Here is a 72,089-nt window from a genome sequence, read left to right on the forward strand (position 1 = left end):
CCAAATTCTACTACAAGTCGTGGTTACCTGCTGCTTGTGAAGCTTGAACACTTTACGTCTAATCACCCTGTATCAAAGCTGTCTAATATCCTTTTATGTCCCGATTTTGTTTTTGAGACCACCCCTATACCTGTTTTGTTTTATTTATCACACAGTAGACTTGATGATATGAATGGGAAACCATATAGCTTGGGCAGTTCGGTAATTCACCCTATCTACATTAATAAATGGTTTCCCTCTAACTCTCTAAAGTGTAAAGAACTTGTATACATTTCCCAATAGAGACTCCATGTCTTGTACCATGGTTATAGCTATGCAAGTGTAATGTAACATGCATCATGGGAGCAATGTTAGATGTGTGTGATTAGATGTGTTTTGAAGACTACATTATTATCATTGTAACGGAGTCACGTGCGCATGTTTCTAAAGTCCGTTTCAGACTGACATCATTCCTGTTTTCGTTCGAATTTGTCTCCTGTAAACTTGTCAATAGGATTCCTTGTGACTGAAATACTTCAAACCACAGGTAGGTCGATCGGTAGTTACTCGATATTTCAATAACAACAGTCTGTGAAAAAAACCCTATCCTTTTTTAACAGGCATAAAACAGTTTTCTAGCATTTCCGACAGTACTTTACCTACTTCTGACGAAGTGAAGCATGCAAATGGAAGTAGTCTCAAGTTGTATGGCAGGACCAGGATGACGATTCAGGTCAAGACTGTCAGCAAACATGTTGACTTCCTAGTAGAAGACATCAGAGGGTCAGCTATATTGGGACTAGATTTGTTTCTTTTGTTTGTTGTAACAGCAATATTCCAGCTATATGATGGTCGTCTGTAAATAATCGAGTTTGGACCAGACAATCCAGAGCTTGGTATCGTGAGCATCGATCCATGCAATTGGGATCGATGACATGCATCAGCCAAGTCAGCGAGCCTGACCGCCCGATCCCGTTAGTCGCCTTTTATGACAAGCATAGTCGCCTGGGTATCATGCAGAAAGCAGAGGTACTGTAAATCCCCATAATCCCCTGCGAGGTGGCCTAGCGTTTGTTACTGGTGGCATATAGCCCGTGTTTTAAAACTGTATACATGATATTGTTATGCTCCAATTTATGTTTCATAAATTGTTTTTAAATATAATATGCTCAAATATGTTCAATGAATTGTTTTAAATATAACTTTACATAAATGACTCAATTGTAAACATATTAAACTTGGTCTCGTCGCTATATGGCTGAAATAATGCCGATGCGACGTTAAATTTTAACTCACTCACTCAAAAATTACGATGTCAATTACTGGATTGTTTGGTCCAGACTCGATTTTTTACAGACCGCCGTCATATAGCTGAAATATTGCTGAGTGCGGTGTTAAACAACAAAAAACAAAAACAAAGTATGCCCCCAACATGAGGGTATTGATCGTGAAAAGTTCCACTAACGTTTGTAAACCACACTACTTCTGATAATTGAAACAGTTGAAATGAAACTACAGTGGAATCTTTCCAAACGGATTTCTGTGTGATCGACAGAGGTCCAAATTGGTGAGAGAATGAAATAGAAAATTAGAATGAAATAGAAAAGGCTGACAGAAATAATATTAGATATTATAGTTAACTCGGGATCGTTAATGTCGCATTGACAGAAATCCGGAATAGTCACAGTCCTGTTTTGTTAGATTCCACTGTATGGCTGGCTATTTTATGTCGTCAATGTAATGTGCGTGTCGATTGCCTACAGAGCAGAACAGAACGTTTCACGCCGCGTAATAACGGCATATGAAGTACAACAAACTTGAACAAGTTCATAGAACGTGAGTGAGTATGGTTTTATGCCGCCTTTAGCAATATTCCAGCAAAATAACGGCGTGGTCACCAGAAATTGGCTTCACTCATTGTACCCATGTGACGTTTAACACACACACACACACACACACACACACACACACACACACACACACACACACACACACACACACACACACACTCTCTCTCTCTCTCTCTCTCTCTCTCCCTCTCTCTCTCTCTCTCTCACACACACACACACATACACATGCGTACGCACACATACGTACATACACACACACATACGTACACACACATGCGTACGCACGCACGCACAAACACACACACACACACACACACATACATACACACACATTAAAGCCGTTCAGCTATTTATTGTCTGTTTAGCAGGCTCAAATAAATCCCTTAAATGTTCACCCAAGAGTGATTTGAACGAAGGTTTTGACTGATGGTGTTAAAACAAAAATAAAAATCAGAATTAATTTCGGATTCGAAATACGATCAAGTGATCATGAAACGACAAAGAACGCAACAGGACGCAGCAAATCGTGCCACCCGTGCCCGGGCCAAGAGAAGAAATACACGAAGATCGTGTCTCAGTCACACACAAGTTGTGACGTCGCTACCAGTGGATTGGTGTCGCGGCAATGGTGCGAGTATAAACCTCAGTGCGGGATGTCATGACAGTATGGGAGTATTTGAATAGTTAAATGTACCTGATCTCAATAGGGCTAGTTGCAACAAGTACGTTGTCATTACATTCACCAACCTTACCCAAGAAGGTGTTGATTCGATTGGTCAATGCTAATCCAATAATGAGTCGAGGCGTTTCTTCCTGGTTCGGTTAAAGTCGACCAGCGCTTTGACACTGTGAAGAAAAAAAGACTCGTTGAATATGATTGCAGGGTTGCTTGCATGTCTAAAGTCAAGTACAAAGAAGTTCATAGGATTGCGTTACAGAGATGGAGGGTTTGGGAGATCTCGACCGTGTGTAGCAGATTGACGAGCGTGTAACAGAGCGACATAATAGGGTCTTTGTGAGTACAGACACCGGGAGTCGGGGCAGTCGGTGGCGTCTCAGCCGAGTATTCAGGCCTCACTGTTTCGATTTTATCGTAAAGGCCTAGAGCTTTCCTCAGAACTACCTATCTTTGGTAGGTCGAATAAAACTAATTGTGCACCCTCATGTTTATGAATTTATTTTGTTTTATTGGAGTTGTTTTGTCGTATGGATGGAAGCAATAAATCATGCTAATGCTACATTAAGTGAACAATATTAAATATTTGACATGTACACAACATCGCGTCGTTACCATACAGTGATGGAGTTTCTGCTTGTGACACAGAATGCTTTGTTCATAGATATTGTGTTCAATCATTTTTTTCATCAATTATCATATTCCTGTTTATCCCACTTAAAGCGGTCCCAGGTTAATATATATATATATATATATATATATATATATATATATATATATATATATATATATATATATATATTCAAGTAATTCATGATCAAATTTCGACTGTTTGCAAACCAAGAGGATTTTGTACGACCAAATCATTTAATGGCCGTCGATATATGCATAATCTATGAAAAGAGTCACCATTCACCTTCACGAATCCGCCATGCTAGTTATAAAGGTAGACACAATTTTTGGATAACAACTTCTTTAATACTGTGAAAAGCGACGTTTCGGTATAGATCCTTATAACGTTGTCAAGCAGGACTGAATGAGGGTTGTTGTTGTTACAATAAGTGTTTCAGAGGTCGCTTTCTGACTAGTCAATTTCGACTGACCTGTCCCTCTTTGGGACTCCTGTGTGTGAGTAGAGTACACATATCTATTGTGAGTTTGGTGTTCACATAATTTCCGGTTTTTGTATTGATATGATTTCTATTTTCTTATATTGATATGATTTCATTTTTATCCTTGGCTGCTCTGTTTATATAGGTTCCAGTAGCTGTCCATCTCTCAGAAATAGAGTTAGTTTGGTCTTTGCTATTGCATCTCTTGGCTTTAGGAGATCTATGACAGTTAGCGGATCTAACTGCAATTCTTGTCGAATTAGGGACAGAGTACAGAATATATATAGTAGGTGGAGGATTAACGGTAGAGGATTAACAGTAACAACAATAGCATACATGGGTGCGATGAACAGTAACAACAATTACATACATGGGTGGGATAACATGAGTAAGTGTTGACAACAGAAAGATAATACTGTCACAACACGATGGACAGATTCCGGGGTGGAATAGGTCTTCAGCAACCCATGCTTGCCGTAAAAGTCGACTATGCTTGCAGTAAAAGGCGACTTATGGGATCGGGTGGTCAGGCTCGCTGACTTGGTTGATGCATGTCATCGATCCCAATTGCGTAGATCGATGCCCGTTCTGTTAATCACGGGCTTGTCTAGTGCCCAAACACTTGATCCCGTTGGTCACATCAAAGGACAATAATGGGTTGCAGAAGACATATTCTAACCTCACTTGGCAATTAATTAATGAGCGAACCTTTATACCCTTGAAGATCCGGAATAGAATAGGTCTTCAGCAACCCTTGCTTGGCGTAAAAGGCGACAAACGGGATCGGCTGTGCTAGCCCACTGAGATACCATGCCACAGTTTTTGACATGAATACCCACTCAGACACAACATACTGAATCCGAGCCGACCAGTCCTTGTCTTCGCCATTTAATGCCGAGTTCCTGAAAGGGTAACAACAAGAAGTATAATCTGTTTACGTCTGTCGGTATGACGTGGCCGGGGATCGAACTACCGACCTATTGCTCTCTGGGCAGACGCTCTATCCACTGGGCCACGGAGGCAGTTAAGAAACCAACACATGGAGCAATTATTTTGATTAAATCCATATAGTATTCAGATACAGAAATAAAAGCGCTATCACAGTGTACATGAATAGTATTTTAAGATAAGAAAGAGAAGATATCTTCAAGTTGGTAATGACTGCTCAACATTTGGTGGCCATCAGTGCATATCGTCATGTGTAATTGTGCTTTCTTATCGTTGTTATAACCAGTTTAGGGTCGGCCTGCACATAAACACTTCTACCTGGAACGCCACATTCACATGGGTAACAACCATAGAAAGTCATACGACGATCAGTGAACACTGGATAATTTTGCACTCATGGCGAAATAACATTTAAAAAAAATTCTTTTTGACTGTCATTGAATAGATTTATCACCAGCCAAACATGAACAAGGCACATGTGCTATCGCAGGGTGCAATATTACACAAAAACTTGAATATCGTACAAGTACATGTACAGCCTTTTATTTAGTCACAATCCGTTGGTCTTGTTGAGCTGATAGAAATGATGATACGTAACATAGTCCGATGTGTACTGAAACGTTGCGAGGGGACACGCCGTTGTGTCAGATAAAATCTAATACATGGCTGTTGTTGAGAAGGTCTGGCTCGCCAAGCGCAGTGCTAAGCCTATTCCAGTCGAACTACTCAAACATAACCAGAGGTCGTTGTGTCACGCTAAATACAGTTTCCACTGTTTGTTCTACCCCCCCCCCCCCCCCCCCCCCCAACACCCCCCTTAACACACACACACACACACACACACACACCCCAAGCTTCTGTTGAACACGACCCTTAACACTTCAGTATTGCAACAGAGAGCAAAGCAAAATACAATGTACATGCAGTTTATATTAGACATAATATACCCGATTTGAAGGTGATAGGAATAATTATACATATAATCCGTCATTCAACAAACTAACTAGGCTTAGCGCTACTTCTGAGAGAAAACTTTTTGAGTTTGTTTCGAACGTTTGTATTCATTCATCTTGTAAAAATATGAATATTACTACATTTACTTGACGTGCGGCATTATATAACTCTACCGAAGTAATCATAACTAACAAAATGAACATGATATCAAAATTGTTGTTAATTAATAAACGAATCTATTTTGGAAACACGTCGATGTCTCACGACATTCGATATACTCCCGGGTTACTGACAATGTCAGATGAGGCCAACATGTGTATTTGACGAATATGTTCACTGGATTTGACACAATTTAAATGTGATACTCCCAACACTCCTTCCGAAAAGACCAAGTTCCTCGTCGCAGCACAGACAGTGCTAATACCATGTGTCCGCGAAAATGTGGACTTATCTTTGCAAGTGGCGGCACAATTCACAAACGCTATCAGTTGCAAGTGAATTACGAATCAATTTTAACCTGAAGTATATCATGTTCAAGTGGTAGATTATGTCCACAAGTGCACGTGTAGAACGCGATAACAGTGGATTATTGCTAAGGTCTAAGGTAAGATCTACTTTTCCTTCATATCATCAACTAAATACACACTCGCGCGCACAAGGAATCCTTATATATCATATAAAATTATTGACTACTGTCATAATATTTTTCCATCTCATCATATCTGATATTGGTGTAAAATACTTTTAGCATTACTAAATCAGCCCTGAACATTTCGTGCCATGAAATAAGATAGTACATCATTTATAAACTGTATAAAAGCGTTAAGGTATAACACAGATGCTCAGCATCTTTGCTTCATTCTCAAGAGGAAAAGAGGCTTTGAATACTTTACCTAAACACTATATGACATATATAAAAAAAATAAATTAAAACTTGATTAATCAGTGGCAAAAATGATGTTAAATGCAATTCCTTATTTTTACTTGTACCATATGCTTCTGTGTGTTTAAGGTCAACAGTTGACTTGTCTTTGTATGTGTTTGTGATGGGTGCCACCGGTGGGGCAGGATACGCTCACCCTTTTGCGACCCCCTGTATCATCCCTATTTGACAGTGATTCATAACTACATGCTCATGATATAGTCGGCAAAGATTATTAATGAATATGGAAAGAGCTTCGTTGCTTATATTTATATGGTGAGGTACACGTTAAAATTGACTTGCAAGAACATATTCCTTCTTTAAGAATACGTGTAGTTCCCCCTGGTATTACCTGACATGTGTCGGTGTCATGTTTGTACAGTTTGTCAGAAAGTAAAAGCTGTTATACTGTAGAAACTCACGAAAAGTCATGGAATGAAAACAGAAGGCTTGTTATAGGATCCAACTGAATAACCTAACCGTTAAAAAAGCTTTCACACTATGGTTCACGTCAACTCAATTCAAGCGGATTGTGTATTTTGTCTCGATGTACTGGTTTACGATCAAGTGAACTATGCGCTTGTACCAGCTGTATTGGTCCATTAGATGTAGTGGTGTACGATCAGTCGGGTTATACCCGTATATCTGGTTTATTGGTCCATTAGATCAGGTGGGTTATACCAATATATTAAGTGTTTTCGTCTATTAGATGTAGTGGTGTGCGATCAGTTTGGTTAAACCCGTGTATTATATGTTCTGGTCCATTAGATGTATTGGTGTACGATCAGTCGGGTTATACCATTATATTAAGTGTTTTCGTCTTTTAGATGTAGTGGTGTCCGATCAGTTTGGTTATATTCGTGTATTAGGTGTATTCGTCTATTAGATGTAGTGGTGTACGATGAGTTTGGTTATACCCGTATAATAGGTGTATTGGTCCATTAGATGCCGTGGTGTACGTTCAGTAGAGTTATACCCGTATATTAGCAGTATTGGTCTATTGGATGTAGTGGTGTACGATCAGTCGGGTTATACCCGTATATTAAGTGTTTTCGTCTTTTAGATGTAGTGGTGTACGATGAGTTTGGTTATACTCGTATAATAGGTGTATTGGTCCATTAGATCTAGTGTTGTACGATCACTTGGGTTATACCCGTACATTAAGTGTATTCGTCTATTAGATGTAATGGTGTACGATCTATCGGGTTATACCCGTATGTTAGTTGTATTGGTCTATTAGAAGCCGTGGTGTACGTTCAGTAGAGTTATACCCGTATATTAGCAGTATTGGTCTATTGGATGTAGTGGTGTACGATCAGTCGGGCTATACCAATATATTAAGTGTATTCGTCTATTAGATGTAGTGGTGTACGATGAGTTTGGTTATACCCGTGTATTATGTGTATTGGTCCATTAGATGTACTGGTGTACGATCTGTCGGGTTATACCCGTATATTAGGTGTATTGGTCTATTGGATGTACTTGTGTACCATCAGTTGTGCCCGGCGTTTGTAATAGCTATGCTGGTCTAAGGACAACTGTTGTAGAACCGTGTTGAAATTAATAGTACTGCTTGAGAATTAACAATAACACATTACCAAGATCAATATCATACAATGTACACAAGGATTCAAAGAAAGGAAGGGACATAAAAGGTATACGATATTTACTTCCTGGTTGTATTCCGCTAATGGATGGCGTTGGCAATTTAGTGACTTCAAGATACAAAGATAGTATCGTGTTTCCTATTTCGCTGAAATGAGCTTTTTTATTGAATGACACGGTAAAGCATTATGCTGCATTTATGTGATGTGTATGCTTATAAACCTATCAGGGTGTTGTAACCATCTCCCAGACGACCTTCCTTTTGTAGTAAGACCACTCAGCAGGTTTTACAATTGCTCCTCAGGTTTTACAATTGCTCCCCAGGTTTTACAATTGCAATTGTAAAACCTGGGGAGCAATTGTTTTGGCACTCATATCGACCAAAGATTCTTCGTGACAAGGACAAATTGTCAACAAGAGAACGTTGCTTCCCCTCCTCTTGCCATCTTTTCAGGACACCAAGAGCCCAATCGTTTTTAATTCTCGTTCGCTCCGAAATTTTGTTCCGCAGTTTTTTTAGCAACTTCATCATCTGACAAAGGGTCACCAAAACGGAAACTAAGGTCATCCTCATCCTTTTCTGCAGAATTTTCATCAATTAACTTACTTTGAGTAAGGAAAATATCGTCATCGTCAGACATCCTCTCTTGTGAACAGTCAACGACACAATGCCATGTGGTACGACGCACGCGGTTCTTTCTGCACGTACAGCCTTCTTCTGTACTGCAGTCCAGCCGCGGCCCGCGATAACAACTATTATAAAGCGTGTCTCGTTATACCGCGCTTATTTGCGACCCGTATACCGCGTAAATATAGGCTCCAAAAATGACATAGATTAATGGATAGCGGTTTATAAGTTAGACAAACCATTCCACCTCAGGCACAGAAAAGCCTTCCGTGTCATGGTTTCTCCATTACATCATATGTTTTGCATACATTTAGGTGTGTGTGTGTGTGTGTGTGTCATCGATGGCCAAGCCATCTAAATGAACGAATGAAAGCGACAAAACCTCTCGTGAATGTCATGAAACCGGTAAACGACTGCATCACAGTGGGCTATCAATTCCCTGACCTGACATGCCACCATATAACTGAAATATTGTTCAAAGTGGCGTTGAGCCTTCGTGATAATGTATTTATGATTGTATAACATAGTACCTGACTGCGTAAATCGCTGTTCAGTGGACGTGAGGATGTTCACGAGGTTCAATTTTTTTGTTCTGACAAAATGACGATAACACTGTCTGCAACAATGGAAGCACACAAGAATAAGAGCACAATTTTCTTAAATAAAAGCGACAAAACCCTTTCCTTATTTATAAAAAAAATCTCTTTAAAATGCAGAGTCGATTGTACGATTCCGATTATATTATGAGCATGTGTTTATGAATCACTATCAATTGGGAAATGTCCGCCACAAGTCTACCATAAAACGTTTTGAAAGCTTTACTGAGGCCTTGAATGTTGTAACCTTGATCAAACAACTTCTGAGTAAGTGTACTATGACGTTCCTTGAAATCTTGGTAGAGAGCATGTTCGATTGCACCTCAAAGTTGTGAAATGTAAACACCAATGGCTGGAGCTACTGGAATATTGCGCCACATAAAGGGAGAGATGGCGGTCTCAATGGCCTCCTTTAGTTCTAGTTCAGATGGGTAAATCAGTGGAAAGGAATTGGCTATTTGATGGTTTTTGAACGATATATCTGACGTTAAACTGGCCAAATTACCTTGTGTTGACTTTGCCAATTCGAGCAGAAATTCTGATTCAAAGTATAAAGAAAGAAGAAGATCCTGAAGAAGGTGAGCATGTTTGATGCCTTTTGGGATGCCTACTTCTAACCTAAATGTCTTACCACCAAACTTTACATATATGTTATAAAGGAGGCAGTGCAGCATTTTGCGTATTGCTAAAACATATCTGCAATAGGGAAACCTGGAAACACATAATCGCGGAGAATAATATTTTGGCGGTGATCGACCTTGTTCGGCAGCTTGACTACTTAGAGTTTCTAAGAGCCTCAGCCCTGCATGTGACATGTGTTGTCTCCTTAGGCAAGTGACTTTGTCCGAAATATGCCTCTCTTCACCCAGCAGTAACAGGGTACCCGGTAGGATGAGATGATAATTTGACTGTTAACCTTCTAGCGCCTGGGTTGTATACTCCCCAGAGAATGAAAGTCGAGTGCACCCTGACCCACTGACTGGGGTAATAATATTACGCCTTGTGCATGATTAGGGTGTGGATTCGACGCATTATAAATATGCACGTTGATATTTTCCTTAGTTGTTCAATGTAATGGGTTGATGAACACACAATGCCATTTAGAAAGTGATCAAATGTAACAATGTTATATTTGGGATAACACTTTCTTAGTAAAGTACAGATTTTCGTACTGTTGGGGGGTTGTGTCCCATCCGGGTGTTGGCGATTAGGTACCTCATTCTGGCATACTGGGTTCGAATTCCGGATGGGACTCAACCCCCCAAAAGTACCAGAAACTGTACTTTACTAAGAACGTGTTATCCCAAATACTATTTGTTATAAATGGGTCTATGTTGTTTTTGCATAATTGCATAGAAAACCGTCGTGGCAATCTAAGACGGAAGATTTGCATGTTCTTGGGACATTTGAACTGTGTGAAGCAGGGCTAACATATTCTCCCTTTTTCAGTAACCGAGTACATGAAAACAACAAACAAACAAACACCGTGACTACCGGGTTACTCTGACTCCATGTGATAGAGAGTGATTGTGTAGCTTGGGTGTATTTGATCTGAAAGTTTGTACTCAGTACCCATTATGACGCTACAGACGATAGAGTTTGCCAGGTGTGTTTCAGTGTTTCACCAGAATGTTCAGCTGATACCCGGATCTGGGGATAAGATGAGTCATGTGCCCATGTAAGGGATGAGTGTCCACCCTGTGCAGTCATTGGGTGGTCATGAATATATCATGTGACATTCATACGCCGCAACTCACTTCTCGACCGACAGGTAACAGGGAACCTTGTCCTAAACCTACAACCGCGGACACTACATACTCTTCTCATTGGAAAGGTAGGTGTTACTGGTCTGCCCTGATTGTGTCACTCTATGCCGAGCATCACTCTCAAGCATGATAATATCCCCGTGTTATGGGCTTTCGGACGTTTAAGAAACATTCTTAGTTTTCTCGCTAATCACATGAACAACCTTAAAGCATGTCACTAACTTATAAAAGAAAACTTTATCTTGAAATCAAGCCATCTTTTGAATTTTTACAATGCCTGTGAGACACCACAACCCTCGTCATAGCGGGAGTACTCGCGATAAACATGGCCGTCGGAAAAAATATGATCCGACGATAGATAGTTTGCATGTGGTACAGATTCGTGAAGATTAGCTTCTTGACAAAGCACAGCTGGTAATTCATAATAATTAAAGAGTCACTTACCTGTGTTCGACTGTATCAGATCAGCAGGTAGTTTGACCTCATCCAAAAATTCCCCACTTTGGTCTTACTGTTCTGGTGCTCCTAGGCTTCTCTGAAGACGTAGACTTGTAAGATCTGCACTGTTTAATGCTTTCGTGTTACATGCATACCGTGCCAGGATATTACTGAAACATCGTTGTATACGTCATTCAACTCGCTCACTCAAACACTTCTTGCTTTCAGTCTCGTCTCGTGAACAGGATGAACTGGTTCGCGGTGATTGCCATTGTCTTTGGTGTTCAAGCAGTGTCTGGCCAGAGTAAGATATGACTGTGATATATAATTGTCAGATTAAGATCAGCTCATCAATTTCAATCTGATCATTACAAATTGGGATTCCAGTCTCCATCAATTCATACTGGTCTTAATGATCAGTAGGTCTGGCTCGGTGATTTGGTTGATGGAGAATCAACGTACCCGGATGGCGTGGGTAGCTGCTCATACAGTCAATGACGGTATTGTCCAGACTCGATGATTTACAGGCCAACGTTATAGCTGGAATATAGCTCAGTGTGGCTTTAAAACAAACTAACAATCTTAACAGAAGTCAGTTTGGGAATTGGGTAATTTTCAAATTCACATATTGTGTCATATTGTGTAATATGTATATGTATTGTACAATCCACAACCTTTTCAGGATAAGGCTCAATAACTGTAAAATATAACTGAAAGTCCATACTATCTCTCGTGTTTAGTGACCTGAGCCTTTTTGACTTCTATAATGCGGGTTTACTTATTATACCTTTATGTTCAAGGAATGGCCCAAATTTGCGACTTGCCTGTATTCGAACGTAGCAATATTATACATGTTCAACGATTTAGACACTGAAAATCCGTAAATCGATTTAAATGAAAGTTGAAGTAATACTTGGAAACATTGATATTTCTGTGTTTTCCAGACTGCGCGCACCTGCTGGATGTCGTTGCCGTTGTTGATGGCTCTGACAGCATTTTAGATGATGAGTTTATCCTTCTGAAGAATTCTCTTATCCAGCTGACAAACTGGCTTGATCTTGGAGAGGAAGGTCAGATGTTTGGTGCCGTAGTCTTCAGTTCGTCTATATCTGACGTAGCGCATCTCAGCACCAACCGGTCACAACTGCAGGCACAGATCAACCAGTTTGGCCATCCTCAGGAAGGGACACACACGCACCTTGGAATCGCCAAAATGACAGAGATAATGCGTACTGAGAGTCGTCTTGGCGTTCCTAAAGTCGGCATCGTCATCACCGACGGCCGGTCCCGATATCCAGACAGAACTGCACAAGAAGCTGCAGCTGCGAAAGATTTGGACATCGAGATGTTTGCTATCGGAATCGGTTCAAGAATCAGGATCTCAGAGCTAAACGACATTGCTTCATCTAACGCCAATGTCAAGAATATTACCGCTTTTAGTGAACTCAACGACATTATCGTCACTCTGGTGCAGGAGGTCTGCAAAGGTATAGCCAAACACATTGATTTTCTTAGCTGTATTTTTTCTGTTGTTTCACATCGATGTTAGTCATACTTGAAAGCATTAAGATCGAGTATATCCTTCAAGTGATGTTTCATTACATTTACCTGTCTCCATGTGATTTAATGAGTGAGTGAGTTTGATTTTACGACGCTTTTAACAATATTCCAGCAATATCACGGCAGGAGACACTCGAAATGGGCTTCACACATTGTACCCATGTCGGAAATCGAGCCCGGGTCTTCAGCGTGAAGAGCGAACGCTTTAACCATAAGGCAACCCGACCGCCTAGTTATTTAATGACAATCATGCAGGAGTTCATTGAGCAATCATCGCGATCGAATGACTACTGCGTAGAACTGGGAGGCGTTGTGCAAGCAATCTTAGCGTTTAGACAGTCTTAAGTCTGTGATAAGGTATGGGTGTTACGATCACCTTAAGGCTAAGATCGCTTTGTCCATCCTGACTGCATTTACTTTATAATGAAATGGCATTAATGAGTGCACTTTCCTTGCTTTAAGTAAACATTATTGTTTATAAAACGTAATAATCTGTTGATGTGAATATTAGATTATATTGTACATTTATTGTATAAAGGTAACATTGAAGGCTCAGATATCTATACGTCACTGTCTTGGACACATGACGATTGTCTTGTCTCTCGAGAACATTAAACATAATCACGCCGACTTTTCAACTATACTCTGATTTCAACAAATGGATGCCACTAATGAACCCGGTAATCTTCAGTCGTTAACTTCCTGCGATGTGACCGCCGTGATATTGCTGGAATATTGCTAAAAGCGGCGTAAAACCATACTCACACACTCCTGTGATGTGAAATCGAGCCAAGCTTGATATTCTTTTGTACTTACTTTGTAATTACTTTTTAGATACCCGGTCTTTCATCTATTGAAAGTCATCCTTAAGGACATGAGTACCCTTTTCGCGAACACCTGGTGTCATCAAGATTTTAAGTGATCCATTCATATAATGTTCATCACTATTGTGCCTCTTGCGCCCTACCGCTTGATAATCAAACCTGATATTCTCTGACGTTGACGCTTTGAATTTATTCATGTCTACCATGTCGGACTGAAATTGACTTTATAATACAATAGTGGACCTTACTTGTTAAATACACATTGCACATTTGCTTCTTCATATTTGCAAAGAAACTGGAGAAAACTTGTAGCTTATTGTAGAAAAGGTCGATGAGATGTTATAGAAAACATGACTGAAACTCAGTAGACTCTTCAACCTGGTTCAGGTCTTTGCAAACTAAACCATTTAACTTTTCATTCTTACGATGATTTTGAGTGAGTATAGTTTTACGCCACTTTCAGCAATAGTCCAGCAATATGACGGCGTGGGACACCAGAAACAGGCTTCGCACATTGTCCCCCATGGCAGGAATCGAACCCAGCGTGACGAGCGAACGCTTTAACCACTAGGCTACCCGACCGACCTTCTTACGATATTAACATCCCCGTCAACTTAGATCAGTGGATAACAACGTTAATGTTCTTTTTATAAATATAATGATCTTTTTTATATATCTTGCCCATTTACAAATCCTGATGGTAACGCTACCTTGTTATCTCAATCATTTGTTCTTACAACACAGTTGACGGAAACTGGACTGAGTGGACGGATACTGTCGGAGTGTGTTCTGTATCCTGTGGAGGAGGATCTAAAACCATCTCCAGGACCAGGGCCTGCACCAACCCTGCTCCCAGCAACGGCGGAGCGGACTGTGTAGGGTCTCCGTCTGATCAATACACAGAGAGTTGCAGTACCAACGGCTGTCCAGGTACGCTTAATGCCACAATTAAAGCATTCTTTAACACCTTTTCGGAAAGATTTGGTACCATCACTATTTGATAGTGGTTCATAAACATTTATTGTTAGCATTGTAAAACGTGGTCAGGTAATAACAGGGTAATTGTATGAATTTTAAAAAAGTTGTCAGCCATTCAAACTGCCTTTTATTGTTTACATAAGGCAAACATAAAAAAAATTGGTATTTGGTATTACAAAGATGTATGCTAATTGAATAAGAGTAAATACATTTTCATGTATGCGTTTAAAAACCCCATAATATTTCACATCTGTATAACTTGTATGAACATGCAAATGGTGTGAGTATGAAAATGGTTAATTTCAAATTTTCAGCTTCAATAGAGTAAAGGTAAATTCACTTTATACGTTAACCCTGCTAATTATGCCATCTCAAAATGTAATCTTCTTTGATATATCTTGCCCATTTACAAATACTGATTGTTACACTCGCTTTTTTCTACGTCGGTAATTCTTTTTACAACAAAGTTGAGGGAAAATGGACTGAGTGGACGGTTACAACCGGAGATTGTTCAGCGTCGTGTGGAGGAGGATCTAGAACCATCTCCAGGACCAGGACCTGCACCAACCCTGCTCCCAGCAACGGCGGAGCGGACTGTGTGGGATCCGCAACCGGAGATTATTCAGAGTCTTGCAACGCAGCAAGATGCCCAGGTGAGTTTATAATCAGCTTCAGGTCATGTAAATGCGGACATGAATATCGCAGTGTTTGTGCTCTGCGTATAAAAATGGATATTACGTCAACTTAACATTTGTTAAAATAAGTACTTGTTCACAAATACCGTTCATGTTTCTGACAGATAGCTCCACGATACTGTAGCTCTCTTGGGTTTGTAGACAATTATATGTAGTCAAGGACAGTCACTTCTCAAAAAAGCTGTTGTTGATATTCAAATGTTGTGAACAAAATATGATGTCATCATGAGGGGAAACCTACATGCTAAATTCCATCTCTCTCGGTCACTCACATAGCCAAATAGCGAGAGAGAATTAAGAAGCACGGTCAAAACAAGATCAACATTGTGCAAAAGAATTAGAACAGCACACTCAACAAATGGCATTTATTTATGGTATATAAATGATGGAGTAACAGCCATAGGTATAGTATAGTAGGTGTGCAAAGGTCAAATGGAAATATTTAATGTCGCCAAAAAATCGGATCATATACATGTATGTTGAGCCCAACTACTTACCACATCATCATATTTGATGAACAAAGACTGAGAAAGGGACATGAAAAGCCTTTGACATATGGCCACCACAATGATCCAATTCGAATTTTGCGCAGATTTTTTCAGCTTTTGGGGTAAAGTGGTTTCTGAGGAGATGCACTCGTGAGGAAATGCATTTTGAGAAATTATAAGGGCAAAGTACACAGTACAAAGATCAAATAAAGGTCCAAAGTTTGAATATCGTAAAATCGTTTACGTCACATGGTCCCATTCACAACTACATATATACCAAATTTCACACAAAATCACTGTGTAATGAGCAATAGCTATTTTACTTTCAAATATCACAAAACAGCAAATAGATTGATCCCGACTACTAACATAAATAGCTTTTCAATATGTCTACATCATCTTTCAAAGTTTCAGCTGAATCAGCTGTTCCTCTGTATCTTACGGTTTACGTAATTGATATGTTCATCTGTATTTCGATTACCATCGATTATTATAGTTCATGGGGGCTGGTCGACCTGGATCATCACCACTAGCACGTGCTCAGCTTCTTGTGGAGGGGGATCTAGAACGGTGTCCAGAACCAGACGCTGCAACAGTCCTGTTCCAAGTTTCGGCGGCAATAACTGTGTAGGGTCCTCTGATGATACATACACAGAAACGTGTAACACAGGGGGATGCGCAGGTAAGGTCTAAACCCTTAGTCCCACTTCAGTGGCATGCACACGCTATACAGGGATTGAAACTTTCACTTGTGCTAAGATTTATGTAAAAACAGATTCAGTTAAGAAGGAACATTTCTCCATTAATCAAAGTTTAATGTGATGCGTTGTAGATAGCTTAGAAAAGTATTGTGTTGCTTACACCAATATATAGATGTGGTAAAAGTATCAAATCGGATGTAAACAGCTGAAGGTTCAACGAAAAACATTATTCGTATTTTTTAGATCCATGCAGAGGTTGTCGGTATGCCAACGGTATTGGATACTTGCCAGACCCCGATGACTGTGCCCGGTTCATACAGTGCCAGGAACCCAGACCAGGGACCAGTGCTATTTTCCATAACATGCAATGCAGTCCGGGTCTGTATTGGAACCAGCAACACTTGGTGTGCGATTGGCCAGCTAATGTTGTCTGCACAGTGGAAGCTGAAGGTGCGTTGTTAACTCTATACATGCTAAATACGAGAATATTAGTTCATTGTTATCCTTTCATTCGACACCACCATGACCTTAAAGTTAACGACGGGGAAGGTATTGTGAATAAAAGCGACAAAACCATTTCCACAATCATGAGAGATATCCATTGTACTATTCGGACTATATTGTAAGCATGTGTTTACGAATCACTATCAAATAGCCCTCACAACCAGCTCTTCGCGAACCCGTCACAAACACATGAAAAGACAAGTCAATTGTTTACCTGAAACAATACGGGACATATGGTGTAAGGCAAAAAAGGGAATTGCATCAGACATAATATCTGACATATACAAACCATGGCATACCAAGAATTTGTTTTTTTTGTTTTCATCACAGATGAAACATTTGCTCCATCGACTGCTGCACCGTCAACATCTGCTCCACTGACTTCTGCTCCCTCGTCGTTGTGCGACGGCTCTACGAAGGCAAAGCCTGGCAATACTGCTCAGTATCAGCAGCTGATTCATGGAAACTGGATCACTAGATACTGCGCTCCCGGAACTGTGTACTCAAGTACAAGTTGCAGCTGCATCACCGGCCAGAATGTCGCATCCCCAGGTATCCCTGCACCTCTAGATAGTCAGTTTTTTAGGGGGCACGGGTGGCCCAGTCGCCTAAGGCGCCGCGATTCGTTGTGCAGAGTTGCGTTCCTTGGGCAAGCCAGAAACCTATGACTGTGGGTTCGAATCCCGGTTCGCCCCTATTATGTTTCTAGGTTTGTCAGCACCATAGTGCTCGTGGGTTTCACTGAAGTGGTAAACGTCTGAGACCTGCACCTCCCACATTAAGCTGGCACGCCGTGATATAACTGGAATAATGTTAAAAGCGGCGTTAACACAACTCACTGAGTTTGGTACATCTGTTGTGTTGCACTGTTCCACTGTGTTGCAAAACGAATATATTTTTTAATTTTTTTTCTTTACTTATAAGAACCAGAATATCTTCACCTGTACACAGACGTAATTGAAAATTAACATACATGTATCGTTTTATCAGTTTCATTGAAATCAGTCAATGCACTATCCTGTTACTGGAACTGCAGATCCATCGATCACTTGATTGTCTGGTTTGTTTACAGGTCGCCGTTGCATGGCAGGAGAACTGCTTTGCTTCTTTGTGCAAATTGTATGAATGGCTGGTGCTCGCATAAGGGCAGGCCATGCTTACCCCCATCGCGAACACCTGGTGTTATCTCTGATTTTCAGTGGTCCATTCATATCATTTTCACAGCTATTTTGTCTTTTGCGCCAAATGGAATTTGTTTCGGTGGATATTCTAGACTGGTTAATCTCTTGCACTGACAATTTATCTTTGCTTAATACACATGAACATACATGAGATGAGAACCAACTTTTTGACTAAAGGTATTTATGTGGTTCTTGCAATGTAATTATAGGTGCGAACGAGGTACACATGCATGAAACAAGTGTGAAGAAGGTTGCATTATGTGAATATAGATCACAACATTATGAATATCATTTTCATTTCAGTTTGTCAGGCCGAGGTTTACCTTCCTTTCAACAGCGACGTTAGCGATCATTCTGCCTACCACCACCACGTACAAAACACTGGTGTTGTAACTACAAGCGGGGGCTACGGCGTCTTCAGCAACAACATCCAACTCCGCATCCTGCGTTTCTCCAACATGCATTTCGGCAACACCTTAATCATCTCCTTCTCCTTCAAACAAACTCAGACAACAAGCAAAACACAGGCTATCGTCACCAACGACGACTGCGGATACGGAGGCAGCATCTACATCACCACGCAGCGGTCAACTGTCTACTTTCGTGTTGTCAACAGCAACAACGTCACACATACTTTGAATATAACTTACACAGTGAGTATAACAACTTTGTTCTTACACTCCATCACATCGTATTTATGCAGGAAGAGGTCCCCTGTACCCATACTTGTTAAAGCCGACTGACATTGTGATCCGATCGTCAAGCTCTATGTATTGCTTGGCATCGTACCCTGATGGTTGGGTATCGATTCTCGAATCTCTTGGGGAGGTGGGTAGCCAAGTGTTCAAAGCATTCTACCATTACCCTTAAGATCTGGGTTCGATTCCCAGCTGGGTTCAATGTGTGAAGCCCATTTCTGGAATCTCCCGCCGCGATATTGCTAATAAATGGGCGCTCAACCCACTGACTGACTGACTGGTTAACCTGTTCCAGACCTTCTTATGAATCTGGAACATGGCTGATCGGGTCAGACAACATTCATTCTAGTCAAGCGAGAACATGTCTATATTATAGAAATAAACGACGAGCGGGAGTTGTTTATCATACAATAAAACAAAGCAGGGAGAAAAAACCATGAAGGGCGCAACATATATGAGTATCGACATTTTTGTAGAACCCAAGCTATAAATATATTTACCGTATTTTAATAACGATGACTCCCTGAATAGAATCCTATTTAGCTATGTCGGACAAGTCCATGTTAAAAACAGGTGGGTTAAGTTGGTATATCCCGCATATTATCAGAATCCTCACGTCGAGTATCTGTACCTCTTCTCCCAATACCGATTTTCATATTTCTCCCACTATTGGATGCGATCGTTCGGTCATTGCCTTCGTCTGCGTTGCCCAGCTAAATCTATGGGGAACAACTCACAAGACACATACCTCTAAAAATAACGTCGTCCAATATACGACGTCATCAAGTTGCGAGCACATGTTTGAATCTCCAGAAATGACGTCATGTATGGACAATGTTTTATCGTGAAATAAGCCACGCTGCTTTCTTAATTGTTCTCGTTGCTATATGGCTATCTTATATTTTTTTATTGAACGTCATGAATTTTTATGTTACTCACACTATTAACATCGTAACAAAGTGGACAAAAGTTGCTAGGAAACATGAAGGTAATGGTCTAGTTACGAGTCGATATTATCCATTGTGGGTTTGAACATTTGTGTGTGGGTACATTTCAGGCAACGACGTCCCTGAATGAGGTGAAGCTGATCATCAAGAATGGGCTGATGAAAGCAGAAGTCAATACCTCCAGGAAACAGAGGACATTTGATGGTACAAATATTTGGATGGTCGTTGGAAATATTTCCTATATGAAAGAATTCAACGAGAACAGTATGATACATACCGTTATTTTGTGGTTAGGGCACCTGAAAAATATTAAGCAAACGAAAGAGAATCACCATCATGGAACTAGTCTACCGTATTTCAAATTGCCAAAGCTACCAACAGCAGTTAATTTTTCCTGAAGGTATAAATGCCGACAAAAACGACATGGAATCAAAGATTTTACGGACTCATTTTCTGACTGGCACTGAGAGGTTCAATGTTCACAATCTAATTTTTCAGAATTCATCTGAAATGTAAAAATCTAAACTGCCGGGAGAAAAGGTGTATACACTTGAAAACTGGAATTAACCAAAACATTAAAAATGCTATCAATACATTACTGGGCTAAAACAATCGCAGAAACACTGCAAACTTAGTGTCCAAAAATACCACGATGACGCCCCTTAAATACATAACCATCGAATAACCATTTTGTGTTCACTTTTACTTATTAGCCACTATTAAACATATATAGGTGTATCGTTTCTTTTGCCCGGCTGTTTAGTTCATCCCCATTTGTGAATATTTGCAGGTAACATCGGGAAAAGCCAGTGTGCAATTCAGATTGGGTACGGTAGTGGCCTCGACTTCTTCCACGGTGTCCTGGATGAAGTACGTCGTTTACCTGTTCTTAGTTATACATTTGTTGTCCGAACTGAGTTTAAGACTTAGTGTTTTATTATGACTTGCTAGCCTGAAACATAAATTGAGTCAAATGGATATGAACAGTTCCAGGGTATATTAAAGAATGTAATGTTTAATGATGCTGGTAAGAGAGTAAGTTAAGGAAGGCTTCTTAACAGTATGTCAGTAAGATTATGGTGTGCCAACTTATTATCTGAAGATGCCATACATATCCTCGCTTATCTATAGTTGGGATATTGCAGCTACGTTAAAAAACAAACAATGACGAACTTGTAGTGTATCTTGCTTTTGTGTTTCAGTTCAAAGTTTTCATCTGCGATCCATAGACCCGGTAGTTCAACACAGTGATTCATCACGTGGGACCATGAAGTGCTGCTTTTATCTCGATATCAATATTAAAATTTATAGTACACTATTTCTGATTCTGTCATGTTTGTTATAAATACTGCTCTTTACGTATCCCTTAATGTTTGTCTTAACGAAACGAATTAATTGAAAAGTCGGTATCCAAAGTAATATCTCTGTACCGTAACAAAAACACGCGACATAGAATTCTACACTCAAGAATGACGTGGGGCAACGTTAACGCCGTGTCGTGTCTGAAAACCATCGTAGATTAACGAGATGTAAACAGCGTTTGGTTCTGTAAGAGTAACCAAATGAACTGTGATGATTTTCCTTTCTCCGTTACACGTTATTGAAGATGGGACATAGGATGGGCATATTGTTCTACATAATGGACCATAGGATGGGCATATTGTTCTACATAGTCGACAATATGATTGGTATATTGTTCTACATAATGGAACATAGGATAGGCATATTGTTCTAATAAGGGTACATAAGATGGGATATCTTGTTCTACAAAATGGACCATAGGATGGGACACCTTGCTCTACATAATCGACAATAGGATTGGTATATTGTTCTACATAATGGACCATGGGATGGGCATATCATTGTACATAATGGTCCATAGGATGGTCATATTGTTGTACAAAATAGAACATAAGTTCTACATAAAAGGAACATGTAGGCATATTGTTTTACATGATGGAGCACAGGGTGTGAGATCTTGTTCTACAAAATGGACCACAGGATAGGCATATTGTTGTACAAAATGAACATCCTGCTTAGCATAGGTCTTAAGCAACCCATTCCTTTGTCGGAGGCGACTAACGGGATCGAGTGGTCAGACTCGCTGACATTGTTGATGCATGTAGTGGTATCCTAATTGCGTGGATCGAAGCTTATAATGTCAATCACTGGATTTTCTAGTCCAAATTCCATTATTTACAGAACGTCGTCATATAGCTGGTATATTGCTGTCTGAGGCGTTAAACAACAAACAAACAACACATGAAGCTGTAATTCACAGGCTTCAAATTCATATATAAGATGGCTTAAAGGCAATTCTTGAATTGATTGAAGAGTCGTCAAACTACAATGCTAACATCAGGTGCTCGTTAAACCAGGACTAAATATTAAAATTATTTAAAAATAGTGTACATATCAGTAAAATACAATATAATTCACGACATGTTTCTACTATCTCAAACACTACAACAAAATATGTTTTGGGAAATTTTAAATGAATATTCCAAAACAAATGAAGGGTCAGTAAAATTGCTAATGACACGTTCCAACATGGTGCCCTGCGATAGCGGGGAGATACATTGTACACGTTAATGATTCTTGACAGCTGGAAAGTTAGCATAGATGAGTTAGGTTTGAATGCTCTGAAGAGTATTTCAGTTATATCCCGCCCAGTCAGCTTACTGTGGGAGGAAATCCCGAAGTGGCGCAGGTCTCAAACATTTTCACTTTGGTGAAACCTACGGGAACAGGTATGGTGCAGACGACCCAGAGCTAAATAGACGTATTACGAAATGGATAAAATGAAGCGTAAGGTGATAGGTTTCTCAAGTTACTAGACCATCGAGACTGTCAATGTCTAAATGGCCTACAACTACATATTCGATGATGGTGTATCTCTCGAGAACTCGTAGGTGTCATGGCTTCCACGGGACTATATAGGGATGCCTCGATCAAAGTATCGATGGTTTTCATATTACAAAGCTGCAACTAGAAAATATATGTTTACCCATTCAGGATTTAAATATAATTGTTCTGTATGACAAATCATGAATATGTGTATGACATACATGGTCTTAATGGTAGATCTTATAGTTACCCTGTTTCCCCCATGGGGAATGCGGCCCCCAGGAATCTATGCTTGCCGTACGAGGCGACTTAATGGATCGGACGGTCAGGCTTGGGGACGTCGTTCATAGCGTGTCATCGTACGTCGACGACGTGACAGGTTGCTCATAATATCAATCACTGGTTTGTCTGGTCCAGACCCAAATTATGTACAGACATCGTCATAAAGATGAAATGTTGCTGAGTGTAGATTTAATAACAAACGAACACATTCTGCTTGTTTCTTTTTATGTTAATGTTGATGGATATGTAATTTGTTCTCGTCGCTATATGGCCTAGACATTGGCAAATATTACCTCACTTTCAACAGGCGACTGCTTAAATGACAACGCCGAAAAATAAACTCAACCCAACAATAGTTACAAACTTGCAAGTGATATAAACTAGTGTCCAAAAGAAACGATATCAACTTATTTTCAAAATTGTTTTTTACTAAGTGAATTGCCAAGTATGAAAACATGCCAATTCGTATTGCACATCCCAAACACAGCATAGTCGATAAAAAATACCGGGAACACGTGATCACTTCCGGGAAAAAACGTAAATTTCGTGAAAGTTACATTTCCCTCTCTAGCATGTTCTGCACGTGCAGAAAAACTGTATAAAACGGCTGATCAGACACGTTGATATCACAGCAACAAAAAGAACACAAGATATGCCACGTTTGACAGCCATCGAGAGAGAGAGAGCCGTTGGAATGGTCCAACAAGGAGCGTCACACGTCGACGTCGCCAGAAGGTTGGGCCGCGCACGCATCACTATCACCAGGTTGATGCAGCGGTTACGTCAGACAGGTCAGACGTCAGACAGGCCCAGGAGTGGAAGACCACGAGCAACCACGCCCCGTGAAGATCGTTACATCCGGGTATTACACCTGAGGAACCGCACCGTAACAGCGACGTCCACGGCGGCTACAGCACTGGGACACAGGATCAGTCGACAGACCGTCTACAGGAGACTACGGCAGTATGCTATCCGGCCACGTCATCCCTACCGCGGACCGCTCCTGACGCCTCGACACCGGAACAACAGACTGATCTGGGCCAGGCGAGTTCGACGTTGGCAACGGCGGGACTGGGCACGTGTTATGTTCTCTGATGAGAGCAGATTCCTCATCTTCAGAAACGATGGACGGCAGCTTGTATACCGACGATTTGGTGAACGTTTGGCGCCTAACTGTATCCAACAGGTCCGGCCGTTTGGAGGTGGAGGGTTAATGGTTTGGGGTGGCATATGTGGTGACGTCAAAACGATGCTTGTCGTAATTCGTGGAACCTGAATGCACAGCGTTATCTTGATGACATCCTACGGCCTGTTGTGGTGACCTTTATTCAGCAACAGCCTCGTGGACTCCTTTTCCAACATGACAATGCAAGGCCACACACAGCAAGATTGACACAGAACTTCCTTGCCAACGCCAACGTACAGGTTTTGCCATGGCCCGCATGTTCGGCGGACATGAATCCCATCGAGCACTTATGGGACCACCTCGATCGGCAAATCCGACGTCGCCGTGTGCCTCCAGTCAACGTCCAGGAGGACTTGGAACGATGTCTCCTCGAGGAATGGCAACGCACCACTCCCAACGTCATCAGACGTTTGACGTCATCAGTCCGTAGGCGTGTTCTGGCATGTATTGATGCTCACGGTGGACATACCCGCTACTGACTTGACTTTGAGACGTGTGGTGTGACATTTCCCGTTGTTTCTGTGATCAGTGCTCTAACGAAATGTTCATTTTTCGACCCCACCCATCTTTAAAGGCTTGTCATATTGGTTGTACAGATTTTATCGAAATGAATTTTTGTACAGATGTTGTGAAAGGATTTCTCAAAAGCATAACACCAATCCTAAACTTCTGCATTGTTTAGTTTTTCTTTTATGTCGTTGCAAACAGGTGGTATCGTTTCTTTTGGACACTAGTTTATATTCATACAGATTTACAAATATCGATAAATATCATTGGTGTATTACCACAGATCTGAAGATTGTTAAGTTGAAAGTAGATACTGTGTTTTACCTTAAGTTAAAGGTAGACGACCTTTACTCCGCGTAGACATAAGAAAAGAGTAATGTTCTCTCGTACTCGAATTTACTTTGTCTCAACTGACTTCACACCTCAGTGTTCAATATGTTGTGGACTGTCGGTTCAAGCTAAAACAAATAAAAAGTTTCAACTCAATCTCGATTATCAAATATCATTTAAAGAATGTTCAGGTTACTCAAATGTAGTTACCTCTGTGAATAATGTATTTTTTACCATCCGTGAACTAAAGTGCTAGTGTTTTCCGCGTGTTTTCACACCTTGGATATATTGCATTTATTGCTGAATTTGATAATTTTAGGTTTATATTGTGTAATTGTTAGGTAGATGCACGTGTTACTCACTTCACATAATCATACTTACGAGTTTCTGCTTCTTACATAACGTGATTATATTATGGGGATCCGTTTTAGCGAGGTATATTCAAGTTGCTTTTAGTTATACAAATGTAGTCATATCACAATGCCTTGCAAACAGAGGGAGCCTTGGTCAGGAGGAGCATCCACACTATAATGTATCACGTCACCATATGCAGTATCATGTATGTTTCATTGGCTACAAAAACATAGGAGATGCGACCGCCTCCGTGGTCTAGTGGATAGAGCGTCTGTCCGGAGAGCTGAAGATCGGTGGTTCAATCCCCGGCCGCGACAAACCCAAAGACGTTTAGGGATTGTTCTTGTTTCTGCTCTGCCTGTCGCTTGGCATTAACATGTTGAAGGAGATAAGACAAGTCCCTTAGTGTGGGTCGGTCAGTATACTGTGTCTGAGTGGGGTATTCATGTCAAACTGTGGCATGGTATCTCAGTTGGCTACCACTATAAAACCGGCATTAGTCCGCATGCACATGTACGTTGCAACATTTAAATCCATTCAACATCACCACGCCGACAGAAAAGAGGTATATAAAAATATATCTCAGTATTGATTGAAGAGTAAACTTTCAAAGCAAAAATCAGGTAGAAATCAGAATTTATGAAAATGCATTTACTTATCAGCACAATACCACCAGTTATATGTCTGGCATGTTACTAGTGTGAAGCCCATTTCTGGTGTCTCACGCCGTGATATTGCTGGAATTTTGCTAAAAACGGCGTAAAACCATACTCACTCACTCACTAATGTCTTATAAAGAACAACAAAGTACGTTTGGGCCAAACTGAAATTTGCCACCAGAAATGAAGCTTCAGTAAAAGCGCTATTGACACATCCCTCACACCACAGAACCCTGAGATGGCTGAGAGATATCCGTATGATGCATGACGGCTGGATTGTGAGTTAGACTCAGTTTGATTTTGCGCCGCTTAGAACAGTTTTTCACTTAAAACACGGCGCTAAAGCGTATTGTAAAAGAGAACCAGAAGAGATACAGCTCTCAGCTTGGTGCAGACCAGATCATTTAAAGGTCGCCGTCATATAGCTTGAATATTCGCAATATTAAGCAACCAAAAAAGAAACAACTTTACCCTGTTTGGTCATATTTCACACCGCATCTGTAATATTTCGGTAGCTGTTTTAGAGCCCATATTAACAGATTTGTATTAATTTGTACATGTCACTTGATCCCTTCCCTACGTGGCTGGGACATTGCGGAAGCGACATTAAGTCATATCTCCCTTTCAAAGACGACTCTTAAAATCAAAACGCCGAGTTATAAACAGAAGTCAACAAAGCGTTATAACTTGCTGGTGATGTTTATTTCAAATAAAGTACAAATATTACTAAAAAACATATAACTATTAGTTTTAACATGAATTGTTGTATCACTGTAAGTAAAAAGTAGATAACATTAACTCTGTGTCAGTGGTCACTGGGAGAGAGGTCCACGTCATCAGTAACATGTTATCAGGGGCCGAAACGACTAACGAGAGGAATTTTGTCTTTTTAACTACAGTGAGACGATAACGATCAATACAGAATCAATGATAATTTCTTTTGAATCACTTGATATAAATTCTACTTAAAAGCACACATAACACACTATTAAAAAAGGTACACACTAAACCAATACATCTACTGTATTGAATACAAGCAAAATATATTAAGGGTATACCAATGAACAAAATTAACTAATTAAAAATATAGCTGAATAATGTTTCCTTTGTTAACTTCTTATCTTCTAATATCAACAAACTGTTCAAAGAGTAAAATTTAAATTTATCTTTGCTCAAATTAGGGCCGAATAATTCTCGTGATTCGCTTAATAAATGTTCCCTTATTTGTTTACATTAACATGTCAAACAAGAACGCAGTTTCAAACATGATTTGGCAGTCAGTGTGAGAATGATCGTTTCACAGGATGACGAAGAATGTGAGAACAGTCAGCAGCATCAAGAATGTGGAAATCTTCACTGTATCTCCATCTAAAATAACATATAAATGTGTTATTTGTATCCGTATTATTTAAACAATATTGAAAAAAGAGTTGTGAAATTTAACTAATTTAACTTGTGAGAGCGTTTTATACAAATACGCAGGTGAAGCGCTTAGGACATGACAACTCTCTTCCAAACAACGAATCACATTCTTGATCTTTGTAAATGTGCGTGTAATGCTCGTGATTGGTATACGATGAGACAAACAGGAGCTTTGATATATGTCACTAGTTATAAATGACATCGAGATAATAATATGAAATTAGACTCGTTCATTGCTTATTACTTTACTTTTATCACCAGTTTATTTATCAATAATGTATCATTTTTGTATTTTCCAAAATTTCTCTTTTAACACTAGGACAATCAAATTTTTACAGTTTTAATTTGGTTCGTTAATATTAAAAATGTTTCCCTACCGTTCTGACATGTATGTCCTGTGTAACCCCCCGCACAGGTACAGGTGGTGGGGGTGGGGCTTGTAACACATGTTCCTCCGTTGATGCATTCGTTCCCACCATCAGAACACACGCCCTCTGAAACAAAACGTCTCCGTTTCACATTTCAGTTAGTGTCACCTTATTCATGAAGCAAAAGCAACAAAAGCAAACAAAATATATAATCGATTAAAAACTCTTTCCATATTCAAAAGAAGTCTCTGCTAAAAGCATAGTCGGTTGCACGATTCCCACTATATCATGAGCATGTGTTTATGTATTACTATCAAATAGCCCTGATATCAAGTGTTCGCGAACCCGTCACAAACACATGCAAATACAAGTCAGTTGTTTACCTAAACAACAGGGGAGCATATCGTACAAGGCAAAATAGGGAAATATCTGGTCTAGGTTTTATGCATTAGAAGTTGCTGATTAAATGTGATGACCATGTTAGGCATGGCCAGTTTGTCATGAACGTGTATGTTGCCTGAGTTTTGTTTTTCTGGAACAAATCATATTCTCATTGTTACACCATTTTGAAGTAATATTGGGGTTGAAGAGCCAAAAAAAGTTGCCTTTAAGTTGTGTTTCAAAGGAACATGTAACAATGACATTTACGTAAACGCAAACTAAAGAAAATCAAAGTACATGTAGCCATGAAATATAGTATTCCACACTTGTTCTCCTCCATATGATTCTACACCAAATAATGCCAATATTTCGAGAGGTCAACCTACCCTTCCCTTAAAACTAACTTTCACGCTTACTTAATGAGGCCACGATTTCAACTTCAATGTCAATAGCTACACTATGCGTGACCCATTAACAATGGTTATGGCAGCTTAAAAGTTGCATTGGAAGTAAACTCATGTTTTCCTTAATGGTCTTTTAGTGTGGACAAAATCTCAACCTTCCGGGGACATTGCTCATGCCATAAAGTGGCAATAATAGAATTCAAATTACGTATGTCTAAGTATCATACTTGGTGTGTTAGATAATGAATAGAACCAGAATGTTTAGAACTTGGGGCCGAACTATCAACTTCTACAAAACGGATGATTCTTGGACATGTTACGGTGATTTGGGTTGGGGGGTGTCTATACTTGTCCGGACATTGAAGGTAGGGGTAAACATAATGTTACCTATGAAAAGAAAAGGCAATCAGTTGAGTTTAACTATTTTGCCCGCAATATTACATAACATAGATACCATACGCGTCATCACTGGAAAGAAAATGCTTCGTGTATTTTGTCATTTCATCACCTAAGATGCCAGGAATGAACGTTTGTGCTTATCACCAGTTGCTTCACATTCGTTGATATCTACAAATATAATAAATTGACAACGTCACGTACATCAACGTCACAATTTGTCATGAACGTGTATGTTGCCTGAATTTTGTTTTTCTGAAACAAATCATATTATCATTTTTACACCATTGTGAAGTAATATTAGGGTTGAAGAGCCAAATGAATTTGCCTTTAAGTAGTGTTCCAAAGGAATATGTAACAGTGATAGTTACATAAACGGAAACTAACAAAAAATCTAAGTACAAGTAGCCATGAAATATATACTGAACCAAATAAAAAACTTCACAATCCTAAAATTTTAACATTTTGACCAGTTATCATTGTGGGCCCTTATTGTGTATTTAAACAGTAATGGGCACGTATTGTCTTGAGATAAAACCCGTTTGTGTGCAGGTGATTCGATCAAAATCATGTGCACAGCACGGATGGTGGCGTGGCAAAAGTGTTTTTTTCAGGTGCAACTGGTCACGTGGCCATAATACCGCACGTGTTTTCAGCCATACTTGTTAGCAGTCATCATCAGGCCATAACTGAATAACGGACAAGAAGTAGTTACTTGACGTCATAAAATTTAGGAGAACTATGACGTCACAATACCAAGGTGACAATGGACAAATAACTCCACAGGTTTCTAAGTGTGCTGACAATCTCTCTCTCTTCTCTCTCTCTCTCTTTTATATATATTGAGAGAGAGAGAGAGAGAGAGAGAGAGAGAGAGAGAGAGAGAGAGAGAGAGAGACTCTGGTGACCTGGTACATTGGTGAAACTGCCCGCTCGTAGAGAGAGAGAGAGAATTGAAATTGTATTACCATATATAACCATATATGATTAATTTACAGATGCTCATAAATGTACATGCTTTTCTTCCACGTGGATTTAATAAATTAATATTTTCCCGAGATAAGCAAGTATCATATTTACCGGTGCAAGTTGTTCCAGTTCCAGCAAAACCGTCATTACACGTGCAGGTGTAGGAACCTGGGGGCGTATTTGTACATGCAGCATTCGTATCGCAGTCGTGAGCGTCAACACATTCATCGATATCTACAAATAAATTAACAAAACAAAAATAAATCTGCACTTTTCTAAACTTTGTTAAAGATCATTTGTCACGCACCCCCTGTGTTGCCTGAGTTCTCATTTTCACATCAAAGCCACATTGGGTTTGTAAAGCCAAATGAAGCAATCTGAAGGATTCCAAAGGAATATTTAATGATGATGGTAATTTGAACGTCAAAGTAAATATGTGTCTCCCATTTTAAAAAAATCCTTGATCTACTTCCAAGTGGATTAATATATTCTATAAGCAGGGAGCTAGTTCATGACTGGCGGGAGCCTAAAAGCATGTTATTCCGTGTCACACCTGCAATCTGACACAAATGTTTTGCCAATTTCATAGGTGAACCACACTTGTTCTTCACTGTATGATTCTACCCTAAATAATGACATCATTTCACTTAAAAATAATGACTGTAGTGACTTTAATGTAACTCTAACACTTACTGAGACTATGCTTTTAACTTCAAAGTCAATGGCTACGCTATGCCTGACCCATTAACAATGAATATGGCTCCTTAAAAGTTGCATTGGTAGTAAATTCATGTTTTCCTTAATGGTCTTTTAGTGTGGACAAAATCTAAACCTTCCGGGGACATTGCTGATGCCATAAAGTGGCAATAATAGAAATCAAATTAAGTATATCTAAGTATCATATTTGGTGTGTTAGATAATGAATAGACCCAGAATGTTTAGAACTTGGGGCCGAACTATCAACTTCTACAAAACGGATGATTCCTGGACATGTTATGGTGATTTATCTAATAACCTATGTCTACATTGAACTCGCTTTTAGACATGCTTGTAGAGTGCATGTCTTTGAGGATTAAAATGAATGGCTTGTTAGAATATAGAAAGGTAAACCAGGTGCCGTGAAATGGAGGTTAACGTCGGGTTCAAGTACAAGTAAACTGAGATACCATGACGCAGTTAATCATGGCTCCTCCACTCAGATACATTACACTGACTTCAAACCGAACAGGGGGACACGGGTGGCCCAGTCGTCTAAGGCGCCGCGATTCGCTGTGCATAGTTACGTCCCTCGGGCACGCCAGAAACCTATGATTGTGGGTTCGAATCCTGGTTCGCCCCGATTATGTTTCTAGGTTTGTCAGCACCATACCCGTGCTCGTGGGTTTCACCGAAGTGGTAAACGTCTGAGACCTGCCTCACTTCGGGCTTTCCTCCCACATTAAGCTGACACGCCGCGATATAACTGTAATACTGTTAAAAGCGGCGTTAAACCAAACTCACTCACTCACTCAAACAGAGCAGTCCTTGCCTGCCAGGCAGGAGAACAGTATTTTCATAATACGTGAATGTTTTTAATAAATGACACTGACTTTTTACGGCGTTTCATTCAGTACCAAGATTCTTTTTAATACATCTTTTATAGGTGTGTGATGAGGTGAAATTAATATCAATGAAGCGTTCAAGATTGCTGCACTTATATAATACGTACGTGTGTGTTTGGTTCTCTTTTCCTTGGTTCTTTAACGCCGCAGTCAGCAATATTTTCGAGACGGCGGTCTGTAAATAATCGTGTGTGCGTGTGTGTCGGGGTGGGGGTGGGGGGTGGGGGTTTGGTGTGTGGGTGCCTGTACTTGTCCGGACATTGAGGGTAGGGGAAAACATAATATTCCCTTTGAAATTGAAAGGCAATAAGTTGAATTGAACTATTTTGCCCGATATATTTACAGAACATAGATACCAGAGGCGTCATCACTGGAAAGAAAATGCTTCATGTATTTTGTCATTTCATCACCTAAGATGCCAGAATTAACGTTTGTGCTTATCCGTATGGTAACATTGCTCAATGCGTACATACCAGTTTCACAGGTGACTCCTGTGTAACCCTCCACACAGGTACAGGTGGTTGGGGTGGGGCTTGTAACACATGTTCCTCCGTTGATGCATTCGTTCCCACCAACAGAACACACGCCCTCTGAAACATACAAGTTCCCTTTCACATTTGTAGATAAAGCAAACACAACAATATTTCTAAATGAAGTCGCCTATTTAAGGGATCCATTTGTGTTCTAATATATGGAATATAGGAACATGTGATATATTTTAACAGTGAAACTACACACTTACGAGTGTCACAGGTTGCTCCCGCGTAGCCAGGCGCACATTTGCAAACATCTGCTTCACAAGTTCCTCCATTTTTGCAGTGATTTGGGTCAGTGCAACTTCCACTGACTCTGACAGTCAAGCACAACACTGGCAAAACATGATGCGATAGATTGTAATGTCTTTTCAATAATGTGAATTATGTTGGCATAATCAGTCTTTTAAAAATGTGGTTATCTTATGGTTATCGTTGTTACCAGAAGTAGAATGTAAGAAAATAACTACTAATTCCTCCTAATTAAAATAATTAACAATATGACAGAAAGTGACAACAAAGGAACTCACCAAGAAAGATTACTGGTAGTCTAAAAGCCGCCATGTCTGGTCTCTCTCTCTCTCAGCAGGTCCGATAGTTCACAGCTTACACTCCTTTATATAGTGGGAGATACTTGGTGAAGACTACGCCCACTAGGTATGATAAGGTACCTTATTTATAGTAACACTTGTTATACCCCGCGACCAACGACAAAACACACACATTCTTCTTAGCATATTATGGCATACCTGTTTAAGTAAAACCTAGTTAGTTATATATTTTGCTCTTAGGCGGAAGTATTCTTCGACGGAACTGACAACGCATTGACTGAGATGAGTTCCGTATGCTATGGTTCCTATGTGCTAGTGTTGTCAAGCTCAACGTTATAGAAAGAGCTAAGATGCGCTTCTAAGAACAGGAAAATGCAGTTCGAATTAAACACGACAACATGAAACTACTACCACAGAGGACTCACACGGTTTTTGTTACATATAATTTCTTTCAATTTCCCATGTCATCCTTCTACTATGTTTGAATTATTCCTCATAGCTCTACCATCACTCTATGCAATACTCAAACCGTTACATCGACAAACCAAATCAATAAATTCTGAAATTATTCGAACACAATAACTACAGTTGACCTCTATCAATCTGTCCTAACTGTTATTGAGCAAATTTTCCTTGTTGTGTTGAACTGACAAATGTTCCTACACAAGTTACAAGAAATAACATATGAATGAATGAGTTAGGTAGTTGTAAATCAAGCGACAAAACCATTTCCATATCCAATAGAAATTTCTGCATAAAGCAGTGTTATCCTTTTGTGTCAGGGTTAGGTGAGAGGAAAGCCTGAAGTCATGCAGGTCGCAGACGTTTACCACTTTGGTGAAACACACGAGCACGGGAATGGTACTGACGAACCTTGAAACATAACCAGCGTTAACCAGTATTCGAACCAAGGATCAAAGGTTTCTGGTGTTCCAAAAGGGACGCAGCTCTGCATAGCGAATTCCGGCGCCTTAGACGACTGGGCACCCCTCTGTCCCGGAATGAATGAATGAATGAATGAATGAATGAATGAATGAATGAATGAATGAATGAATGAATGAATGATGAATGAATGAATGAATGAATGAATGAATGAATGAATGAATGAATGAATGAATGAATGTGCCTTTGTGGTTTTTCTATCGTATTTGACAACAGTTAAAATAACAGTGGTGCTCTCTCAGTGAAATATTAATTACGCACTATAGAGTTCACTAGGCCGAAGTACACTATACATTGTGTAAGTGAGCGCCACTTAACCGTGGTTTATGAACGCCTCGCACAGTGACAAATTGGGCGAGTTCTTACAAACACGACATGCGTGTGTAATACCGTCTCCATAGAAGCAATGTTGAAGTTTATTGTCTTCATATCGGTGGTGATACGCATTAATCCTGTCACCCGTCAAAACCATTGTATATCCCCAACCAGCCTACAAGCTTCTGACCATCATAGGTTATTTCGGACCAATCATAATATTGTACATTTCTTTTGTACTGCTGTGCTAGTTAAGCAACCAACACTTCGATTGTATGCACGTTGTGTGAGTGGCGGGTGCTACCGGTACAGCAGGACAATCTGTTCCTTACACAAACATCTTTTATCATCACTGATGTTCAGTGACAACACCCGTGAAGATCATGTCCTGGCCGTTAGATGTCTTAGTTGTTGCTCATAGATCACTAAGGGTACGATTTCAACTGGGTTGATATTTTTATGTCATACTGTCATGATGCTTTTTTAAAAATTATTTTTATGTAATAATTCTGTTGTCAAATCATCTTGGCATACTGACGTTTTTCTCCAGGTGATTTTGAACAGTCATACTGATCCTTTCACCAGGTATATAAAAAATCACCCTTTACTAGTTCCTCATAGACACATTCACAGTGCCACGTGTGTCTGAGTGGGGTACGAGGGCTGGTAAAAAGGTATGGACCATAACAAAGTGAACAAGTCAATGAGTAGTTTATGCAAGTGTATTTTGTGTGTTGAGGCCGTTTGTGTATTAGTGGAAGTCAGTTGAACGTGATAGGGGTACAAATGGACACAAACATTAACAAGAACGACTATCGAGCATTCATCAAGGTTTTTACTTGAAAGAGAAATGTACTACCCAAGTAATTCATGACCGCATGTCACAAGTGTATTGGGATAAATGCCCTAGCTATTCAACAGTTGGGCAGCTGTATTTAAAGCTGAGAGAACATGTTTGTTGCAGTGTCTTTGTTGTCGATATGAGGAAGTGATGCCATGCCAATCTACATGTACATCCATGTATGCACCAAGATTATTAAATAACTGTATCGATTGGAGCCCGATGTAGCTGCTTGCACGTTTACATAAAGCCATATTGTTGCGATGAATTATCGCCAATGTATGTCTCTAGAATAATGAGTTTTGTGGAAGCAATATTAATTCAGAAGCAGTTAACCAGCATTATAATCTGATGTGGTCACTTACCGAATCATGTGCCCATAAACCAACTATTTTTACCATCGATGTAATATTTCACACCAAATACCATATACTATGTGGGTATTTGTAGCTTTGGCGGACGCCATCTTGGGTTTGGGGAAAAAGACGTTTGGATATTATGTAACTGCCAAGTCATGGATATGTATGATTATGTCGTAATGAGGGATCAGTTGAACAAACATGTATTCTGATTGATGTTGACACAAACATTTGTTTTTGTTGCTTATTTACTAGTTATCCCACAAAATTGGGATACTGAGATGATGAAATATCGCATACCCTTTCAATTCTGTGATAAGCTGCTTGAATATTTTAATACGCATATTTACATTGTTTTATCCTGAATAAAAATATCCCCCCTGTCATGAAAATGTGTAACCCAGATGAAACAGCATTAAAGTAAGAGTAAGTTCTTAAAATTTCCGAAAGTATGCCCGATTGTACATCAAAAGTTGTGAAATGTGGACACCAATGGCTGGAGGTGCTGCACCATTGCTCGATACAAAGGGGATCATATCCTGTTTTAATCACAGTCTACCCAAATGTACCTTATGGACCTTTTGACACAACTAAGAATACATTCCCTCTTCACTGTTGTGGCAAACGGCCTCCTGTAATCGTATCTTAGACAACAGAACATAGTTCTCCACAGGAGGTAGATACTCAGCTTCTACGTTGTTGAACATGTCGGATGAATGGGCCCAGCTAAGATGAATAGCAATGCTTCCTTGGTCAATGAGTGTTGTCTCAAATATTGATTTCTGAAGATTTACAAATCATTGTTGTGAGGTTTTGTTGTAAAGACGCTATGCAACGAAGATATTTGCCTTTCCTATATGTGATACTATCCTATTCTAAAGTACTTTAAAGTATTCCAAATTACCTCAGACATGTTCAAGCCTGTGGTGTTGAAGGTACATACCAACCTAATACAATGCACTACCATTGGATACATCTCATCATGAAATAGTTACATCATTGTCGTGATTACTACATGTGATTAAATGTGAAGAATTGCAACGCTGAATGTTAACCAAAAAGGTATATTTTGTTCAAGAGCGTTAATTGGCAAACAATAGCTTCCTCAATATACTTGCGTTAACATTGGTCTGATATCACTCAATACTTTCGCAAACACCAGAGAGTTTATGTTTGATTATGTCATGGTGAAATATAGAAAGATACCAAATAATACACGCAGTGACAAAAGTAACTGTGATTATGTTCATATTTATCATAGGGTGGTGTTTACCAACACACAACTCAAATCTTAATTCTGAGTTTATTAAAGTTTGTTGGTGTTTACACGATACAAATGCAACCAAATGGCCACCAAAAGATGTCTAAGATGTCTTTGCATTTTGTGTATTTACACACAGGTTATAATTGTAGGGAAAGAGAGAGGGAAGAATGCTTTTTATTGATCCCACTATGCATTAAAAAGACATTGAAACTACTCTTAAGCTTGTCTGCCAAGTCGAGTCCTCAGCTCTTGATGGATCGTGTACGATATGTTAGTCTGTGCAAAATATGTATTGAACTAACATAAAGATTACACACTGTCATCATCATAAGACATTATAATTAAATACAAAATGTTATTGAATTATTAACTTTTCAGATGGTATTCAAAACAAAGAAGTCATTTCAGAATGTTATTTTAACACTTGGAGCTTAAGACATGTACAGCGTACACCCTTTTCACGAAATCAAGCACTCATCCTAGCAGCCATTGAGGAGGTGCTCTTCAAATAAACTGTCCATGATTATCCCAAAGCCTTTAAGTCCACCAATGCACGGGTTTAGGATTTATAGGGGTAGAACAAAGAGATTTGTCCTCCGTTAAGATAATACCACGAGATCAAATGCGCACATGTAACCTCAAGCAAAAGTAATACATCTAAAACGTCAATTCCAATAAGGCAAGCGTCATCTCCTGATTTTCTGCAGATTTGTTGAGTGCACAGTTGTAGCAATGCTAACGTCATTTATAATACTGACGTAGTACCGAGAGTAGCTCATAACATTTTCGACCCATTCAGGTAAGACTAAATATCGTTATGTCTTGTGATTTGGGCAACCAAAAAAAATCACTGTCAATGTAGCTAAAAAATTGTCAATCGTTCTGACATTGAGGTAGAATTGTGATCAAAGTAACAACTGAACTACGTACACAAATTCTGATCTAGTAAAATACCTTAATAAAACCACACTTTTCAAATTCCTCAAAATTTAAATTATTTAAAGTGTCCTGAAGGATGTCTGCTGCTATTTATGATGGTATTTGGAAGTCATTCACTGTTAATAGTTTCGCATCAATGTGCAATGAAGAATATTAAAGTTGTAAAAGTACTTTAAGCACATGTGAACACCAAGCTTAGCTGTAAATACTTTATATGTATGGTCCCTACAATACAGTATAGTGACCCTTCCTTGCACAATATGGGGTGGGATTCGCTCAACCATAGTGATGCCACCCCACAACATAACCGATCCAGGGCAGAATCTGCCATGACGTTTCGGGGTGACATTGGCTTGACGATCATTTCGATGTGGCTAGACGCGACCACGCCTATCAAGGGCGTGCAAAATGAACCAGGACTCATCTGAACACATGACACGTTACCATGACGACGATTACCCTGGTTTGGACGTTATGTACACAATTGACGTCCGTCATTCATGTGAAGAGCAACTGGACCAAATTAACGCTTAAACCATTCACTGTGTTAACGATTTCGCATGAATGTGAAATATATAGCATTTACCTGTTAAAAAAAACCTATAACCACACATGAAGATGACATGTGTGTATGTGAACATCAAACTTTATGTTAGTGTGCTATTTTATTCCTAATTTCGATAAACAGGTTCGCGTTTACCCATTTCCCATAACCTCTAACGTGCAAGGACTTTCCACTGATGAGATAATGCAGTACTATGACTGAGTGCAATGCAGTGACGTGATAATTTCGACATTAATCCCATTCCCCGTAAACAAAATATATGCGACATTTCGTAAGATAGGAATGAATTGTCTTTTAGTTTGAAATATAATGTCACATCTTTGACAATTTGACGTTGAGTCTATAATTCTTGGTTGTATGGCTTCGTGTTGGCCCATATACATATTTAGAATAGCACGATTCACAACAGTTTGACAATGGCCCATATCACTTTGTTTGAGTTTTGATTGTAAGTGTGCGATAATCTCTTGAGATATGGCTTCAGACTAATATGAAAATACAAATTGTCAATGCAAGAGAATAACTAGTCTAGATTATCCGCCAAAACAAATTATTAAAGTTTGGCGTAAAGGGCAAGAGATAGGTTGATTTGTCCATAGAAACATACTGATAAATATTACATATTCATTTGTAGAATATGATTGACTTTTGAGTATATCATTGTCAATGAATAGGAATTAGCTGTAGTAATAAAGAAATATTGCAAATGATATTAACAATGTTAATCACAAATTGATTCAGGTATTTAACGTAAATTGATACGTTTGCGAAAGAGATATAGTGCAGTCTGGGTTACATTTAGTTAAACAACTCCAGGTATCATACAACCAAGTACAGACTTGTCTTGTTCAATGGCTGAACATATGTATGTCTTTTTTCTGAATTAGACACGCCATGCTGGCAAACATAAATAACCACGCCAAAAACGTTTAAAGTGTGCATAATTTAAGATATTGGCTGATATGGACTTTTGATAGTAGAATGGCGTCAATCTTGTGTGTTTAGTGGCTACGTTTTCTTCTTGGTTAACCCAAGGCCACTGGCCATGCATATTTCTGTGCTTTAATCGCAACCTAGACAATTTATATCTGGTATCAGCTCCACTGTTGTGTTAAAGTGCCCCGACAGTATATGACGTTGCACACACTATCGATCAGTGGTATTCACAGGCCTTCATGATTCATTCCTCATTTATTCACTCACCCATTGAGAAATAAATACTAATGTGTCTGCTTCCTAGGTATTCTGGTCCCTTAGAAAATATTTCTTCATAATTAATCATTTTTTTCAAGATGTTCAGTTATGTTTTTTATTACCGGCAACGAGTCCGAATCAAATGATAGTGATAGAAATTTTCGTTAAGTTTCTGGATTTTAATTGTATACACACTTTTACGACAATCTATAGTTTTGTAACCAAAGCGTCTGTATTATTGTAAAGATTTGTATGACATGCAGTTATCAATTCAATACAATACTGAGAGATAATCAAACGTAACAGGTTTCATTTATTGAGCATATCATGTGCACAAAAGTATTTATCACCGCGACTAACATTGTCCTTGTGTTATAAAGAGTCTTTGTAGTGAGGCCTCAGCTTAAAAGATAAATAGCTGGACAGATAACAATTTTGCAGAGTATTGGGAGTCTAGAGGTGTCGCATTGGAATGTTTTATTATCCTTTGTGGGTCGTCACGTGTATGGTTATTCCCGTGCTTTTTTAACCTGATGCCTGCCACCTTTGTTCTTCTTCCATAAATTTTGAATTGTTGGGCTGAGGTCTTCGGGTATAGTTCATTTGAAGTGCACCTCCTCAATGCCTACCTGGCTAAACACTTGATTGGATAAGCTATATCTGCACAAACTTATGTTTTATTTCACGTACGCTCGGGGTGTTTCAGCATAGTTTTCGAAAAAAGTAATTGATTTGAGAAGGCCATAAATCACAGACACCACTACACTTTGATTGTTAATGTTATAATGTAAATTCTGTGAAGATATACATCTGGTGAGAATGATCACAAAATACAGCTACGATGATATAAATTCCCATATGAAAAACGGAATATGCTCTTTTATTTATTTTATTGCTCTTTTAGTAATATTATATTGTTATAATCTCATGACAGTGAATGTGAGTTTTAATGAGATAATCTAAATGCACCATAGAGACAGGTTTGCCTTATTTTATTAAGCATGAAGACCGTAACACTAGATATCACCGAAAAAAACTTTGAAAAAAGTTCGTATAATAAGTATCCTTGCTGAATTAATATGCCGATATTATTTTGCTTGTTATGTAGTTTTTACGTGATTATATTTGATGTTGTTTAGATTACCCAAAATATAATAGTGACCTTTTGGTAACACATGTCCCTGTGCAGTTGACATCGAATATCTCGGGAATATTTAATATATCTTCTCTACAGGTTGGTAGTAGTATCATGAGTCTTGGTAGACACAAGTAGTGGAATCATGAGAGCCTAGTCGACGTTCCTTTTCTTGAACAACTGTGATGAAATGTTGTTCGCATGGGAAAAATGTGGTGGTGTTCCTCGAAGTTAAAATATTGTTGGACGGTTGTGTCAAATGATCCTTATCCGAAAATATACTTTAATTTGAGGCATCAGTTCCCTTGTTTGCAAAATTCAAAATTCAGAAACTTGTTGTATTTGTCAACTTTAGTGAAATCTGTTTCTGGTTCGGCCAATCGTTTCAAAGCAATATCAAGAGCTTTTCTGACTAGTCAATGCTGCAGGCTCTTGCTGTTTCTGGACCCATCTGTTTGCAAAAGTCGTTTGATAAGCACTTGCTTATGAATCACTATGACATAGTCATGATACAATGACACATGCAATAGTATTATAGTTTCTTATCTAGTTAATTAAACCGTATCACAAATCTTATAGGAACATATAATTTTGGACGAATACTGAACAAATAGTATATTATCTTGTGAGAACGTTACATTAGGAGAGATAGTTGGGCATTGATGATGTGATTAGTATCTGGGAAATAAGGGCAATGTGTTGCACTTCTTGTGATCTGTCTAGAAATGAAATGTTTACTTTTGTAGGAAAACAACTAAATACTAAAATGTTTAATAATTTTGGAGGAGATTATTTACAGACGGGCCCCATCCACAATCAAGAAGAAAACATTTTTATTCCATTAACTCTAACCTTTTGTATTTGTATTTAATACCTAAAACGTGATAAGAATTATGGTACAATGTGATGTTTCATCCCTGAACATACTTCATATTGGTATTAGGCTTAGCTGAGGACTATTTGTATTTTTTTGTACTCAATCTTCAAATTATCTCTTTACTTTCTAAAACTTTGACTTCAACGTTCACCCAAAGTGCGACGTCAAATTACAGATTCACCTTTATCTAAGTACGTGTGTTGCTTGGACAGCATGAAGGACCCCAATCGTTTCTGGTGACAACCCCAACAACAATAAAGTGTTGTTACCTTGTGTAATCAATTCGTGTCCCCCGCGGTGTGATTACTTCAGTTTGGGTGGTTGAGTTCAGAATTTACTGTATCGTATCTGTGCACTTGTGAGCAGTGCAAACAAACGTCCTGTTAGTGAAGGGCAATCTACCGCTGTGTGCCACATCTCAACAGTTGTGACGCACCGCCAGACAAAACACCAGGGAAAAGATACTGGTTGACCCTATTGTTCTCAGATACGGTGAAGGTGTTTAAATTTATGATGGGTCTGTGCAAGGTGGACAAACAATATGTGTAAAACTCTTGACAGAAAAGCGACATGCATGTATCGAGCCTTTGAGCAAGACATGTCTGTACATGGTTGTGTGATACCCGGAGTTGTTGAAGGAGATGTAACCCGACTGTAAGTAATATGTGCTATTAGTTCAACTATTCTTTTTGTGCACTCTATTAGAGTATACACTAGTATAGGGTAAGAGAACTACCTTTTTAGAGTTAAATATATACTAGTATCACTGATAGATCCATAACATTTCATATTGGGACATGGATTAAGTATTAGGTATTAATACTAAGTATTCAGTTCTTGCCAGGATGATTACTCACACTTTGTGGATTGTATTAGACAGTGTTTACAAGTTCTCTATCATTAATGTGCACAACTTTCACAAACTTATCAATTTAAGTTAATCAAGTTAAATGCCTATGTCAAGTTGTGATTAACATTGTTAAATTATTTGCAATATTTCTTTACGCTGTACTATAGCTAATTCATATTCATGTACTATAAAAAAAATTAAATATCAATCATATTGCACTGACAAATATGTAATATTTATCAAAATCTTTCTATGGCAAATCAACTGTTTAAAATATGTTTCGCCGGATAATCTACACTAGTTATTCTCTTGCATTGACAATTTATATTGTCATATTAGTCTAGTAGTACACCCCATATGAGATTATCACACACTTACTTTGACAACTTTACATATTACCAAAACAAACTGACCAAATCACATAAACCATGTCATGTAAGGTTGTTTTTGAATACCATGTGAAATGTTGACTTGAGACTGGCTCAAACTGTCGTGAATCGTCCTACACTAAATACATATATGGACCGACACAAAGCCATGCAACCAAGAATTATTAACTAAACGTCAAATAGTCAAAGATGTGGCAGTATATTTGAAACAAAACCACCATTTATTCCCAATTTACATATACATGTCGCATATATATTGCTTACGCAGAGTGTGATTCGTTTCGAAATTATCACGTCACTGCATTGCACTCAGTCATAGTATTGCATTATCTCACAAAATGGAATGTCCTTGCACGTTAGAGGTTGTGGGAAATGGGTAAACGCGAACCCGTTTATCGAAATTAGGAATAAAACAGCACACGTACATAAAGTTTGCTGTTCACATAGACAAACGTTATCTTCGTGTGTGGTTTAAGTTTTTTTTTAACAGGTAAATACAACTAATTTCATATTTATGTAAACCGGTTAACACAGTGAATGGTTTAAGTGTTAATTTGGCGCAGTTGCTAACATTTGCATCTTAAGCGATACAGTGCACACTAAACCCATTCCTTTTTCATTTAGGCATTTAGATTAAATATTAGAGATGTCAGTATTACATATCTTAGGAAATGTCATAGATGTTTCCATACAGACTATTCGATATCTATAGGGACATAATTATTCATGTTATAAATCGATAATTTGTAGTGTGGTCATATAGATATATTTCAGTGCATCCCAAGTATTTTAACTAGTTCAGTTGTTAGTTTGACTACAATCCAGCCTTAATTAAAGAAATATTAATAACTGTTTAGTGACATTCATAGTGATAGTTTTCGGTTGGGCAAATCAAAAGACTATCAGTACACAATCAGTACTGTAACTATCACCAAACCCTGCAGCAAATCTGGAGATTATACTTGTCCCTTGACGAGTGTTGATACTTTTTGGTTACATGTAGGAATTTGATCTCGAAGTATTATCTCAACAGAGGACAACTCTCTTTGTTCTATCCCTATCAATCCTAAAACCAGTGCATTGTTGGACACTCAGCCTTGGGGTTAACCGTAAACAGATTATAAAAGGATCAGCTCCTCAAGAGTTGCTAAGATAAATGTCGGATTTCATATAGGCTAGACTTTGTACTTGTGGCTTAAAGTATGCACTTGTTAAAATAACGTTCGATGATTTTGAGATAGATTTTGACGGCTAAGTTTTTGAATACCATGTGAAATGTTAATATTTGGATAAAGATTTCTTATTTCAAACATCATGTCTTATGATCTCGATTGGAAAAAACAACTTGCGACCATAAGTAATCTTTATTTACGTTAAAAATATGTTTTGCAAGCTTACAAACCACCATATCGTACACAATCCGCCAAAATCTGTGAACTTGGCCTGGATTTGCGTTACGAAAATCACTGAACAAACTTAGTTATCTCGGTGTAGGTAATCTGAAACAATACAGTTTTTGACCTGCAGCCCAAATGTTGCATTAACGATCTTCTTTGATCTACTTACCACATGTCCCTGAAATCCTTAATTGGTGACAATGACGATTCAATGTCTTGAACAGCATTTCACTGACATGAGTACCACAACGTGTCAGCTAAATGTTTGAGACAGCATTAAATTGTTTGAAGTCTAAGACATTTCATACCTGTGTTCAACCCATTAACACTTGGGTTTTGCTGACAGATCAAAGACTATAATTGTGTTGCATCACCCATCAAACCAAACATCAGCACATCCTGGCTGCTAAGGGAGGCAACACTGCACAACGTGTGGCGGATTCCGCAACCAGAATGTGTTGTTACTCCTAAACACAGATTCCCCCTCCCTCCACTTTTCATACACGAGTTCAAGTTGTTGCTATTATTGTGTTTGTTAATCCGAAAAACAATAACAGCAAAATAAACCAGTACAGATTCTGATCAATGCAGTAATGAAGCAACGTTACAGTTGATGCCACGTTGACTCTATATGGCAGGTAAGACTATTGAACTCGTACCAGCAGATTGGATGACAAATTGTATTGTGCAAGTAAACGCACCCAGAACCAACAATCAGTAGCATTAATCACAGAAATACTCTCAAGGATATCAAACTTTCGATGTAAATACAAGAAATTATTTATTCTGAAAAATATGATAAGACAATAGTTGAGCATGTGGTCATTGCACATGTACCACGTATGAGTATGAGAGGTTATCTCGGAAACGAAGCCTAGAGTTATTTGAGACTGTCCAACTTGTTTCCATGGAAACGTAATACAATATTTTAAAAGAAAAGCTTCAAAATAGCAAAAGTTACAAGTTAAGGTGGTGAGCAATGCATATGCCAAGTTTAGTTGACAAACATTGAATTGTTTTCAAGTTATGGCTCGGGATAGGATCGCAACGCCAACGGCAAAGGGTACCGAACCAAAATCAATACATCTCCCCGCCCTTTGACTGGAGACATAATGGCAATGACGAATGACTAAGTATGATTGGAAAAAATAACATTTAGATCAGGTGTCTAATTCTTTTAGATACTTCTATATTAACAAGTGTTTTATCACAAACACTTGTTTGTGAATACATCGGGGTGCTGAGTCCCTACATTTTGATGCATATAGAAATTAGAAATCACTACATCGAAGTCGGAGCAATATCAGATGTTTCTGTTACTGATACACTGAACAAGCACTTGGTCACAGCAGCTTATTATGACACATATTCAAATAAATGCGAAAAAACCCTCTCCACATTCTCCTGATTCATAATGATGAACATGGGGTAAACATAGCTCGGCCGGTGGATCGGCATGTATTATACGCTGATGCTATAAAATAAACGCGACAAAACCCTGTCCATATTCGTAAGAAATATCTGCGAGAAGCAGAGTCGATTCTATCAAAGGCATGTGCTTATGAATCACTATCAAATCGTGAAAAAGCTCTCAGCAATATTCCAGCTACATGACAGCGGCCTGCAATTATCGCGTCTGGGCCAGACGTTCCAGTGATTGACACCATGAGCATCGATCTACGCAATTGGGTTACGATGACATGCATCAACAAAGTTACTGATCTTGACCACCCTGTCTCGTTAGTCATATTTTATTATGATCATTAGCATGATTTGCTGAAAATCAGTTCTTGCCCGGATCTTCAGAGGTCTCTCAAAAGAGACCAATGAGATCGCATCGTCCTTCTCAAATATGAAACAGACAAGGCGGTAGGAAGTTACATCAGTGGATGGGCATTTGCTATGATGGTTACTGAACGATATCAGATCATCGATATACCTGAAGCTTAAGTTAATCTTATTGGCCAAATTAACATGTTTTGACTTTGTCAATCCGAGCAAAAACTCTTGTGGGTGAAGAAATTCTGATTCATATGAATAAAGAAACAGATCAACAAGAAGGGGAGCACAATTGATGCACGTTGGGATGCCTACTGATGTCTTACCCAAACATTTTACAAAGATGTTATCAATGAGGAAGTCCTACATTTCACATTTTGTTTTCGCAGTAACCCTTAGGTGGCATTTGGTTTCATTTTTGACAAATTGAGGTTAGATATGAAACTACAATTGAACAACAAAAGTTCCTGTGACATTGAATAAGATTTAATACAAAGTTATGTTTTTTTACCAACTCTAAAGCAATTTCAATTTGCAACAGATAAAAGACTCTTGTAATTGTTCAAATGGTGTAATTTAACATACTGACTTCAGAAAATGCGTGATTTCATAAAAAAAAACATGAACATGCCAAATGTCAATTTACAAATCACTAGCGTGTGTGTCCACCTCTGGTTGCGATGCAAGCAACACACCTTCGTCTCATGGAATGGGCCAGGCGTCGCACAAAGTCCTGTTGGCCATCTGTCCATATCTGTTTGAGCATGTTTGGAAATTCCTGGAGTGTCTGTGGAACACGTGGTTGACGTCGAAGGCGCCGATCCATCTCATCCCACATGTGCTCGATTGGTGAGAGATAAGGGGAGCGAGCCGAGCAAGGGATGACATTCACGTTGTTTTGTTGAAGAGAATCCTGAACAAGTCGAGCAATACCGATCTTCTTCCATGACACAATGATTGATGTAACGTTTACTTCGATGTCGGTACACTCGAATCCGTCCATCGCGGTGGCTGAGGTGAAAACGAGACTCGTCAGTGAATAGAACTTGTCCCCACTGCACGGCCGTCCAGCGTAGACTCTGTCTGCACCACTGTAGACGTGCTTGAAGGTGGTTTCCTGTCAAAATGGGACGTCTGGCACATCCCTGCACACCTGAGGCGGCGACGTACGGTTTGTGAAGATATTCGTCGAAGGTCAGGGATGCTTCTTACAGTCACTGTTGCTGGCTGGAATCGATTTCGTAGGTGTGTTGTTCGAATCCAGTTGTCTTGTCGATTATTGGTTATGAGTGGCCTGCCACTCCGAGGATGGTCTCTGACTGCATTCGTCTGTTGCCAACGTTGCCATAATCACCAAATTGTGTTTCTGTGGACGTTAAATTGTCTTGCAACATCACGTTGACTCGATCCTGCTTCATGCATACCAATGACTCGCAGACGCTCATTTTCGGACAGACGTGGCATTTCGTAATGTTGAATAATTGCGTAATTTTGTTGTTTTTCTGAGTGGTTGTTGTCAGCACGATGCTAACAATGCATATGGAATCCTGTTAACGCACATGTTTTTTTATCCATTTTTGGGTAGTGAAATGCATGGGGCTTGGATAAAAGTCTACTTTTGCATGGAATGCCTGTTTTTCTGTAGCAGTTGCGTTTTTGTGACTTGATTCCATACATGTATTACAATATGGAAAACCAAACTTTACTTGTTTGAAAAATACACTAAAATATTGGTGTCACAGGAACTTTTGTTGTTGAGTATATATCTAAAGTCACCACGTTCAGTTACAAATGCTTCATGGATCAAGGAATGAAGTTTTTCTGATTCAATGAAATCCTTGGAGTTTTTCAGAATCCACATGATATTCATTCCACTTGTCTCAAACAGGTTGTTGCAAATACAAATGAAGCTCATCCTTGATTGTGTTAAGGATTATGGTTAATCTGTCAGACCCAGCAATGTATCGCTCTTTGTACTGGTTTTAATGAATGGGTTTCAGTCAAAAGTCAAAAGTTTATTGGGTTTGGGTTGATTTCATCCTGAGTAGACTTTGGATGACATTTGGCGGGGACAGATTTGGTTTAGTCCAATTCTGTTTCTTCTTTTTCACTGACTTAACCCATCCAGAAGACAGGTTCCTCTCCTCTTTTAAAACATACAGGAACCACTGTATCACAAAAAGACCTCGTCTTCAGCTTTACAATGTCGGTTTTCAACAACACATCATCGTGGTTCAAATGGCATGGAGTAAATCATCAGGTGAATTCTGAACATACTTACAGATCAGGGTTGTCCTCTGGGTTCATACAATTTGTAATTGGTGCTGTTACTGTGAAAAACTATTTTGGCAGCCATTGGGCAGTGACGAGTAATTGAAGTAAGACAGTCATTCGGAATACGCTTTACTGTTACTAGGAAGTTATTTCAAACCACCTTGTACATAAGTACAATACTCTTATTTAATACCATGTGTTGAAAAATATATGTAGTTACTCGTTTGTTGTCATTATTTCTATAAGTTATCACGCCACAATGAAAGCTGTCACGTTGATTCCTAAGAAAGTGCTTGGTTGTGTCCAAGCAGTGCAATATATGCAACAGTTTATAATAAGTACATCCTGGGAATGTGTACCTCCTGCAGAGAACAAGTTGTTCAGTCCTAAGATACATCTTACTTGGGGGCCAGCTGCCACACTGGTGAAGATGCAAATATAATCGTGATGGCTTTCACAAATCGGTAAACAATCGCTTGCTACATAGGTGTACCAGTCTAGACATAATTATATATTGTGTAAGGGAAATACTTATGATGATCAAAGATCCACCTATTCAACATTGTTTTCGATTTTACAAAAGGCATTTCAAAATCCATGTCCTTCCCCCTCAAACAAACAGTTTAAGAGTGTTCACCCTGCCTTTTAGAGACTGGTAGGTGTATCTCCAGCTGTCACTTTACCTTTCACAAGTTTTAATCTTACAATAAAACCAAATCTTTGTTTCAAATGTAAAATAACCAAACAACAGGTAACTTATGTTCCCTTCATGACAGCACGCAGTTCTTGTTCTTGTTTACTTAAAAATAAATGTATGGCAAACAGTAGGTGATCATATACAAACTTGATTATTATCATATGATTACCTATGATTTGCTGCTGGTCAGTATCCTTGATTTGTCAGTGTATTGTTCTCTTCATGGATGTCATCAAAGTGGTTTATTTCATCTCTCATTACACCAAACTCAATCACTCACTCATTCATTCACTCACTCACTCACATCTAAGCATGTCAACCGTACTTTAGAAAACATTTCAGGAATAACATAGAGTCCCTTAAAGGTAGGTTCAGTTTGAAGCAGGGCATAGCAAGGTGGATGTATTGGACTCTAACTTGTCAAATGAGGCTCGCATGTTATTCCTTTTACTTGCATTGCAAATTAACAGATGCATATGTCAGGAATTGTGTGAATATATTAACAATGAACAGTGTCCAGATCACCCACGATATATTTACGGGTACATGTATGCATCTTATTGAAATAGTGTGGCTATATTGATATTTATACGAAAGTATTGCGGCAGCTGTTTTTGTGCATCGTGCACCGACAGTGTTTGACGTTGCCCATACTATCGATCAGTTGAATTTACCGGACCCGAGTCTGCTTGCTGAATAATACTAAGATGCTATAATATGCCTTTCGCCTATATTATTTTACTTTTTGTGCAGTGCTTATGTGATTTGATGAAAGCTGGTTAAAGAAAAGTGATTACCCAACGAATAATGGTGCCTTGTGAGTAACAAATGCCCTGCGTAGTTGATATTGAACATCTCGGGAATATGATGTAGCCCAATTAAGATATATATCAATAAAAGCAAGAAAACACATTTCAATAATATCTATAAATTGTCAATGCAAGAGAATAGCCAGTCGAGATTACCCTCCGAAACGATCCTTCCGACACCAGACATATCTGATAAAAGTCTATAGTACGATTTTGACTATATCCTCAGCATGTGTATGCATCATCTTCAAATAGTGATGATGTCAATTGTGATGAAAAGGGTAAAGTATCCTGCCCCAATGGAGGCACCGTCACAAACACATGCAACTGCAAGCCAAAATAGACGGGAGCTGCTGGATTATTTCACAACGACGTGAAGGGGAAGTTGACTGTTGGAAAATTGAAGACATCCCTTTGTCGTTCATTAATGTGCAGATTTTTTAGATATATAAAAAACTGTTGTGGTTCTATTGGGAAGAACGAACGGCGGCATGTTGCGTTCACGTGATATTTCGTATGGTTGAGGGTTTTTACATTGTGAAAGGGAAGGGGAGGGGGGGGGGGGGGGGGGGGAGAGAAAACACCACCGGTTATCGTTATCAGTTATCGTTAACATAAGTGTGAAAGCTCAGCGTAACATGGATGACAGTCTTCTTCAGATTGTTCTACCATTTGTTCAACAGCCAGCTTGTGGTGTCCTTTATCAGCATGACGACGCCAGACCCCATTCAGTCAGAATCGTAACTTTCTTGCAGCACAACAACGTCAACGTGTTGCCGTGTCCTCCATATACAACACCTGCTGGATGTCATGGATCGTCATATTCAACAACAACCACATCCACCAGCCAACCGACGAGAGCTGATCCAGCCAATCCAAGAAGAATGGCGACATATCCCACGTGACGTTATCAGATGACTCACCTCTTTCTGTGCGCGGGAGAGTTTTTGCGTGTCTTGTAGCAGGGGTTGGGCATACACACTATTAATGAGTCATTGTAGTTCAGCTTTTTTAGATTTGTGTGTCCTTTGTCCATTACGTTGAAAGCTTGTTTTTGCTGTCCAACGTCAATTCGGACAACTGTCATGCCAATATCGCATGATGTATGACTGTTAGTTTATATATATTTATTCCGTTGAGATTTTGATCTTTTTAATACATTTTATTACATGCATCTATCTTTTGAGTGAATTAACTAGAGTGAATTACAACTTAGGTAAAGTTTCTTTCGGCCGGCAGTTAATATTGCAAAAACAGTGAAGTTGCGAGTGCTAAGTTTGATAAAGTTCATTTAGTACGGCACTATGTATAGTTATTGTTCTTGGAATCGGGTATATATGTAGCATATGTTTCATAGCATATATCTCATTTCCACTACAAACATCCAATACACGTACAATTGTTTTCACTCTGGTAGATATTGATGAATCCACTGATGGTACAGATAACTGCCATGCTAACGCCGGCTGCACAAACACGGCTGGCTCCTTCACCTGTAAATGCAAGGATAGTCATGTTGGGGACGGAGTGGAATGCGAATGTAACTACATGCTGCAAACAAATCGATCTAAAAATTGCAGTGGTCATAAGCTATGTTTAATAATTTGCCGTTACCCGTTGTTTTGGCTTCCTATTCTTAGATGATGTATACAACTAAAGAGAGAGACTAAACACACCCATTTAGATAATACTGCATGCTATTTCACGTGTAATTGTGTTGATTTGACGGATAGTTTCACAAAATGAGGAAATTTGTGCCAGAAGGTAACGACAACGTGATGGCGTTATATAACCAATTGCACCAGCGTTACCTCAGCCACAAAGTGACAAGGACATGTGATCAAAACATCAACGCTGTAATTAAAGCACCGCTTCCGTTGTCTATTTGAAAAACGTCTGCCCGGCCCGCGGAATGTCGTGGGTTCGATCCCCGGCCGCGTCATACCTAAAGACGTTACAAAATGGTACCTCTTGTTACCCTGCCTGGCGCTCGATATTAAGTATACTGTGTCTGAGTGTGATCTTCTATTAAAAACTGGCATGGTATCTCAGGGTGCTAGCACTTTCACATCGGCATTTGTCCAAATTAGTACACGTAGCCATACACACACGTACACGCTCGTCTATGTATAAGTGCAATAATCTGGAATGCGAAGTTAAGGAGATCTATTGAAATACAACTTTGTAAAACATATTAAATAGATTTACAAAGTACACATTTACACCCAAAACAAGTCATATGTGATTTCATTGTTACCTGACAAAACAACTGCCCTGATTTCCTCAACCAGCGCGTGTGCATATTGAAATCCCAGCCAGGGGCCGAGCTGTAGCTGTGACGTCATGGCCATTTTCTTTTGATTATTGTGCATTAATCAACCTGTCATTAAAGTGATTCTGCGTTATTTTCGTCGTGTTGAAGACGCTGAATAGGGTATTGGGTTGTGTTGGATGAACAAAAGTACCAAGTGTCATTCTTGCAATTTCCTAGGGAAAAGGTCGATTTAGTGAGGAGGAAAGTTTGGATACAACGATATCAGCGAGGAGGACAATTAAAACCATCTGGACATGAGGGGGATCCACACAAACTAAAAGAACTTGGTTGTGAAAATACACTGAGTATTAATTGTTAAGTATAATTCATGACTGAATACGATCGTACAATAACTGCCATGAAAAGCCGACTGCACAAACACGGATGGCTCCGTCACCTGTAAATGCAAGGATAGTCATGTTGGGGACGGAGTGGAATGCGAACGTAACTATATGCTGCAAACAAATCGATCTAAAAATTGCAGTGGTCATAAGCTATGTTTAATAATTTGCCGTTACCCGTTGTTTGGCTTCCTATTCTGAGATGATGTATACAACTCCCACTGGTGCCTCAGATTAGAATTTGAAGGATTTGTAGCCAGAGAGACTAAACAGAAATATTGCTGAGTGTGGCGTACAACAACAAACTCGAACCATTGAGTGTAATAGTAATTGTATTGATTCCCTTCAAAGTGACAGGAAAAATCATTCCGAGTTCCTGGCAATGGGAATGCCCACGCAGTCACTAAACTGATTGACAGTGAACCTTTCATCACTTCTTGGTTCTGATGTCTGCTTCTTATCACACATGAAACACAGGGTTCCTCTGGACAAGCGGAAGTAATCCTGTAGCGATCAGATGAAACGCTCGTACAATACCCATGACTGTGGATTCAGCACACTGCAACAATGCTTCATGATCAAATCGATTGGACACGTGGACATACAATGCCCTCATCGTATCGTGACTGACAACTTATATCACTCACAAATATATATATATACGATGATTGAAGAAAGTGACGTGTGTGCAACAGATAGCACTGCCAAGAGTGTTGTGCTTGAACACCGTTTGCAAAAACGTTGTTTGAAAGAGATGAACGTTTGTAAATATCTGGACAAAAAGCTATTTCTTCCAGTGTATATACACCAAAGAGCTGTCATCAAAAGACATATTGAACACTCCATATATTCCATATATGACGAAGGGTTGGAATGAGTGAGTGAGTGAATTGGGTTTAACGCCGCTTCTAACAGTATTCCAGTTATATCACGGCGTGTCAGCTTAATGTGGGAGAAAAGCCCGAAGTGATGCAGTTCTCAGACGCTTACCACTCCGGTGAAACCCACGAACACGGGTATGGTGCTGACAAACCTAGAAACATAATCCGGGCGAACCGGGATTCGAACACACAATCATAGATTTCTGGTGTGCTCAAGGGACGCAACTCTGAACAGCGAATCGCGGCGCTTTAGACGACTGGGCCATCCGTGCCCCCAATGAATGGTTGGAAATAGCCAAGACGGATCACACTGTTACCAACGTTTATGTTATATAACTACAGGTGACTATTGTTGACAAATCAACAAAGCTGAAAAGTTTACAGTTGTTCTCACTGACAAGGCCTCAGATAACATAACCATTATATGTACGCATCATTACATTAATCGTTTGATCAAAGAACTGGGTATAAGTGACATAGCAAATAGTGGCGAGTGTGTAATTTGAGGAAAAACTCCGTCCAAACCGTGCATCAGTATTATCATGTTTTGGTTCCAAAGTCATGGCCATTCGTCTTTTGTACTGGAAAGTACAATGATAGATACAATACAGAGTCAAACAAGTGTATCACCAAATCCCCGTCTGAAAGATGATCCTTACTTCTCAATACAACCATGTTAACACTTTGCCCTTAGGGGTTCATATTTTCTGAATAGCTCCTCATTGCCACATACTTTCATATAATGTGAATTTTCTCGCTCATATTTAAATTGGCATTTAAATACCAGCCTTACTTCCTGTTTACAGAACGTTAGCAGTTCAATGGAAACACTGAATATGTTATTATGATTGTGAGTCGTCACCAAGATCCAACGGCTCATGCCTTTTAAACTAAGCAAATCAAATAAACAAAATCAGGAACTTCAAACAGTTATCCAAGGGGTCTGGAAAGAACCAGATATTTACTGTAATTCAAGATAAGTGCAAGGGACACTGACTAAAGGACATAACCAATGAGAGTATAATCCTTGAACTTTGGGCGCAAACACGCATCTTTTTGGCTCAAGTTTACCCTCAGTCCAAATGCTACTGGATTGTGTGACCAGATATATGGCGGCGGTATGCACATACTCGAGTCTCGAAAAGACCATTCATTAAGAGAAATCTGCATTTGTATAGATGTGCACAATGCAATATGACGTCATGTGGTTTTCATGGAGACACAAATGACTTTGTTGTGCCATCACTATCAGTTGACGAACATTAAGTTTCTTAGAAACCTCTCATTTTTTATATGTTTCTCCATCTTCTTAACATGGTAGAGTGTTATAAAACAGAATACGAAATTGTCAGTTTTGGGTATGGTCAAGAAAACTTGAGAACAGAATATTTATTAATACATTGAGGAACATATGAAAAAACTATTGAATTCTCTGAAAATGATTATTTCACAACACATCTTCACATATTTCTAAACCACACGAAACTCCCTCATTGCCCCTGTCATGTACGCATTGCAATACTTCAATGATAGTATTAGTACTATTTTCAACCATGGAGATTCAGGGTAAGAATATAGGTCCGCTGCAAGCTGTGCTTGTCGACTACGTGGATCGAGTGGTCAGGTTCAGTGGCTTGAATGATTGCATGTCATCGTATTACATGCGTGGATCGATGCTCATGATGTCAATCACTGGGCTGGCTGGTAGAGACTCGATCATTAACAAACGCCGTCATACTAGCTGGAATAATGCGGTTTGAGTTCGGCGTGCAACAACAAATCAATCATAAAAGAATGTTGCCGCACGTGATTCTGCTCTGATTCGGACAATGTGTGAAGCCCATTTCTGGTGTCCCCCGGCGGCGTAAAACCATACTCACTCACTCACTCACTCACTCTGATTCGGACGCAACATACACATGCAAAAAAACATTCCGGGGACGAGATATATCCGGGAACAACGCATGCGGGGAAACTCAAAATTGGCATGTTTTCTTCAATAATGTAACGTGTACGTAATGTGGTGACACATATTTTTTAAAACACGAGAACGCGAGATCGCGACACTTCACCAATATTGCGAGCTCCCGTTCTCGCGTTCTTGTGTTTTTGTGCTAATTGCCTATACAGTCATATATAACTACTTTTAAAAACGCGAGATCGTGACACTTGACCAATGTCGGGATCTCGCGTTCCCGTGGTCTCGCATTCTCTTGCTTTTGTGCAAATTGAACAATGTTGCTATCTCGCGTTTTCGTGCTTTTGTGACAATTGCCTTTACAGTCATAACTACTTTTAAAAACGCGAGAACGCGAGATCGCGACACTTCATCACGTTCTCGCATTCTCGTGCTTTTGTGTCGATTGCCTACACAGTCATATGAAACTATTTGTAAAAACGCGAGTACGCAAGATTGCGACACTTTAATCTCGCGATCTCGCGTTTCTCTGCCAATAACCTATACAGTTATCTGGTGGCTCACTCGTCTGAGGCGTCGCAATTCGCCTGTGATTATTTCAATAACTGACGGCTTTAGCTACAGTTCTGCTGATGCGACTTTAAGCAAAATTTACTCGCTCCCTGACGGGGATATCTTTTCCACCTTCCGGACATTTTATGTTTTCACTATCATTGGACAATTTCTTTTGTTAGATTATATTGAGTTTGTTTTTAATTCAAAGTATATAGGAAACTGTAAAAACGGGAGAGGAGGTCTTTACGTGCACCTTGTGATGTTACGCATGCGTGTTTACGCGATTTCCTGTTTTGTGGCCTAATTTGACAAGTCTCAAATGGGGGTTTTTACATATGTCCAAATGACGCATTCTCGCGTTGTCCACTTTTGACAAAAACTGCTATGTACTAAAGGCGCGAGAATGCGTTCTCGCGATCTTGCATTCTCGCTCTTTTAGTTTATTTAGCTCGTTTCCAAAGGTCAAGAGAGTGTCCCTTCCAGTATTCCTTACACTCGTGAACAGGGCAAACTGTAAAATGTGCAAACAAACGTCCTGTCAGTGCAGGGCAATTTATCGTTGTGTGCAACGTGTCAACAGTGACGCACCGCCAGACAAAACACCAGGGTAAAGATATGAGTTGGCCATAAAATTAAACTTCTTAGATACGGTGGATATTGCATCAACATTGTCAACATTGTCAGCGAGTCTGACCACTGGATCCAGTTAGTCGCCTCTGACAACAAGCATGGGTTGCTGAAGACCTATGCTAAGCAGGATGTTCATTTTGTAGAACAATATGCCTATCCTGTGCTCCATTATGTAGAACAATATGCCTACAATATGCCCAATTCTATGGTCGATCATGTAAAACATTATGGCTATATGTTTCTTATGTTCCGTTTTGTAGAACAATATGACCATCCTATGGACCATTATGTACAATGATATGCCCATCCTATGGTCCATTATGTAGAACAATATACCAATCCTATTGTCGATTATGTAGAGCAAGGTGTCCCATCCTATGGTCCATTATGTAGAACAAGATATCCCATCTTATGTACCCTTATGTAGAACAATGTGCCTATCATATGTTCGATTATGTAGAACAATATGCCTATCCTACATGTATGTCCCATCTTCAATAACGTGGAAAGGAAAAAGGAAAATCATAACAGTTCATTTGGTTACTCTTACAGAACCAAACGTTGTGTACATCTCGTTAATATACGATGATTTACAGACACGACACGGCGTTAACATTGCCCAACATTATCCTTGAGTGCAGGATTCTATGTCGCATGTTTTTGTTACGGTACAGAGATATTACTTTGGATACCGACTTTTCAATTAATTTGTTTCGTTAAGACAAACATTAAGGGATACGCAAAGAGCAGTATTTATAACAAACATGACAGAATCGGAAATAGTGTGCTATACATTTTAATATTGATATCGAGATAAAAGCAGCACTTCATGGTCCCACGTGATGAATCACTGTGTTGAACTACCGGCTCTATGGATCGCAGATGAAAACTTTGAACTGAAACACAAAAGCAAGATACACTACAAGTTCGTTTGCTTTTTAACGCCACTGCAATATGGTTAAGCGAGGATATGTGTGGCATCTTCCTCTAATAAGTTGGCACACCATGATGTTACTGAAATACTGTTAAGAAGCGTTAACTTACTTAACCTTTACTCACTCTCTTACCAGCATCATCAAGCATTACATTCTTTAATATACCCTGGAACTGTTCATATCCATTTGACTCAATTTATGTTTCAGGCTAGCAAGTAATAATAAAACACTAAGTCTTAAACTCAGTTCAGACAACAAATGTATAACTAAGAACAGGTAAACGACGTACTTCTTCCAGGACACCGTGGAAGAAGTCGAGGCCAGTACCGTACCCAATCTGCATTGCACACTGGCTTTTCCCGATGTTTCCTGCAAATTATTCAAGAAATGATGAATAGGGAAGAAGGTATAGTTATAATTGTGATCACTTTGAAAGTTTTTTTCAGATAGATAAACGGTCGTCATTTAAGCAGAATTCGTATTCTCGTATTCATTTTTTTCGTTTAAAACAAAACAGACTCAAGTGGTTCAAGTGCTTAACTTCACAAATAGGGATGAACTAAACAAATGAAACTATACACCTTTATATGTTTAATGGTAGCTAATAAATAATAGTGAACACGAAATGGTTATTCGATGGTTATGTATTTGTCGGGTGTCATCATTGTATTTTTGGACACTAAGTTTACAGTGTTGCTGCGATTGTTTTGAACCCAGTAATGTATTGATAACATTTGTAATGTTTTGGTAAATTCCAGTTTTTAATTGTATACATCTTTTGTCCCGGCAGTTTATATTTTTACATTTCAGATGAATGAAGAAAATAAGATTGTGAACATTGAACCTCTCTAGTGCCAGTCAGAAAATGAGTCCGTAAAATCTTTGATTCGATGTCGTTTGTGTTGGCATTTATACCTTCATGAAAAATTAACTGCTGTTGGTAACTTTGGCAATTTGAAATACGGTAGACCAGTTCAATGATAGTGATTCCCTTCCGTTTGCTTAATATGTTTTCAGGTGCCATAACCACAAAATAACGGTGTGTATCATACTGTTCAAGTTGGATTCTTTCATACAGGAAATATTTCAAACGACCATCCAAATATTTGTACCATCAAATGTCCTCTGTTTCCTGGAGGTATTGACTTCTGCTTTCATCAGCCCATCCTTGATGATCAGCTTCACCTCAATCAGGGACGTCGTGGCCTGAAATGTACCCACACACAAATGTTCAAACCCACAACGGATAATATCAACTCGTAACTAGTCCATTACCTTCATGTTTCCCAGCAACTATTGTCCACTTTGTTACGATGTTAATAGTGTGAGTAAACATTCCCGTGTATGTTTGTGTGTGTGGCTGCTTGTACTAGTCTGGACTGATGCCGATTTATAGTGCTAGCACACTGAGATACCATGCCGCAGTTTTACATGAATACACCACTCAGACACAGTATACTGACTCCGAGCCGACCAGTCCTTGTTTAGCCCCTTAATGCCGAGCGCCAGACAAGGTAACAACAAGTACCATCTTTTAACGTCTTTTGGTTTGACGCGCCTGGGGATCGAACCCCGGACCTTCCGCTCCAGTAGTGGGAGAAATATGAAACTCGGTATTGGGAGAAGAGGTACAGATAGTCGACGTGAGGATTCTGAGAATATGCGGGAAATAGCAACTTAACCAAGCTGTTTTTAACATGGACTTGTCCGACATAGCTAAATAGGATTCTATTCAGGGAGTCATCATTATTAAAATACGGTAAATATATTTATAGCTTGGGTTCTACAAAAATGTCGATACTCATATATGTTGCGCCCTTCATGGTTTTTTCTCCCTGCTTTGTTTTATTGTATGCTAAGCAACTCCCACTCGTCGTTTATTTCTATAATATAGACATGTTCTCGCTTGACTAGAATGAATGTTGTCTGACCCGATCAGCAATGTTCCAGATTCATAAGAGCGTCTGGAACAGGTTAACCAGTCAGTCAGTGGGTTGAGCGCCCTTTTATTAGCAATATCACGGCGGGAGATTCCAGAAATGGGCCTCACACATTGCATCCACCTCGGAATCGAACCCATACCTTAAGGGTAATGATAGAATGCTTTGAACATTTGGCTACCCACCTCCCCAAGAGGTGTCAGCATCGATCCCTAACCATTAGGGTACGATGCCAAGCAATAAATAGAGCTTGACGATCGGTTCACAATGTCAGTCGGCTCTAACAAGTATTGGTACAGGGGACCTGTTCCTGCATAAATATGTGATGGAGTGTAAGAACAAAGTTTTTTATACTCACTGTGTAAGTTATATTCAAAGTATGTGTTACGTTGTTGCTGTTGACAACACGAAAGTAGACAGTTGAGCGCTGGGTGGTAATGTAGATGCTGCCGCCGTGTCCGCAGTCGTCGTTGGTGACGATAGCCTGTGCTTTGCTTGTTGTCTGAGTTTGTTTGAAGGAGAAGGAGATGATTAAGGTGTTACCGAAATGCATGTTGGAGAAACGCAGGATGCGGAGTTGGGTGTTGTTGCTGAAGACGCCGTGGCCTCTGCTTGTAGTAACAATTCCAGTGTTTTGTACGTAGTGGCGGTTGGCAGAATGGTCATTAACGTCGCTGTTGAAAGGAAGGTAAACCTCGGCCTGACAAACTGAAATGAAAATGATATTCATAATGTTGTGATCTATATTCACATAATGCAACCTTCTTCACACTTGTTTCATGCATGTGTACCTCGTTATCTCCTATAATTACAGTTGCAAGAACCACATAAATACCTTAAGTCAAAAGGTTATTGAGTATAATATCTTCATCGTTGGTCTCAGCTCATGTATGTTCATATGTATTAAGCAAAGATAAATTGTCAGTGCAAGAGATTAATCAGTCTAGATAATCCACCGAAACAAATTCCATTTGGCACAAAAGACAAAATAGCTGTGAAAATGATATGAATGGACCACTGAAAATCAGAGATAACACCAGGTGTTCGCGATGGGGGTAAGCATGGCCTGCCCTTACGCGAGCACCAGCCATTCATACAATTTGCTCAAAGAAGTATGTTCTGCCAGGCACCGCAAAGCAGTTTTCCTGCCATGCAACGGCGACCTGTAAACAAACCAGACAATCAAGTGATTAATGGACCAGAAAATCCAGCGACACGATAGTGCTTTTACTGATTTCGATGAAACTGATAGGAACGATATGTAAAGTTTGAATTACTTCTGTGGACAAGTGTAGATATTATGCTTTTTATAAGTAAAGAAAAACCTTTAAGATATATATTCGTTTTCCAACAGAGTGGAACAGTGCAACACAACAAAAGTACCACACTGACTATCTACAGGTGCAGGGTTACCTGGGGATGCGACATTCTGGCCAGTGATGCAGCTGCAACTTGTACTTGAGTACACAGTTCCGGGAGCGCAGTATCTAGTGATCCAGTTTCCATGAATCAGCTGCTGATACTGAGCAGTATTGCCAGGCTTTGCCTTCGTAGAGCCGTCGCACAACGACGAGGGAGCAGAAGTCAGTGGAGCAGATGTTGACGGTGCAGCAGTTGATGGAGCAAATGGTTCATCTGTGACGAAAACAAAAAAACAAATTCTTGGTATGCGATTGTTTGTGTATGTCAGATATTATGTCTGATGCAATTCCCTATTTTGCCTTACACCATATGCCCCGTGTTGTTTCAGGTAAACAATTGTCTTTGCATGTGTTTGTGACGGGCTCGCGAACATCTGGTAACAGAGCTATGTGATAGTGATTCATAAACACGTGCTTACAATATAGTCGGAATAGTACAATGGATATAACCCATGATTGTGGAAATGGTTTTGTCGCTTTTATTCACAATACCTCCCCGTTCTTAAACTTTAAGGTCATGGTGGTGTCGAATGAAAGGATAACAATGAACTAATATTCTCGTATTTAGTATGTATAGAGTTTACCACGCACCTTCAGCTTCCACTGTGCAGACAACATTAGCTGGCCAATCGCACACCAAGTGTTGCTGGTTCCAGTACAGACCCGGACTACATTGCATGTTATGGAAAATAGCACTGGTCCCTGGTCTGGGTTCCTGGCACTGTATGAACCGGGCACAGTCATCGGGGTCTGGCAAGTATCCAATACCGTTGGCATACCGACAACCTCTGCATGGATCTAAAAAATACGAATAATGTTTTTCGTTGAACCTTCAGCTGTTTACATCCGATTTGATACTTATACCACCTGTATGTTGGTGTAATTAACACAATTCGTTTCTAAGCTATCTACAACGCATCACATTAAACTTTAATTAATGGAGAAAGTTTCCTTCCTAACTGAATCTATTTTTACATAAATCTTAGCACAAGTGAAAGTTTGAATCCATGTACAGTGTGTGCATGCCACTTAGGTGGGACTAGGGGTTTAGACCTTACCTGAGCATCCCCCTGTGTTACACGTTTCTGTGTATGTATCATCAGAGGACCCTACACAGTTATTGCCGCCGAAACTTGGAACAGGACTGTTGCAGCGTCTGGTTCTGGACACCGTTCTAGATCCACCTCCACACGAAGCTGAGCACGTGCTAGTGGTGATGATCCAGGTCGACCAGCCCCCATGAACTATAAATAATCGATGGTAATCGAAATACAGATGAACATATCAATTACGTAAACCGTAAGATACAGAGGAACAGCTGATTCAGCTGAAACTTTGAAAGATGATGTGGACATATTGAAAAGCTATTTATGTTAGTAGTCGGGATCAATCTATTTGCTGTTTTGTGATATTTGAAAGTACATTAGCTAATGCTCATTACACAGTGATTTTATGTGAAATTTCGTATATATGTAGTTGTGAATGGGGCCATGTGATGTAAACGATTTTACGATATTCAAACTTTGGACCTTTATTTGATCTTTGTACTTTGTACTTTGCACTTATAATTTCTCAAAATGCATTTCCTCATGAGTGCATCTCCTCAGAAACCACTTTACCAAAAAATCTGAAAAATATCTGCGCAAAATTCGAATCCGATTTTCATTGTGGTGGCCATATGTCAAAGGCTTTTCATTTCCCTTTCTCAGTCTTTGTTCATCAAATATGATGATGTAGTAAGTAGTTGGGCTCAACATACATGTATATGATCCGATTGTTTGGCGATATTAAATATTTCCATTTGACACATTATACTATACTTATGGCTGTTACTCCATCATTATATTCCATAAATAAATGCCATTTGTTGAGTGTGCTGTTCTAATTCTTTTGCACAATGTTGATCGTGTTTTGACCATGCTTCTTAATTCTCTCTCGCTATTTGGCTATGTGCGTGACCGAGAGAGATGGAATTTAGCATGTAGGTTTCTCCTCATGATGACATCATATTTTGTTCACAACATTTGAATTTCAACGCTAACAACAGCTCTTTTTGTGAAGTGACTGTCCTTGACTACATATAATTGTCGATAAATCTAGGAGAGCTTCAGGATCGTGGAGCTATCTGTCAGAAACAGGAAAGGTATTTGTGAACAAATACTTACTTTAACTTGAACAAATGTTACGTTGACGTAATATCCATTGGTAAACGGAGTGCACAAGCACTGCGATATTCATGTCCGCATTTACATGACGTGAAGCTGATTATAAACTCACCTGGGCATCTTGCTGCGTTGCAAGTCTCTGAATAATCTCCTGTTGCGGATCCAACACAGTCCGCTCCGCCGTTGCTGGGAGCAGGGTTGGTGCAGGTCCTGGTCCTGGAGATGGTTCTAGATCCTCCTCCACATGACGCTGAACAATCTCCGGTTGTAACCGTCCACTCAGTCCAGTTTCCGTCAACTTTGTTGTAAAAAGAATAACGCATAACGCATAACTTTTTTTTTAAGAAAATCGCATACATGAAAATGTATTTACTTTCATTCAATTGGTAAAAATAAAGATAATGGTAAAATACCAAATACCAATTTGTTTATGATTGCTTTTGTATATACAATAAAAGGCAGTTTGAATGGCTGACAAGTTTTTTTTAATACATACAAATACCCTGTTATTACCTGACCACGTTTTACAATGCTCACAATAAATGTTTTTGAACCACTATCAAATAGCGATAATACCAAACTTTGCGAACAAGTGTGAAAGAATGCTTTAAATATGGTATTATGCGTACCTGGACATCCGTTGGTGCTGCAACTCTCTGTGTATTGATCAGACGGAGACCCTACACAGTCCGCTCCGCCGTTGCTGGGAGCAGGGTTGGTGCAGGCCCTGGTCCTGGAGATGGTTTTAGATCCTCCTCCACAGGATACAGAACACACTCCGACAGTATCCGTCCACTCAGTCCAGTTTCCGTCAACTGTATTGTAAGAACAAATGATTGAGATAACAAGGTAGCGTGACCATCAGGATTTGTAAATGGGCAAGATTTTTTAAAAAAAAGATCAATATATTTATAAAAAGAACATTAACGTTGTTATCCACTGATCTAAGTTGACGGTGATGTTAATATCGTAAGAGGGGCGGTCGGGTAGCCTAGTGGTTAAAGCGTTCGTTCGTCACGCCGAAGACCCGGGTTCGATTCCTAACATGGGGACAATGTGTGAAGCCCATTTCTGGTGTCTCACGTCATGATAGTGCTCGAATATTGCACAAAGCGGCGTAAAACCATACTCATTCACTCACTATTATCGTAAGAATGAAACGTGAAATGGTTTGGTTTGCTGATTAGTCTACTGATTTTCAGTCATGTTTTCTATAACATCTCATCACCCTTTTCTAAAATAAGCTACAAATTTCTCGAGCTTCGTAACAAAGAAGAAAAAGCAATTGTGCAATGCTTATTTAACAAGTAAGGTCCACTAGTGTATTATAAAATCAATTTCAGTCCGACATGGTAGACATGAATAATTTCAAAACATCATCTAGCGGTCAGGCGCAAGAGACACAATAGTGATGACTATTATATGAATGGATCGCTGAAAATCTTGATGACACCAGGTGTTAGCGAAAAGGGTACTCATGTCCTTAAGGATGACTTTCAAAATAGATAAAAGGCCAGGTATTTCAAAATAGATAAAAGGCCAGGTATTTCAAAAGTACATACAAAATAAGTACCAAAATCTGGTGTCCCCCGCCGTGATATTGCTTGAATATTGCTAAAAGCGGCGTAAAAGCAAACTCACTCACTCACTCATTAAATGAGACAGGTTAATAAAATGCAACATAACTTAAAGGATATACTCGATCTTAATGCTTTCAAGTATGACTTACATCGATGTGAAACAACAGAAAAAATACAGCTTAGAAAATCAATGTGTTTGGCTATACCTTTGCAGACCTTCTGCACCAGAGTGACGATAATGTCGTTGAGTTCACTAAAAGCGGTAATATTCTTGACATTGGCGTTAGATGATGCAATGTCGTTTAGCTCTGAGATCCTGATTCTTGATCCGATTCCGATCGCAAACATCTCGATGTCCAAAGCTTTCGCATCTGCAGCTTCTTGTGCAGTTCTGTCTGGATATCGGGACCGGCCGTCGGTGATGACGATGCCGACTTTAGGAACGCCAGGACGACTCTCATTACGCATTATCTCTGTCATTTTGGCGATTCCAAGGTGCGTGTGTGTCCCTTCTTGAGGGTGACCAAACTGGTTGATCTGTGCCTGCAGTTGTGACCGGTTGGTGCTGAGATGCGCTACGTCAGATACAGACGAACTGAAGACCACGGCACCAAACATCTGACCTTCCTCTCCAAGATCAAGCCAGTTTGTCAGCTGGATAAGAGAATTCTTCAGAAGGATAAACTCATCATCTAAGATGCTGTCAGAGCCATCAACAACGGCAACGACATCCAGCAGGTGCGCGCAGTCTGGAAAACACAGAAATATAAATGTTTCCAAATATTACTTCAAGGTTTCATTTAAATCGATTTACGGATTTTCAGTGTCTAAATCGTCGAACATGTATAATATTGCCACGTTCGAATACAAGCAAGTCTCAAATTTGAGCCATTCCTTGAACATAAAGGTATAATAAGTAAACCCGCATTAGAGAAATCAAAAAGGCTCAGGTCACTTAACACGAGAGATAGTAAGGACTTTCAGTTATATTGTACAGTTTTTTAGCCTTATCCTGAAAAGGTTGTGGATTGTAAAATACATATACATATTACACAATAGGACACAATATGTGAATTTGAAAATTACCCAATTCCCAAACTGACTTCTGTTAAGATTGTTAGTTTGTTTAAAAGCCACACTGAGCTATATTCCAGCTATAACGATGGCCTGTAAATCATCGAGTCTGGACCAGACAATACCGTCATTGATTGTATGAGCAGCTACCCACGCTATCCGGGTACGTTGATTCTCAATCAACCAAATCACCGAGCCAGACCTACTGATTATTAAGACTAATATGAAATGATGTGGACCAAAAATTCCAATTTCTAATGATCAGATTGAAACTGATGAGCTGATCTTAATCTGACAATTATATATCACAGTCATATCTTACTCTGGCCAGACACTGCGTGAACACCGAGGACAAGGGCAATCACCGCGAACAAGTTCATCCTGTTCACGAGACGAGACTGAAAGCAAGACGTGTTAGAGTGAGCGAGTTAAATGACATATACAACGATGTTTCAGTAATATCCTGGCATGGTATGCATATAATACGAAAACATTAAACAGTGCAGATCTTACAAGTCTACATCTTCAGAGAAGCCTAGAACCAGAACAGTAAGACCAAAGTGGCGAATTTGAGATGAGGACCAACTACCAGCCGATCTGATACAGTCGAACACAGGTAAGTGACTCTTTAATTATCAAGAATTACCAGCTGTGCTTTGTCAAGAAGCTAATCCTTATGAATCTGTACTACATGCAAACTATATATCGTCGGATCATATGTTTTCGGGCGGCTATGTTTATCGCGAGTACTCCCGCTATGACGAGGCTTGCGGTGTCACACATACATTGCAAATACTCAAAAGATGGCTTGATTTTAAGATAAAGTTTTCTTTTATAAGTTATTGACATGTTTACGGTCGTTCTTGTGATTAGCGAGAAAACTACGAATGTAAACACGGGGATATTATCACGCTTGAGAGTGATGCACGGACGGTGAACATTGCATAGCGTGACACAATCCGGGCAAACCTACCTTTCCAATGAGAAGAGTATGTAGTGTCCGCGGTTGTAGGCTTACGACAAGGTTCCCTGTTACCTGTCGGTCGAGAAGTGAGTTGCGGCGTATGAATGTCACATGATATATTCATGACCACCCAATGACTGCACAGGGTGGACACTCATCCCTTACATGGGCACATGACTCATCTTATCCCCAGATCCGGGTATCAGCTGAAGATTCTGGAAAAAAGACTGAAACACACCTGGCAAACTCTGTCGTCTGTAGCGTCATAATGGGTACTGAGTACAAGCCTTCCAGATCAAATACACCCAAGCTACACAATCACTCTCTATCACATGCAGTCAGAGTAACCCGGCAGTCACGGTGTTTGTTTCTTGTTTGCATGTTACTGAAAAGGCTAGAATATGTTAGCCCTGCTTCACACAGTTCAAATGTCCCGAGAACATGCAAGTCTTTCGTCTTAGATTGCCACGACGATTTTCTATACAATAATGCAAAAACAACATAGACCCATTTATAACAAATAGTATTTGGGATAACACTTTCTTAGTAAAGTACAGTTTCTGGTACTTTTGGGGGGTTGAGTCCCATCCGGGATTCAAAACCAGAATGCCAGAATGAGGTACCTCATCGCCAATACCCGGATGAGACTCAACCCCCAAAAAACTAGAATCTGTACTTAACGAAGAAAGTGTTATCCCAAATATAACATTGCTACATTTGATCACTTTCTAAAACTCATTGTGTGTTCATCAACCCATTTGTTTTGACATTACTTTGAGCAACTAAGGAAAATATTAACGTGTATGTCTATAATGCGTCCAATCCGCACCCTAAATCATGCACAAGGCATTTTATAATCACCCTAGTCGGTGGGTCAGTTGATATTCTCTGGGGAGTATACAACCCAGGCGCTAGAAGGTTAACAGTCAAATTACCATCTCATCCTACCGGGTACCCTGTTACTGCTGGGTGAAGAGACAAGAGGCATATTTCGGACAAAGTCTCTTGCCTAAGGAGACACCACATGTAACAACGGATTCAGTGTGGGGCAGGGCTGAGGCTCTTAGAAACTCTAAGTAGTCAAGCTACCGAACACGGTCGATCCCCGCCAAACTACTCTCCGCGATTGAGTGTTTCCAAATTTCCCTATTGCAGATTCCCTATTCCCTATTGCGTAAGTTGCAGCAATACGGACACTGCTGCACTGCCTCATTAATAACACATATGTTAAGTTTGGGGGAGAGACATTTAGTTTAGAAGTATGCATCCCCACAGGCATCAAACATGCTCCCCTTCTTCCGGATCTTCTTCTTTCTGTATACCTTGAATCAGAACTTCTGCTCGGATTGGCAAAGTCAACACAAGGTAATTTGGCCACTTTAACGTTAGGTGTATCGTTCAAAAACCATCAAAAAGCCAGTTCCCTTCCACTGATTTACCCATCTGAACTAGAACTAAAGGAGGCCATTGAGACCGCCAACTCTCCCTTTATGTGGAGCAATATTCCAGTAGCTCCAGCCATTGGTGTTTACATTTCACAACTTTGAGGTGGAATCGAACATGCTCCCTACCAAGATTTCAAAGAACGTCATAATACACTTACTCAGAAGTTGTTTGATCAAGGTTACAACATTCAAGGCCTCAGTAAAGCTTTCAAAACGTTTTATGGTAGACATGTGGCGGACAATTCTCAATTGATAGTGATTCATTAACACATGCTCATAATATAATCGGAATCGTACAATCGACTCTGCATTTTACAGATATTTTTTTATAAATAAGGAAAGCGGTTTGTCGCTTTTATTTAAGAAAATTGTGCTCTTGTTCTTGTGTGCCTCTATTGTTGCAGACAGTGATATCATCATTTTGTCAGAACAAAACAAATGAACCTCGTGAACATCCTCACGTCCTCTGAACAGCGATTTACACAGTCAGGTACCATGTTACACAATCATAAATACATTGTCACGAAGGGTCATGGAATGTCAATGGGGTGAAATGTTTACAAGTGTGTGAGTGCGTGTGTTAGGCTCAACGCCGCTTTGAACAATATTTCAGTTATATGGCGGCATGTCAGGTCAGGGAATTGATAGCCCGCAGTGATGCAGTCGTTTACCGCTTTGATGACATTCACGAGAGGTTTTATCGCTTTCATTTGTTCATTTAGATGGCTTGGCCATTGATGACACACACACGTAAATGTATGCAAAACATATGATGCATACACATCCCACAAATGCAGCAGAATGCTTTACCATGGCGTTCAATAAAAAAGGTCATTTCAGCGAAATAGGAAACACGATACTATCTTTGTATCTTGAAGTCATTAAATTGCCAACCACGCCATGCATTAGCGGAATACAACCAGGAAGTAAATATCGTATACCTTTTATGTCCCTTCCTTTCTTTGGATCCTTGTGTACATTGTATGATATTGATCTCGGTAATGTGTTATTGTTAATTTTCAAGCCTTAAACATCCTATTCACGCACACACACACAAACACCCACTGAATATGCCAGATCTGCAGATATCCTTCATGTCTGCCCACTCGTTAAGTGTCCCCGTACACCAGGACTGACAACCATGTTTACTTTGACGGGCTTGAAAAAACGTGACAAGTTGTTTCTGAAACCTAATGTCATGTTTGACACGATCAGATGAGTATGAACCAACAGCTCTGACAAGGAAGAGTGGCATATCACTTACATTCGTGTTCTATGCTCATACAAGACGAGGCCATTTGCATAAGTCTGTTTGTTCAATATTGGGTTTCTCGTGAGTTGTCGTCAGGATAGCGTGTGTTTAGAAATACCATAACGCAGTACTATTTATTTCAACACGGTTCTGCAACAATTGTCCTTAGACTAGCATAGCTAGTACAAGAGCCTGGCACAACTGATGGTACACAAATACATCCAAAGACCAATACACCTAATATACGGGTATAACTCTACTGATCGTACACTACTACATCTAATGGACCAATACATCTAGTATACGGGTATAACCCGACAGATCGTACCCTACTACATCTAATGGACCAATACACCTAATATACGAGTATAACCATACTGATCGTACACCAATATATCAAATAGACCAATACACTTAATATATGGGTATTACTCAACTGATCGTACACCACTACATCTAATGGACCAATACACCTAATATATGGGTATAACCTAAATGATCTTACACCACTACATCTAATGGACCAATACACCTAATATATTGGTATATCCCAACTAATCGTACCCTACTACATCTAATTGACCAATACACCTAATACACGGGTATAACCAAACTGATCGCACACCACTACATCTAATAGACCAATACACCTAATACACGGGTATAACCCTACAGATCGCACACCTAATGGACCAATACACTTAATACACGGGTATAACGAAACTGATCGTACATCACTACATCTAATAGACTAATACACCTAATATACAGGTATAACACGACTGATCGTACACCACTGCATCTAATGGACCAATACACCAGATATACGGGTATAACCCGACAGATCGCACACCACTACATCTAATATTCCAATATACTTAATATACGGGTATTCCAATATACTTAATATACGGGTATAAGCTGACCGATCGTACACATCTTCATCCAATCGACCAATACACCTAATACAGGGGTATAACCAAACTGATCGTACACCACTACATCTAATGGACCAATACACCTAATATACAGGTATAACCCACCTGATCGTACACCACTACATCTAATGGACCAATACAGTTAGTACACGGAAATAGCACAGCTTATCGTACATCAGTACATCTAATGGACCAATACAGCTGGTACAAGGGCATAGTTCACTTGATCGTACACCAGTACATCGAGACAGTGTTCAACAACAAAAAATGCCCTTAGGCTTATTCGGGACCTGTGGGTCCTCATGGCAGCCTTGCATTTCTTTTTTATTTTAAACACTGCATCAAAGGTCCCCACATACAGAAGTACAGGTTTAAGAGGTGTCGCTATATTAATGCAGTAAGAGTGCGTGCATAACCTCGCAGGCAGCAATATTCTAACTGTAGCACTGTCGCCTGTTGTTAGTGATTGAGTATGGTTTCGTGACGGCGCACGCAGTAATATTCTAACTGTAGCACGGTCGCCTGTTGTCAGTGATTGAGTGTGGTTTTCATGACGGCGCACGCAGCTATATTCTAATTGTAGCACGGTCGCCTGTTTTCAGTGATTGAGTATAGTCTCATGACGCCGCAGGCAGCAATATTCTAACTGTAGCACGGCCGCCTGTTCTCAGTAATTGAGTATAATTCAGTATCACTGAAGGGGGTCTCTAGTAATTGGCACCCCACATGGTACCCTTGACGGTAATCGAACCCGGGAGATTAGCTCTACCACCGAACGCAGTAATACTTGAATGACACACAATGTGTCTAACCATCCAGTCCTCACGAGAAGTCGGCTGTTACGTCAAGCAGGCAGTACAGTGCCTCAACGCGTTTGAGACTCGCATTATATGTACATGAAATGTCCACCCATGTAATGGGAATATCATTTCCCTTTAAGTACTACCTATGTAACATTCACGTACGCAAGCACGCGCGTAGACAAGCACACACGCACATGCATGTGGTTGTGTCTTGTATAATTAGCAACGTAGTACACTTACCATCTGTAAAACTAAACTCACAAGAACATGCTTGTAGGAACTATACTTAGGTTTCCTTCGCAGCTGCTCACATATCTGTCTGTGGCTGTCAGATAAATACATTGAAGAAGAAAACAAATTTACAATTTGTCACACCTGTCAAAACCAATGCGATCAAATAGCGCCCGATCTGTATTTTTTCAAACACATAAACCGCTTATGTTCTGCATCCTGTTGCGAATGAAGACCTGTCTCCCCGGGAGATATGTATTAGCTGGTTTGCTGAAGGAAAAACTGTCATTCTGAACATTTTGAATATTTAAGTTGCTACCAGGTAGTGACACCTGAGCCAGGTATGACCAAGGCTTTGTAGTTACTTGTCAACACAAGGCTTCTCGTTTATCCTTTGTGACAATACACCAGTGAAGATCCGGGTTAGAATTAGTCTTCAGCAACCACATGGCCACCATTTGCGCCACAGGTCAAATCCCGGCACGTCTTATTCTTGTTAAACTACGGCTGGGTATCTCAGTGCGCTCTTACTAAAATATCAGCATTAGTCCTGACTAGTACAAGCAGCCACACCCACACACACGTTGCTATATAAGTGCATTAATCTTGGAAGCGACGTTAAACCCTATTTCACCTCACCTATTGTGACACTGTAAAATCGCACTCAGCAATATTCCAGCAATACGAAGGCGGTCTGTAAATAGTCAAATCTAGAACAGACAGCCTTGTGGTTGATTTTATGCGTAACGAATTTTGACGTCAGGATTCGACAACACGATATGAAACATATCAACCAGCCTGACCTCCACTAAATCGCCTGCTACAACAAGCAGCACAGGATTGTCAAGCCCACAGCAATAACGTTCTTTTCTCGTCTCATGTAGAAGTATGAGATGCATTGCAATCAACTTTCCATGTGCGAGAAAATGAATGTTGTTTAACGCCGCACCAAGCCGAATTAGGTACATCACAACAGGCTGTTAATACTCATGGAATTCTGATATAGATTCTCTATAACCTATTCTGGTTGTAAAAGGCAATGAAAATGGATCGGATAGTCAGGCATGGAAGAGTTGCTATACAGTGTTTCATCGTAGCCAGAAGGCGTGGGACGTTATTCATTGCATAAAACAATGGTTTGTTTGGCCCAGGTTTAAGTTAAAAAGGTCACCGTGATACAGCTGAAATATTGCTCACTGCGGTAAATACCCAACAAAAACACCAGACAAAACAATG

At 39.6% G+C, this 72,089-nt stretch overlaps 3 protein-coding genes across 4 annotated transcripts; 1 reads left to right on the plus strand and 2 right to left on the minus strand.

The window, feature by feature from the left end:
* Positions 1–10,965: 10,965 nt before the first annotated feature.
* LOC124114873 lies at positions 10,966–21,368 on the plus strand. Its single transcript, XM_046475664.2, has 12 exons — positions 10,966–11,104; positions 11,703–11,778; positions 12,419–12,961; positions 14,603–14,788; positions 15,304–15,489; positions 16,516–16,701; positions 16,964–17,170; positions 17,555–17,776; positions 18,709–19,058; positions 20,161–20,254; positions 20,841–20,920; positions 21,253–21,368. The coding sequence occupies exons 2-12, from the start codon at positions 11,721–11,723 to the stop codon at positions 21,277–21,279; spliced, it is 2,139 nt and encodes a 712-aa protein (XP_046331620.2). The 5' UTR covers positions 10,966–11,104; positions 11,703–11,720; the 3' UTR covers positions 21,280–21,368.
* Positions 21,369–26,906: 5,538 nt separating this feature from the next.
* Positions 26,907–32,870, minus strand: LOC124114887 (fibropellin-3-like). Its single transcript, XM_048392083.1, has 6 exons — positions 32,820–32,870; positions 32,499–32,624; positions 32,230–32,346; positions 30,267–30,389; positions 28,015–28,131; positions 26,907–27,583 (listed from the first exon to the last, which is right to left on the minus strand). The coding sequence occupies exons 1-6, from the start codon at positions 32,851–32,853 to the stop codon at positions 27,513–27,515; spliced, it is 588 nt and encodes a 195-aa protein (XP_048248040.1). The 5' UTR covers positions 32,854–32,870; the 3' UTR covers positions 26,907–27,512.
* A 24,015-nt stretch (positions 32,871–56,885) lies between these two features.
* Positions 56,886–66,335, minus strand: LOC124114874. 2 transcript variants are annotated; one of them, XM_046475665.2, is made up of 12 exons: positions 66,194–66,335; positions 65,543–65,618; positions 64,353–64,895; positions 63,196–63,381; positions 62,679–62,864; positions 61,460–61,645; positions 60,993–61,199; positions 60,394–60,615; positions 59,339–59,688; positions 58,153–58,246; positions 57,330–57,409; positions 56,886–57,001 (listed from the first exon to the last, which is right to left on the minus strand). In XM_046475665.2, exons 2-12 carry the CDS (start codon positions 65,598–65,600, stop codon positions 56,975–56,977), a joined length of 2,139 nt encoding a protein of 712 aa, XP_046331621.2. In that variant the 5' UTR covers positions 65,601–65,618; positions 66,194–66,335; the 3' UTR covers positions 56,886–56,974. The 2 variants fall into 2 exon arrangements, with proteins under 2 accessions (XP_046331621.2, XP_048248033.1); XM_048392076.1 differs by lacking the exon at positions 63,196–63,381.
* Between the last annotated feature and the right edge of the window lie 5,754 nt (positions 66,336–72,089).

Source organism: Haliotis rufescens, unplaced genomic scaffold (genome assembly GCF_023055435.1).
Source record: "Haliotis rufescens isolate VD_foot unplaced genomic scaffold, xgHalRufe1.0.p SCAF_109, whole genome shotgun sequence".
In the NCBI taxonomy this organism is placed as follows: domain Eukaryota; kingdom Metazoa; phylum Mollusca; class Gastropoda; order Lepetellida; family Haliotidae; genus Haliotis; species Haliotis rufescens.

What these genes read in the sequence shown, in the direction of transcription:
- LOC124114873 (XM_046475664.2), top strand. Translation starts at nt 11,721, where the DNA reads ATGAACTGGTTCGCGGTGATTGCCATTGTCTTTGGTGTTCAAGCAGTG. An exon ending in TAACACAGGGGGATGCGCAG is followed by an intron (nt 16,702 to 16,963) that starts GTAAGGTCTAAA and finishes CGTATTTTTTAG; the next exon opens with ATCCATGCAGAGGTTGTCGG. An exon ending in CTTTGAATATAACTTACACA is followed by an intron (nt 19,059 to 20,160) that starts GTGAGTATAACA and finishes GGTACATTTCAG; the next exon opens with GCAACGACGTCCCTGAATGA.
- LOC124114887 (XM_048392083.1), bottom strand. Translation starts at nt 32,853, where the DNA reads ATGGCGGCTTTTAGACTACCAGTAATCTTTCTTG. An exon ending in ACTACCAGTAATCTTTCTTG is followed by an intron (nt 32,625 to 32,819) that starts GTGAGTTCCTTT and finishes ATGTTTTGCCAG; the next exon opens with TGTTGTGCTTGACTGTCAGA. An exon ending in AACTGGAACAACTTGCACCG is followed by an intron (nt 28,132 to 30,266) that starts GTAAATATGATA and finishes GTTTTGTTTCAG; the next exon opens with AGGGCGTGTGTTCTGATGGT.
- LOC124114874 (XM_046475665.2), bottom strand. Translation starts at nt 65,600, where the DNA reads ATGAACTTGTTCGCGGTGATTGCCCTTGTCCTCGGTGTTCACGCAGTG. An exon ending in CCAGAATGTCGCATCCCCAG is followed by an intron (nt 59,689 to 60,393) that starts GTAACCCTGCAC and finishes TTTTCATTTCAG; the next exon opens with TTTGTCAGGCCGAGGTTTAC. An exon ending in CTTTGAATATAACTTACACA is followed by an intron (nt 58,247 to 59,338) that starts GTGAGTATAAAA and finishes GGTACATTTCAG; the next exon opens with GCCACGACGTCCCTGATTGA.